Source organism: Serinus canaria, chromosome 1 (genome assembly GCF_022539315.1).
Source record: "Serinus canaria isolate serCan28SL12 chromosome 1, serCan2020, whole genome shotgun sequence".
Taxonomy (NCBI): Eukaryota; Metazoa; Chordata; class Aves; order Passeriformes; family Fringillidae; genus Serinus; species Serinus canaria.
Window position 1 is genome coordinate 42,342,052 of NC_066313.1, and position 64,149 is coordinate 42,406,200.

General features: G+C 41.5%; 1 protein-coding gene across 2 annotated transcripts; it reads left to right on the forward strand.

Moving 5' to 3' along the window:
• Positions 1 to 6,008: 6,008 nt before the first annotated feature.
• On the forward strand, positions 6,009 to 44,945 carry ZC3H12C (zinc finger CCCH-type containing 12C). 2 transcript variants are annotated; one of them, XM_050978168.1, is made up of 6 exons: positions 6,009 to 6,423; positions 26,431 to 27,197; positions 38,528 to 38,667; positions 41,354 to 41,588; positions 42,479 to 42,585; positions 43,329 to 44,945. In XM_050978168.1, the coding sequence occupies exons 2-6, from the start codon at positions 26,503 to 26,505 to the stop codon at positions 44,723 to 44,725; spliced, it is 2,574 nt and encodes an 857-aa protein (XP_050834125.1). In that variant the 5' UTR covers positions 6,009 to 6,423; positions 26,431 to 26,502; the 3' UTR covers positions 44,726 to 44,945. The 2 variants fall into 2 exon arrangements, with proteins under 2 accessions (XP_050834125.1, XP_018764008.1); XM_018908463.3 differs by lacking the exon at positions 6,009 to 6,423 and adding an exon at positions 7,192 to 7,280.
• Positions 44,946 to 64,149: the final 19,204 nt, after the last annotated feature.

Sequence of the window (64,149 nt, forward strand, 5' to 3'; positions counted from 1 at the left end):
GACCCACAAAATTCAAAGGGTGTCAGAGACTTCTTAGTCAGCAGGCAAATTAACAACAAAGTAAGAATGCTCACACTGGGGCACATGTCTAAGTCCAGCCCACAATCTCTCTCTGACAGTGGCCAGATGAATATGCCTTTTGCCAAACACAGGAATTAAACAAATGTGTAAAGGCTCAAGCAAGGTTGGAAGTTGGGGCTGCCTTGGGGATATACTGAAACACATCTCTACACTTCAGCTTTTAACAGATCTAGCTGGATTTTTATTCCATGGGCATATACACTTGCTTTCCAAAAAATAAAATAGATTCAGGGAATTTCTCATTTTCTATTGGTGAAAACTGCATCTGACATTTTTATTTTATGCTCCAAAGCTCCAATATAAAGACAGAGGAAATATGTTGTGGAAGACCTGTGTTCCACTTGACATGATTTTGGCAGCTGCAGAGTCCCTGGAGCACTGGGTTTTGCGCTTTTCTGAACCCTAACCCTAGGTGTAACTCTAACACTAGGCGGAGCAGTAAAGGCAGTGATAGGATGAGGGTGGAACCAAGCCGAAAGGTGAGGAGTGAGCCATGTTGTGGCAGTTCTTTGTTCCCTTGGCATGACTTTGGTAGTCGCAGTGTGCTTGGAGCCCTGGGCTTTGTGGTTTGCAGACCCCTAACCCCAGGCAGAACAGTAAAAGCAGCCTTGAGCTAAGGCTGGCTCAAAGGAGAAAGGTGTGGAGGGAACCATGTTGTGGCAGTTCTGTGTTCCCCTTGGTGTGACTTTGGTAGCTGCAGTGTGCTTGGAGCCCTGGGCTTTGTGGTTTGCGGAACCCTAACCCTAGGCAGAACAGTAAAAGCAGCCATGGCTTGAAGGTGGTTCCAAGCAGAAACGTGTGGAGGGAGCCATGTTGTGGCAGACCTGTGCTCTCCTTGGCACGACTTTGCAGCTGCAGTGTGCTTGGAGCTCTGATGCTTTTGGTTTGTTGAACCCTAACCCTAGGCGTAACCCTAACCCTAGGAGGAGCAGTAAAAGCAGTTTTGGGTGGAGACTGGAGCCAAGCAGAAAGGTGTGGAGGAAGCCATGTTGTGGCATGACTTTGCAGATGAAGTGGGCTTGGAGCTTTGGGCTTTGTGGTTTTCTGAACACTAAACCTGGGCACATTGGGCTGAGCATGATGTCAAGCAGAAAGGTGTGGAGGGAGCCATGTTGTGGCAGTCTTGTGACAAATACTCACTTCATAGGGTTTGTGCCATCCATGGTTTAGAGATCTGTGTCATACCCTCTCTCAAGCTAAAGAATCTGTCTGTTCAGTCACGCTTCATGGAAAAGATGTCCCAAATCCCTGATTATCCATATTACTTTTTTCTGGTTCTACTGTATCTCTTCTGAGATGTGAAGGCAAGAGCTGCTTGTGGCATTAAAACCTGGAGCAGCATAAATAAGGGCATAATGATACTGTATGTTTCCTTTTCTTAATATGCATTTCTTTCAGCCACATTGACATTTTCATTACAACTTAAATATCCCCGGCCTTACATGAAGTCAATGGTTCTTCATTTTAGAATTTAGTTTTTATGACCTTGAGAAATCCAGTATTATAGGGAAATTTTGTCATCTTTTTCCCCACCTATTTTTTCCCCACCACCTATGAATATGTGCATCAGCACAGGTACATGGGCGATACATGCTCTGTGTAGAAAAGTACACTATTAATCTTTCAGAAAAAAATCATTACATAAAGAAAATTGTCATTCTCTGACAGGATAAAATGACTGTACAGTTGAGAAGTTGTCCTTAAATTGAAAGAGCAGGTTTAAACTTTTGATGGGCATTGACTTTACAAGCTCAGCAAATAAAGTATTTAGCAGTGGCATTTATTGCAACAGCTTTTTTTATGCCCAAAATATACAGAAATCTGCTCTGACAGAGATGCTGATTTAAGGCTATAAACACAAAAGTTTTCGGAAAAAAAGTAATACTACTTAGAAAACATGATCAGGAAGAAAACCCAGAAAACCTATCAGGAATGTTGTCCATTGAACAGATCTGCCCAGGAAACAAATGCCAATTATTCTTGGTATAAGCTATTTATTTTAAACTGAAATGTAGAACTGAATGGAATTTTTTAAATATACAACTTTTTAAAACTAAATCATTCTTAAAAATAAGTAACATTGTTCACTTTACATTAAAAACTTTTATGGGTTTCTGTCAGTGCAGATCAGCGAATTTGGGATTATGTGCATTAGATCAGTCTGGAACACAATAAAATTTTATGAATTGAGCAATTTTTCTAGAATATGACTAGAGAATCTCAGATTTGTGTTAAAATTTGTACAGTTTATGTAGAACATGTCTGAACAGATTGACAACATTCATCTAAATAATTTTTATTGCATGTTTGACTCATGTGTAATTATAATAGTTATCTCAGCAGTAAAATGCAATGTAACTCATCAGTTTGTGTCTATTGTGGGCTACCAAAAGAATGAGAAAAGCTTTGGCCTTTAACTATACAGAAAGAAAGAAAGGACAAAATATTCTTTTGTCCCTCAGAGAATCGAGAGACAACCAGGGATCTGAGTTGAAAAGAAAACAGAATTTACAATGGGACTGGATAAAGAAACAATGATTAATGAGAAGCCTCAGATTATATGTAATCACAGAAAAAGGTCTGTTACAGAGCTTGATTAGTCACTTAGTCCATCTTCCAACTCCAATGGCAGATCAATAGTACTTAATATTTGTCCAGTACGTACTTAAAGACATCCGGTAACAGAGACACCATTACACCCTGTGATATAAAGCTGTGCCTCACTAATGTTACCATTAGAAAAGCTTTTCCTCCTTGAAGCAATTTAAGTCCATTACATCTTACCCTACCTACCAAGAATAGATTATTCCCCTTCTCTTTGCAATGGCCTTTTAAGTCTATGAAGAGTCTTAGCATGTCGGTCTTCTGCCTTCTTTTCTCTAGCCTTAACAACTCCAGCTTCCTCAGTCTTCCCAGTCCTCTGTCCACCCTGCACTGACTCCTGTTGGCTCACATCGTTCTTGAGCTGTGGTGCACAAAATTAGCCCTTCCACTGATGTCCTACCAATATTGCATAGAGTGCACAGATTTCTCCCCACATCTGCACCTTTCTGGAATGTTTACCATTTTTGCAAGGAAAACACATCGCTGACTCATACTCACCTTGTGGCTTATTGTAGACTCCAGATTCCTTTCTGGAAGGTTACTTTTTCACCCCTTGTTCATTTCCTGAATTTGTGCAATTTTTTATACTCAGCTATGCTCACTGCTTTTGTTCCCCCAACCTGTGTTTTATGTTTTCTAGACCAGTTTTCTACGTGTCAAAATCCTAATCCCCTCTTCCAGAATGACTGCAATTTCTCACAAAACTGAACAAAACTGGATTTAGATTCCTACAGGATCCTAGCCGGTAAGCCCATTTTGATAGCAGCTATTGATACCTAGTCGATAGGCACGGTTATCTACCTCGTTAAGACCCAGCTCCATAGCAGCTGCACACAGACTATGTTCCCCTAGCTTTTTATCAGAATGCCAAAGTGCAATACCAAACAATGAAACACTACATTTTTGCATGACTCAGTTGCTGTGGTAACATAAATTAACAAAATGAACATTGTTGTAGCAGCATTGTCATATAAGTACGTAGGCTTTTCCACACAAATAATGGCAGAAGCAGCACTAGATTCTCAGATGAAAAAATATCTGGATAAAATCTGATGGCTAAAAAAGGTAAAAAAATACCAGGTGAAGGCTAAACAAAGAGCTGACAAACCATCTGGATATTTCAAGGATGTCAGTTTGGAATCAGGCACCGTAATTGTGGTTCAATGGAAGGAAAGGATAAGTGTCTACCTACTAAAGGTATTCAAACAACCAGTGCAGAAAGCCAACAAAAATCACACTTAATGTTCAGGATCTTCAAGTAAAGCAGCAGTTATTTAAGGAGACAAAAGCAACAGGCACTGATACTGATGACGTTATGCTGAAATCAGTTATCTGCTCTGGCATATCTGATAGTCTCAAGCACAAGGGGGATCAAAAGAGTTTGGGGGGTTGCCTTAGAAGCAGGTTGTTGTGGATAGAAACACAAAACCCAGGTTTCGCAGCCTGAGAGGGTGAGGAGTAGGTTCAGTTAGAAGCCATGGCCAGTGCATTGGACAACTGAAGAAATAAAAGAGCCATTCCTTGTCTGAGGCATAAAATATTCAAGTAATGGAAAATAGCTAAAGTGCACAACAATTGAGAAGAAATTCTGAAAATATGAATGTGCATTTCTTACACTAAAAAGAGAGATAACTGATGTAGAGCTGTTAATGGAAGTTTGACTTGACAGAGATTGATAAGGAAGACAAGGGAAATCAGAGTTAACACATACAGGAGATCAGTTTTACAGAAAAAGTATTGTTTATAAACTTTGGCTATTCTATATTACATTGTAGTTATGCCAATACAGGTTCTGGAAACAAAGGAGGTTCTGGTTTCCAAAGAGGGCAGCTGCTCCCGCTTTCCCTTTTCTTGCTTTTAAGTAGTGACTAATCCTGTGAGTACGTTCTCATTTAACAACTTTTTATTTCATTATCTGACCAGAAAAGTGTTGTGAAAGTCCCAAAGAAGTCATGGAAATCCTGAGTTTCAGTAAAACCTGAAGAACCATGATGTAGGAATGACTGGGGACATACAATGGGGAAGGAGGAAAGAGATGCGGGAAGTTCTGAAGGCATATAAATCCCCAGCCTCTGACTGTCCTACCCCGAGAAAGTCTTTTAACACTTACAATCCTTCCTTCAAAAGAACTATTACCGTATCGTGGGTGTGTGGTCACAGAATAGAAAAATCCTGGTTTCTGACTCCCAAGTAAGAATCCTCTTTCTATTTTAATTGAGAAGCAAGTTGTTTCCTAAGGCAATAAGGAGGAAATGAGGTTTTACCAATGAGCAGGGCAGTGACATCAAACAGCTCTCTTCATTTTGAGTAGCCCTCCCATTTGAGCAGACGTAATTCATGCCTATGAGAGGCATGTTTTAATCACTCACAATGTACTGTAGGTTTACAGAATCACAAGATCTTCTAAATGGGATACAAGGTCAAAAAGACCCTTTAGACAAACTCAGGAGGAACTATAGTATACTAAGGAAAAGAAGTTAATGTGAAATTCTCATGATTTTAAGTAGTTTCAAAATCAATTCCATATTGCTCTGTTCTCTCTTATTCTGATAATTGAGAATCATTTTCTCCAGCACTGCAGCGCTTTTAACTGACTCATATGCTCCTCAATCACTAGCAAAGGCTTCCATAATAAGCAGCAAAATAGCACTACAAGTGTCTCATTCTTCGTCTTGCTTTCACCAATTTCCCCTATTAAATTAATATTCACAGTCACATTTGGACACCACTCTGGTTCTGAAACAGCATCAGCATATGGGACTGAGGGAACAAGCATTTTAATTTCTTAAGCAGAGGCCTCAAATTCCTTTTGTACAGCTAAATAAACTAACCAGGAGAGAGAGGTGGCCTTTTGCATCATGAACTGAACCCTCCAAACTCGTGCCTAGGATGGGAATGAGATCCACTGAAAAATTCAACAGACTTTCTAATGAATGAGTCAAACGAACAAAATCATGACGTCATTCTACAGGCTATGTCAGCTCTAAGAGGGAGGGTTTGTCGAAACATACCGGAAAGCAACATAGCCCTGTGCCTCCACAGTCTTTTGTTAAGGCAAATCTATCACATTTTATTGAAAAAAGCAATCCCTTCAAAGTGGCACGTTGGGCTCACATTTCTGTGTAAATTGGATGCATTTTTTTTTTTAAATTAGCCCATTTTCTGGTCCAATAGTAAAATTGCAGTGGGTAACAATTATATATAGACATGTAAATATATATATATATATATATACATATATACATATATATATATACAGACACATTTGTAGCTTGTGAGTAGCAATGGCTGTGTGTCTTATCTTGTATACGATATGTTCCATCAGCTACAAGCCGTAATCACAACACCAGACTTTCATTCATATCTTCTAAGCAGCTCCTGGCGCTCAGCCGCCTCGGCAGAAGCACAGAAGGCTGGGTGGGATGGTGAGAGGTAGATTACTTCAACTGCACAAAAGTAACTGCGGGGTGGGAGGAAACATCTCGTAATTAGAACACGGGACGGAAATTAAGGTCTCTGCGAACTCTGTCACAAAGGGAGTTCGTGATCCTTGGCGAAAAGCATTCCGACCGCCCTCTCTCCACCTGCACAGCCGGGGCGGTGGGGCACAGGGACACTTACACAGCGAGCGCCCGTGAGCACCCGGAGGTTTTCTCCGATGGCGGCAGGACCTTTGCCGGGCCGGAGGACCAGCTGCCCAGGCCGCGCCGCCCAGGCCCTCCCCGCTGGCCCCAGCCGGTAACGTAGCGGCGTTTAGGGAGGGGGGCACCGCGGCAACCTTCGGAATTCACGGCGGGAACCCACGGCGCGGGGGGCGAGCCGTGTCTCGCCTGCCCGCCACCCACTGAGGCCAACCCGGGCCGTCCCCCCGCAGGGTTTTGTGGAGCCCCCGCACCGGGTGACCCCCGGTGCGGGGCGAGAGGCGGCGAGGGGCGGCCCGGCGGGGCCCCGCGGAGCCGCCGCCCGCAGCACCGCGGGGATGCGGGCGGCGGCGCCGCGGCAGGCGAGGTGAAGGCGACCTTGCGGCCGCTCCTCCCACCCGCAGCGGCGGCTGCCGGCGGGCCGCAGGTGGGTGGCTGCGGGGCCGCGGGGCTCGGCGGCCCCGGGCGGGCCCCGGCGATGGCGGCGAGGGAGCGCCGGGCCGAGGCTGCCGCGCTCCCGCCCCGGCGCCGCCCATAGCCGGGGCCGACCCGGCGTCGCGGCCCCGTGTTGACACACGCGCCGGCCCTGCCCCCGACGCCTCCCCGAGGTCGCCCGGTGGAGGTCGCCCGGGCGGCGGAGGCCGCGGCGCGGCGGCGCTTCCCGGTGAGGGAGGAGACAGCCCCGGCGCTCTGCCCTGAGGGGCCGGCGGGGTCGCCCCGCGCCTCGGCAGGCCCCGTCCCTCCGGAAAGTTTTCCCCGACCTGTTCGCTGCCGACCCCGGCAGGAGCCGCTGGCCGCGGCGGCGGGGGCCGCCGTGCCCCCTTGCCAGCGCCGGGCTGGTCCGCCCGCTACGCCGCGCCCCGCCCGCGGCCGTGCCGGAGCTGCGGCCGGTCCCGGGGACACGCGTGCCCGCACGCACCGGGAGTCTGACAAGGAATTTAAAACTTGTTCCAGGTACTCTACCTACCCTGCCGTTCCCCTGCTTCTAACTTTTGAGGTTGTTTTTGTGGTTGTTTTGTTTTTAATAATTCTGTGAGGCGGGTGTAGATTTATTCCCTCCGCTTTGTGTGAGAGGACAGGCTGCATAATTTGGCTTGCTCTAACCGAACCGCAATATGTGTCGGTTTCACCATTCTCAGATCTGGCTGTGGCTTCTAAGCCGTAATTTCTCGTAAAAATTATTTTTCAATCACCTGTGTGTTTTGGACGTAATTCTGCAGGCATGTCTGAGAAGCGCCGGGCGTGTAGGGTTGTATTTGTGGAGCGGTGACGCTATTTTATAATGCCCCCGGGGGAGGAAACTCCGCCGGGCTGTGCTTGTGCAGCACCTTCTGCAGCCGGACCTGGCCCGGTGTCACGCTCCCGTGCCTGGCTCTGGTTTGGTGCTTCTGACAGGGCGAAATAAGCGATGGTGTTGCCAAAAGTTGGGTTAAGTAAATGCATCCCGCTGAACGGCAGGCTACATTTCTTGAACAACAGATGTATTGAAACGTCGTGTTTACTGTGTCTTGTCCTCTCGATCTGTGTTTGCAAAGCGGAGACATAACTCAGAGTTGCAGCTCTTAGGGTTATGCAATTAACAACATACTTAAGATAGCAGTAACATGGTCTTTTGATCTGGAAGGAAAATAAACCATTCAAGTATGTCTGGGTTTTCAAACTGGCAGGGTACTTCCTCTTCCACTGTCTCCTTACCATGTAGCATTTGCCTATATAGCAAGCCAGTAAGCTGACAAGAAGACTTCTTTAGAGATTATATTAGATATATCTTAGTGAACTGAATTTTCTAACTGGTGATGCTCCAGGGTGATACTGCACTTCAGCAGAGTGTAATCTGTCATTAATGAATCTGAGCTCAAGCATGTTGGCATTTTAAAGAGAATTTGTTATGTCAGTGTAACACAGTTGCAACAATTTTAGGGAATTAGGGGGAAAATTTTATGTTTTCTCTCTCCCTGCTCCCTTTTCTTTATTAATTAGACCACTTACTCTTGAAAATTCGAAAACTTATTTTTTTGTTTTTTCCTAATGGATGTAGTTGAACCAAAATTCATAGTATTTCATCTCTCTACAAATCTTACCATGATTATTACACCTTTATTACTACAGCAGACTTCTGGGCAGCAGTCACCCAGGGGAGCTGCAATTACCATTACCATTTGCAATCCTTTTAAAAAGGCAGTTATTATTTATAAGATCCTGATAGACAGAACTCCACTAACAGTATTTTTACACATCTGCAAATCAAAACACGCATTGAAAAATATTGTCTTAAAATGTGAATGCAGAGAAGTGGAGTTTTTTGAAGGTATGCAATTTAAAAACAAACCTCATGCTCTCAACCTGACAGAGCATGAAGGGATTATCCAGACTTGACTCATCTGTGCAGATTGTGCATTTCATGCTGACTGCTGTGCTGACCAACACTCAGCTGCAGCGATTTCACTGCCTGCTTCTCTGGGTTGTACCAGCCTTTAAAAACACTGTTGGTGTTCCAGAGCTGTTGATACTTTTGAGGAAAACTAGGCTTGCAGTTGGTGAGGCTTGAAAAGATTGGAGATGCAGTTAGACATTTGATGAAACCTATTAACTAGCTATTTACTGCTTAGTTTTACATAGGTAAATCAAAAACCTTACAAAATTTTATTTTGTGAGGTCTTATACATGCTACATGCACTTGAAAGTACTCTTTAAGCAAGCTGGAGGAAAAGCAGTTCAAAGTCAGTGCAAAGTAAAATGAGGAACTTATTTGGCTCAGGTCAGTTTTTGTTGTAATCAGAAATGGCTACAGCTAAGCAACTTCATTTGGTAGAAAAGAGATGTGTGATTTCATTTGACTTCTTTCACTACAGGAGTCATAAAATCTTGTTTAGTATTTTCTGCATCATGTCTCTAACTTTTATCTTGAACCAGTTATTAAAAAAATTCTGCCCTTGAGAACTAAGGAGTCTGTTACTTTTTTTCCCCCAATTGGCCTTTATTTATTTTTTAATTAAAACAGATCATAATCTGGATTTTGATAGCCTCAGCCTCCAATGATCAATCTCTTCATAATCTGTATTTTAAATAATTCTTAAAAACTGAAATGCTTCAGAGGGAATAACAGTAGTAAATAATGGGGAGAGAGATTTATAATAACTAGGAGGAAGGGTAGAAAATGTGTGATGTAAAACTTCTGCTTTTCTTCTTCTGAAATGTTATTCTGCTGCTTTTGCTGGTCTCTGCATGTGTCTCACATGTAGCTAGGTAGTCATAGATAAGAGTTTTTTTTAAGTTATTCAAGAATTATTTCATCATTCAGTCATTTCCATAGTGTTTGTTGCCATGGGAGCTAGCCAGCGGCCTTATTAGTGATTGAGGTTATTACACCTTGTTTTTTCACTTAGGGTACTGAAAACTGTGTCTGAGCTACTGTAAGAAACAGATGTTGTACAAAAACTGCAGTGAGTTTCTATGAAGAGACTAAACTGTTTCTGTCCTCGGACTGAAGCTGTGTAGAGTGATGCTTTATGTCTCTTATCATGTATAGTTATGTGTAAAATGCCTCCTGTCTCCAAGCTTGCTAAATATTTACAATAAATGTACTACTTCTACCATATGTTTGAATCAAGAAACCCATTAATTGAACAAGCCCATATTTTTATGCTTGAAAGAATTGACACTTCATTTTAATCGCTAAATTATATGTTAAAAGTAGACTATAAAAAAAGCAAAGGTGAGATGGTGTAATAAGAATCAGAGTCATTTTTCTTACTTCCTGGCCTCAAACTGTAGTTATTTTCAGTTAGAAAATAGATAGAAAATCAATTGTAATCTGCTCATAATTGCCTTCCTGGTAGAGTTATGAGGCATTTCACTCTCTCTTCTTCCCCTCTCCCCCACTCCTTTTTCTTCATCCTTTTATTTTTTAATTTTTTTTTTCTCACTGTCTGTATTTTTTCCTCTGTATGTCTTTCCTCTGTATGTCTTTTCCTATTGTGGAATAGGCAGATCTCTAGAGCTAGAGGAGATTTTTCATTGAAAAAGTCTTCATCTTTAAATGTTTTTGTGTAACAGCTTGAGGCTTTGTCAAAAAGCATGTTCCTTACCAAGTTGTTTAGTGGTGAGTAGAAATTGACAGAGGTTTTCATAACCTTGGGGCTTTCTGCTTAGATGAACCAGGCATTTCTCTTTTACCTATCAGGATTGATTACTTCAGGTTAGATCACATGTCTTATGTAAAAAGCTTAGCTTGCACTTCCAAAACTCCAAATTGCATTTTCCTTAGCATGAAGTGCTGGGCTTGACATTTGACACTGACTTTTCACATTCTGCTAGGGTGTTGTACTGCCCATTAGAGAATTATTTTAGGGCTTTGGTAAACTCAAGCTCCACTCATTCTTGAGTTGTAGCTGCAGAATGAGAATGTTTTGAGAACATACCTCAGTTTTTAGACTTACATCTCTACCCTCCCAACTAAAAAAGGTCCAGATGAGATGTTTTCAAAGTTTCCCCTGGGTAAACGTAGCTCACCCTCTGCAACTGTGAGATTCATCATTCTTCCAGGCTTATGTCATAGTGAGCACGAGACTCCCTCTCCTGATGGCTTGACCATTCTAAGGTAATATTTGCTTGATTTATGATACCAGTGTAACACTTTAAAATTGGACATACATAATCCTCCTCCCTGGGAATGTGGGTGTTCATTTATATATTTGTGTGTCTATGTAGATGGATACAGAATAGAATGCTAGACCATCCCAGGTTCTACTGTCCTTTAAATGTAGAAACCTTCTATGTGGTTATAAATACCTCCTAATTCCTCTGTTCTATGCCAAAGTGATTTGGTTCTGAATTCTTTCAGGATAAAGATGTTCTTTGCATAAAATTTCTGCAGTATTATACAAAGTATTTAAAATGTATTCTTGCTTAAAATTACAGTTTTCTTTGGGGTGGATAATAAGGAAACTAAAGCTTTGTTAAGAAAGAGGGATTTTACTTTATGAGAGGTTGGTATTTTGAGAAAAGAGTGGGTAGAGAGGAGGGAGGGGCAAGACATTCAATGGATGGGAGTGCAGAAAAGTTTAATGGATGTTATTAATCCTCCCAATGGAAGAAATAGAGTAGCTTCTTTTGGTATGAAAGGAATGTCTTGGGAGGAGGTTGAAAATTGCAGAGGAGTGCCAGAGATTGGAGAATCAGTGAAGCTGGAGGTGTTCAGTAAATGTGACACAGGTTATTGCAAATACCTGAAAAGCATTTTGCTTGCTCTGAGTAGGTAAAGTTTAGAGTCTAGAGAGCATCTTAAAGAGTAAAATCCTTGAGCCCTTTACTGCTTGACAGAAACTCACATGATAATTCCTAAATGACCATTTGTGTGTGCCATGCTCCCCTATGAGCTGTAAAAAAGAATGTGCTAAGTTGTGAAATCAATGAATCAGTCCCATGAAGCTTTGAAGTTTTGTGATGAACTGAAAATTTCAGTGTTGCTATGACTTAGACCTTTTATCTTAGGATTAATGAAATTTGGTGGTTTGGCAGAGGTTGTCTGGAAAAGGGACAAATTGCTTGTCTTTTGGCAGAAGCTAGTTTCCTAGTCTACTTTTGTTCTTTAAACTGTTAACGTAAGTAGCTGGTATCTCATTCTTCATCTCTCTGCTCTCATAGTTACCATTGCAGTTGGTGCCTTGACTCTCAACAGGTCTCTTCAATCCTTTGTTATCTATAAAGCTAATATTTGAATTGCTGAGTTATCTTTCCAGATTCGATATATGGCTTCATTATTGATGAGAGACAGTTCTGTTACAAGAAGTACCATAAACTCCATTACATGGAGACCTCAACTTTATCTTAGTGGAGAGCCTTAGAGCCTCATAACTTGCAGCAACATCCCCTAAGGCTTTTCTGCCTTAAAACATTAAACTGATTTGGAAACCTCAGATGATTTTTCCTTCAGCAATAATTCTAATACATGCTATTTGTAATGGCAGATACACCTCTGGAAATGGTTGGTTCTGGCTAGGGAGGGACTGTGATGTGCAAGTGCCCAGGGCTGTGCAGACTGGGTTCACAAGTCTCTGTAGCAGCAGCTTCTGGGCTTTGTGCTTTCTTGCTGGGTTGCCAGCTAGGCTTTTGCCATCCTTGCCGAGCTGGGAGTTGGACTCATTAGAGTTACTGGAACTGTCACTGTTGGGATTACAGTCTGGGCTTCTTGAGTTGTTCAGCTACAGCCCATGCAATTTGGTGAAAGATTGAAATCTGAGTTTTCTGCTTCAGCTACTGTTTCCCCAGCCACTTGTTTACTTCTCTTTTCATAGGTTTTTACTCTAGCTGTTGTGTGAAAGAAAATAACATCTGGTATCCTGCATACATTGACGGGATTTTCATCTGGTTCTAGCAAAAGACTGTGTGGCTAAATGTATTTAGGTAGTGTTCACTTCCTGGAGCTTGACCTGACTGCCAGGACTCATTTGATGTGATGAGTTTTGTGTGAGCTCTTTGCCATCTTCTCTGAATTGAGCTTTGCTTATAAGTGGAGCTTGGTAAACCACCCTTGCCTCATCATTTAGGAGAAGCTAAACTACAGATCTCACTTAGATTTAGTGTGTGTTTGCATTGTGAAATTATGCAGCCAGTTTTTTTCAGGAGTGAGAATAATTGTTCTTTGATAATTTTTAGTGGTGTTGATAGAGTGCATGGTCTCTCCCTAAGGTTTTGTACAGTATTTAGTGGTAGTCTGCCACCTGATTTGTTCATAAAACTGACTGCTCCAAGTTTAGAAGGCTGTGGTAGGACTATATGTATGTAATGCCTTCATAAATTTTGGACATTAGTATGTTACAAATCAGTTTGGTTTTGATATATACATACATTGCAAGAGAGACTCAGATAAGCAAACTTATTAGTGTGAAATAAGCATCATCACATTAAAGTTGATCTTTGTTGCTACTTCTGTGAGCAGTATGAACTGTTCGTCTGCAGCTTGAATGCACTTATCGTTATGCCTGTGAGATCTCTGATGAGAAAATGTTTTAGTGGGCAGACTGAAAACAGACACCTCCAGTGGGCATTGTAAATAGGGTTTAGTTCATCTGCTGACATGGGATCCTTTTGTGGACCGTAAAGCTTCGTCCCTTGATGAGTGTAAGATGATGTTGCAGAAATAGATAAGAAGCTTAAATAGGGCATATTAGCAAGAGGATCGCCATCAGGCCAAGTGGAGTGATCTTTTGCCTCTTTTTGGCACTGGTGAGATTGCATTTGGAGCACTGAGTCCAGTTTTGATCTCTAAAGAGCAAGAGAAAACACTACCTTACAGGGACCAGTCTAGTAGATGTCAACCAGGTTGATCAGGGGTTTGGAGTTCATTGTATAACAAGGAGAGACCGGGAGAGCTGAGTTTGTTCAGCCTTATTTAAGAAAAGACAAAGGGGGATCTGATTGCCTTCAGCCGTCTTCAGCTCTGTAACATGTTTGGAGAAGACAAAGAAGTACTCTATTTGGAGGCATGTAACAAAAGGACAAGAGGCAGCAGTTGGCAAGGTATAGTAAGAAATTCTAGCTGAAGATGAAGAAAAATGTCACCATGAGAATACTTACACACTTGGGCAGGTGTTTGGGGAAGTAGTGGAGTGTCCAGCCTTGGAAATGCTCAAAAGGAGAAGACACAGAGCAACCAACTGTAGCTGACCCTATGTTAAGTGGGGGTTGGTTGGACTAGTTGACCTCCAGAGATTCCTTCCAAACTAAATTATTTATTACTAAATGTTAAAGTATCACCAGCTCTGAATAAAGTATTCCCATTTGCATGTCTTTATCAGATCTAACGTCATCAGACAAGGACTTGGAAAAGCAAAGTATGAGCACTGGGGACTCAGAAGGGCTCAGAATGTTAGCCTTATTAAAGAAATGTGTGCATGAATTCACAGGACTAAAATCTAGATGGCTTTTCAACTAAATGCAGGAAACTTTGGTCAGCAATATTAATTACTACTTTAAAAGCTGCAAACTTCTGAGCCCAGAATGACTCTGAGACTACAATAGCTGGAAAAATTATGTGAAATCACTAACACAGTTTGTCTCTCTGTGATGTATTAGGTTATTAAACATAAGCAACCTGTTTATTAACATGTAAAATACTAGGATTTCAAAGCCTGTATTTAGCTCAGTGTGGAGACTTTCTGATGGTCTTTCCTGAGTTCAGGAATACAGTAAATCTGAAGAAAAGCTATACTTACATTACAGGTAATAAGATAGACCACTGTGCAGCTATTTTCTTTCATTCCAAGAATCCAAGTTCATTTTGAACTTTGATTTGCAGCTACAGTAACCCACTTTGTGTAAGATCTGGCTACTGTTGCCACTTGTGAGAGCTATTAAAAGCTTCCTCAGAAAGTATGAAACAGTTACGTGCTAAGTGTGTCTCGGCAAACCCCGTGATCATCTCTGTCTTCTCTGATTGTTAACTTACTAAATCTGGGTAAAAAATTGAACCTTAACATGTTCTGTGAGTCTTTCATCCCAGTAGAGAGTAAATGGCAAGGCTGAAAGTCGTGCAGAAAATCCGCTGCTGGCAGCTCTCTTGCAGAAGGCTCCAGGCCAAAAAGACAACTGCAGCCGTGTGGTACAGGCATAGGAATTGTGTCTCAAATAAGCATAACACTGTGAAGCCATTTAGGGCCACACAGAGTCCAACCAACACCTTGAACTGTGTCCAGGAACCCTGGAGATTATGGGGCTCTATTGCCAGCAACACGGCCTGAAACACAACCTGGCCATGTCTCTAGACAGTTTGAGAAGCCTATTTTCCTCTGACAAACCTTTCAAATTCTTAACAATAGTCTGTGGCACAGATGAAAGATATCAAGTTGACTAGCTAAGTGTATTTAAATGAAGAGAATACCTTTTTTTTCACATAACCATGTTAGTTTTGTAAGAGGATTTTCTTCTGACAGAACAAATTTGAATAAAAGTACTTTGCTAAGCATGATGGTATACACTTTGTACAGTTGTAGGCATTGTCTGGCCGCCCAGTATTGTCACAGGGAAAGTTAATTAGAAGTTCAAATTTTCATGCTCAGAAAGCATCCAGACAACGTGACTCTTTCTGGAAGTGGGAGGAGATCAAATCTAACATGTATGTATTGGTGGAAACTTTTTTTTTCCCTTGAACACTTCGAAGCTCAATGTCTCCTTCAATTCATAAATAATAAAACTAAAAAATAAAATAAACACTTGCAATCTTGTTGATGAGAGCAGTTGCCCAACAGCCACCTTAGAGTGTGAAAGGGGTTTTCAATGCTTTCTGGCTTGCAAACCCCTGAATACTTTCCAGCAGAGCTTTGTGTCTATTCCCAAAAAAGACCCCCAAGAATTTCTGGCCATGTGACTTACTGCCCTTGGAAACAAGACTCCTGGGATTGTTCATCTGTGTGCATGCCCTGGTGTGCTTGTGCAGGTGTAGTTACAGTGGCTTGTATGTTAGCCACATTTGAGTTGGAGCATCCACTTAAAGATGGGAAATCCTTGAGCCTGCTGTTTGTCATTGTGCTGGAGGCAGCCAGCAGTGGCCTGGTTGTATTAGGAGGGGCTGTGTAGCAGGGCAGGGGAGGTGATTGTTCCCCTCTGCTTGGCACTGGTGTGATAAATCTGAGCCCTCCAGTAGAAGAGAGACATGGAGTTATGGAGCAAGTCTAATGAAGGGTCAGAAAGATGGTGAAGGGAGTGGAGCATCTCCTCTATGAGGGAAGGCTGAGAGAGCTGGGGCTGTTCTGCCTGGAGAAGAGACTTGTGGTTTCTTATCAATGCATATAAATACCTGAAGGGTGTGTGAAAAGCAAACAGAGCCAGCCTCTTTTCAGTGGTGTCCATGGACAGGACCAGAAGCAGTGGGCACAGACTCTTCCTTCTGAACATTAGGAAATGCGTTTTTTCTGTGAGGATGACCAAGCACTGATGGCTGTCCAGGGAGGTTATGGAGTGTCCATTCTTGGAGGTGTTCAGATGCTGTCTGGGCACGGTCTAGCACCTGGCTCTTGGTAGCCCTGCTGGAGCTGGGGAGTTGGACCTGATGTCCTACAGAAGTCTCTTCCAACTTAAGCGATTCTGTGACGCTGTGAAAGGAGCACATCTTAGGAATCCATGCCTACAGTGAATATCTGTATGTTACAGTACTGAGGAAATCATCATCCTCTTAGGTAAACAGTGGAGGGCTTTTTTGTCACATGATCAAAACTATTTATTTTTAAAATTAAAGTCTGCTTCAGAAAATGTATTTCATTTCAGATGCTACATCTCGGTGTGGTAGTGAGGGTGATGCCAGTGTTTTTTGGTGTCGCAGAATGCTGCTGGATGCTTTCTGTGTAGCTGGCTGGTGTGGCTCAAGCCTCTTGGGCTCCTCATGTCGGCAAACTGTGCAGCTGCATGCTGGTGCCTTGTCATGTTGTGATGAGCAGCTCATGGTCACTGGCTTTGTCTACCAACAGAATAATGAAGACTGGGTCTGTTTTACCCGTGGTTAGCAAAAAAGTAATCACTAGGTATGATAACACTTGGGGTTCTCTTCAAAACCGCAGAGGACATCCTGATAAATGTTGCAATGGTTTGCTCAGGCCTTGCATGCAGCCAATAGACTGATGATCTAATGGGATTATACCAGAAACTATAGACATTCTGGCCTTCTTTTAAGATGATGCCCTGCTAGAAAATGCATCTCTGCTTTTTCAATTTTAAGGATAACTAGAGAGAAATGAGTCTTTTTTCGAAGAGTGAAAGAACTTTTCAGCACTTTGTTTTAATGCGTTTGAAAGTGCATATTTTTCTACAGAGCAATTGCACTGCATTTGAAAATACAGTTAAACCTAATTTTAAAATACAGTGGTTTTGAAAGGTTAGTCATTCTCTAGGCAAAACATTACAATATCTTTGTCATACTATCAGTTCTTTTTCTGAATTCTAGGCACTCTTTACAGGTCATTTAATTCAGTCCTTTGTATGGCTGTAGAGTAGTGATTTTTGTCTGGTTTTGACTGTGAGTAGATCCAGTCTACAGCACCACTTACCACTCCTCAAAACTAAGTGAACTTCTTTCAAGTGTTCTCCTTAAGATAGTCTGTCTCTTTGTATAACTTGAAAATTTTTTTTGTATTGCCACCTTGTAATTTTAGAGAGAAGCATCTCCCTTGCAGCTGCCAAGTCCAACAGTAAACTTAAATTTTTCACCTTTTTTTGGGCTGAGTTTTGTCTGTAGCCTATAACCTTAATTTCTATTTCATAAATGCATGCATAAATTGATTTAACTTGTGCAGTGTGTTCTTGCAAAGAACATCATTTGTTACAGGAGGCTTAGCCCAAAGTTGTAAAATAAAAGATAATTAAACATGTTAATGGGACAAATTGTCTTTCTAATTGCTGCAATAATACCACTGGAGTTACAGAATGACCATTTTGTATGCTTGCATAAAATATTTTCATTTAAAATAAGGCTTTGGTTTCAATGTGTTTGAAACAACAAGATTTGGCTGGAGCTAGCAGCTTTTTGGAGGGTTTTTTCTGCCTTATAGTATTGCTTCCCTAATATCTTCAGCCTCTGCTGTCTGAATTTCCCAGATGCTCCAGCTCTCCCCCCTTTGGTCTCTCTGGCCCTTCCACATGTGCTTTTCACACCACACTGGGCAGTGGGGGGGAAGATAAAGGGGATGCTCTCCTTCCCACCCCTCACCCAAACCAAGAGACACCCTGGTCTGTGTCTCTGCAGCATCCCATCCCCTTCCACTATGCCATTCTGAAATCTCCTTCCACCATGGAGTCTCTAAGCCCATCACCTCCAGGCAATTCAGGATTTTGTGCTGGCCTGCTGTTTAATCAAGTGGCACTAAGGACCTGATAAGCACTGTACAAAATGTCCCATATCTAGCAGTCCCAAAACCAGGTTTTTATAGCATACTCATCTTGCAAGAACAGAAATTTGAAGGAGCTGTTACATTTGCTGTGTCTGGATTTAATTTACTACCTCTTCGTATTTTGAGTATTGTAATAGGAAGCTGTTGAACTCATTATTGGATTTGGAGGTTTTAGCACAGAAAGTAGAACTTGCTTTGTCCCTTTGTGCTGTGTACCTTGTGCTTGCTTTGTACCTTCTGGTGACGCTCTTAGGCACATCTGCCTTTCACAGATGTGGTGGCACAGCCCCACTGTTTCATACAGTGTCTTTCATGCAGGTGAGCTCATCATTCCCAAAAGAAAGCCTCATGTACTTGCTAAGCCTTAAATATGAATGCTTTTCTGTCATCACAAGCATGATTTAATAAGATGATCTGACACCTTGTAAATCTCCAACAACCCAAATTCTTTTAGGCAAGAACTGAGAAGATGCTTCCAGAAGAGGCATCTGGTTCAAGTAACTGATGTTGTGCACAAGATAGAATTAGAAAAAGTCTTCTTAATTCACCCCACTATAACTTACTAGAATATTTTCTGTAAATTTAACAATATAGTGTAAGTCTTCAGGCTGCATCCATTCTCATTTTGGTCATAGTGCTGCAGCATGGTGTTTGCATGGACTTTAATCTGCAACTGAAGTTTATCCCTGGTTCCCTGAAGACATGCACTTGGTACGCAGAGAGTTTGGGGATACATGAAACAGGGTGGTATTCTTATTGTTACTGCAGAAGACATGGAAGGGGCAGGTCTTTACAAGTGAACTTCTTAACAGCATTATTTTTAAGGCAGTTTTCTAAGTTGGGTAATACACTTTCACTAGTTGTGGTTGTAGAGCCATAAGTACAGCACTTCTCTGCCACAGAGTTCTCTGTTATAGATGTATATAAAGGGTATCATATGTGTCTCTGCAAAGCAAGCATCTATGTATTGCAAAAGAAATGCCTGGCTCTAATCAGGGAGATAACAAACAACTAGCAAGTGATCCTGCTTGCATTTAAGTGCAGTTCTTGGACATAGGTGAACTGGACTGGCTTCCAATTTTGCCTACAGAAGTTTTAATATGCTTAACGTTATCCAATACCGGCAACTGAGGTAGTCTAAATACCACAGCAGGGACTGATTAGCTTTTTCAGATCACTGCTTTTATTTGCTGTTTGCAAAGAGGCTTAATCCAGTGCTGGGGATCAGGCGTCCCACTGTGCTCGTGGGTAGCTTTCTCTCAGTCTTTGTGTTCACAGTGGCAGAAATTAGTGTGGAGTCTCCTCCTGCCTCCAACTTAAAAGCTCCAAAATTGTGGTGTTAGTAGTTGTTTTTGGGAGTGTTTAATGGACAGTGTGGAGAAACTATAGTTGGGGATTCTTCTTTGAAGTTTAATATCTGGGCACCTGATAAGTGCATCAGTGTAATAGCATGACAGTATGTAATTTCATTTACTGTGTTGAATTGCCTTAATAGCTACATAAAGCTTGGAAAGTTACATGAAACTTCTAGTTTCATGTTCTTAGTAGTTCTAACAAACCTACTCTCATTCTTTCCTTCTGTTAAATCACAGTAGATATTTCCCAGCAGTTTGCCTGTCCTCACAAGCAGAGGAGGATGGCTGCCTCTGTTGTTCTCTATTATTGCTTTTAGTCATGTAATGATGCTGAAGTTCAGCAAATATGCTTTTCTAGTAGTCATTCAGATGAACATTTGCAAATGCAGGATCTCTTCCTTCTGCGTGTTGACCTGTCTTCAGTTGAAGTTATCAGCAGTGGCAAATTCTTATTTGAAAGTCCACGGTGCACTACCTTTTTTATCAAGGATAAAACCTTGCTACAATTATGTTGCTAAATGTTTGTGTTGGGCAATGGAAATGCTGAGCAGTGAGGGGAGATGTGGACTGGAGTTTGTGTTTCTATGTGGATTACTTCAATTGAAAATAAAAGCAATAAAGAGTTGGCTATAGCCTAGCTCCAGACTTCTCTTCAAATATTCTGTCATCAAGAAAAGATGGAAAGATCTTGGCATCTAGAACAGATCTGTTAAAAAATAAAAGAGGAAAGCATTTGTGTTGCAAACAAATGTAAGGGACTCCAGAACAAAAGAGTGGTTTGTAGTTCCTTTCTGTCAAGTGGTCTAATGTTTCAACTGCTTAAAAATATCCATTATTCCATATATTAATATTATGTGGTTTTAGTTTAAAGGCTTTCACCCCCTCCATTGAAATTACCCACAAGTACTCTCAGAGTTGTGTGTAAATGCATGTTTGTTGCTGTTATTGACTAATGTAGAAAAGTGTCAGAAAATTCAGAAAGCAGCTTCTGAATGCATTTCAATGTTTAGTGTGGGCTTCTTTCATACCTCCTTGTGCTTTATACCACTATGATTAATTTTGCTAACAAGAAAAGGGGACTACAATAGCTCCTGATAGATTTATTTTTCTTTAATATTATTCCTGACAAAGAACATTTTGTTTCCATAACAGAAGGGATTATATTCCTTCAGACTGATATATTTTAATAGAAACTCACAATTTTTACTACTTAAAAAATAATTCTTTTCTTTGTTTCACGAATTAGAAACAATGAAGAGAAGCTGAAGTCTGCCCAAGCCAGGTGTTTCTTGTTGGCAGCCTGCTCCCTAATGACTCTGGCTCTCATACAGCAGCTGCCTGCTAGTCTCTTTTGTATGGCCTATTGTTGCTGCACACCCCTCGTTAATACACATGCTGCCCGGGGCAGACCCTGAGAATGACATCAACTTGCTTATCTTAGAAACCTCCGAACCTGATGCAGGATGGGGAGGTTGCCTTGCATCTGCCCAGCCAACTAATTGTGAGCTCTGCCGGCTGTGATTGGCTCCACGGCCGCTCAGTAGTAGGTTAAGCAAAGACATCGCGGGTCCATCTGTTCGTCCATTCATTGTTCTGCTTGCTTGCCTGAAGTCTGCAGCTGAAATCGTGTTAAGGAGTTGCTTCTGGAGCAGCTAAGAGAAACCAATGTCTGTGTGTTTTCCAGCCAACGTAAGTATGGGGGCTTCTCTCTGCACAAACGGGATGGTTCACCTTTCTGGCGTTGCAGCCTTATCAGTTTGCATTTGGACAATGAGCTAGCCTGCATGTCGGCTGAGATTTGCACACTTTGGGTGTCTCTTGGAAAAAGACGGATAGAAAAACAGTTATGTGCTAATATTAACTATATTAAAGAGCATTGACTCACACTGCATTCTGTTAAGGAACTTTTGAAAGCATCAGTAATGGTGCATTTCCCAGAATTTGAAAATGGTAGGAGTAGCCATCAACAGAATGAATTCTCTAGCCCAGTGGGGAGAAGGAGAGGTTTCAACTTCTAAGTTACAGGTATTTACCCTTTTTTGCAAATTAGCTGTTATTTAAATTGTGAGTAGTAGAAAAAGCTCTTAGAAAGAAAAACAGAATTGGACACTTTTTCCATTATACCACACCGTGGGTGAAATGTGCCACGGAAATTTGCCATTTCCATGTTTGTGGAAGTAGGAAGAGCTCCATTATAGGCTATCTGAAGAGACTGACATGTAAGATTGAGCATGAGGGTGCTCTCAGATAGGAATGTGTTACAGTCAAAGCTTTTAAGTTTTTAAAACCAGTTATCAGTATGTCAAATCTAGTCCGGCTGTTTTTATAAAGTTTCTAATCTGTTTTGTTTTATATTTTGAGTTCAGATGTTAAGAATAAACACTGTGTGCTCACACATGAGCCTATGTTCCAAGGGTCCTGTAAAAAAAAAGAGTCCAAAACAAAGACCTTCATATATCAGTTGAGGGGAAAAGAGAGTATATAAAAGGGTTAAAAAGAGGTTTGCATTTCTACCACATGCCCTATTGTGTGAACATATGCATGAGTCTATTGAAAGTTTTCAGAAGATGGGCAGGCCACCAGTTGCTGGTCTCCTGCAGTTCCAGTAGACATCTGTTGCCCCAGAGCATTAACCAATCTGTTCAATGGGACATCCCTCCTTTGTTGGATGGAATGATGCAGACAACAGCACTCGCTCAAATACAATGGTAATTAAAGACATAGAAACTACAGCAGTAGGTATTTATTACATATTCATTATTTTATTTGCATTGTTGCAGTATCTTTATCATTTGGGTAACAGATACGTTCTTTTTTTCTCTTGTCTGATCTGCTCTGCACTTCTGTTTGTGACAAGCAGTGAGTGTTTCAACAAAATGATTTCAATATTTTACATTTTGTGTTTAGGAGACTTAGAAAAAGTCTACCTGTGTGAAAACATGTTGAACTCTTTCCTTGTAGACTGTATCTTCAGAAACTTGTTGATGGTCTTTTGCAAATACACATTTTCTGTAATGCTGTGCCACATGACATTACTTTATTATTTTCCTCTGTGAACTAAATTTGCATTAAATGACTTCTTTTATGCTCAACTTTAAGTGGAAAGTATTCTGAATTCACAATAAGAGATTAGATGATCTACTAGCCCATGTCCCTTTGAGAAATATTTCTGTTTTGTGTGGAGGTGAACCGATGGGCTGATTGTTGTTAATGGTTAGTGGAAAATAGTGGCAACTTCTAGGAAGTGGTAAAAATATTATACTTCTACAATGAAGTGCTCATCTGGATTGTTATATTTATATCTGATAAATGTATGTGCAGTACTTTAAGCCTTTAACAGTGAACATGGTGTGAGATACTGTCATTTCAAATGGGCCACAGTTTAAAACTTATGTTATCATAGGTATGTCTAAAGTGGGAGTTACCTGTTTTATTAACCTTTTCATAAATACAAATTCTTTTACTGAGCTCTGGTGAGCATAACCAAAAGGGGAAGACTTTCATGACTGGAATTTTTGGGATGATTTTTGTTTCTTTATCTTTCATTTAAGTCAGAATTCATAGTAGATGCTTCTCTTAGCTATTTTGTGTTCTATCAGTCAGCATACTTTAAAACCATATGTGTGTAATAAAAGCTCCTTGTGAATAAAGGAATTCTTAGCTGCTGTTGCTCTTTAGATAAATGTAACCTTTTCTGGTTTTCATGAGCTTTGTTGTCCTAGGTACACTAGTGTTTATTTGGAATACAAATTCATTCAAATTGCCTGTCTGGCATGTTGCTCTTCACTAACCAAACCAAGATAAAATAATCAGCAGCATTCAAGAGTGACATCTGATTTTCATGGTTCTAGTCAGTGAATCTCATAAAGGACATCATGATGGGAGCTCCAAAGTGTAATGTTTCTAAGACCTGCTACTGACCACAAATACGATATACAAAGTTTCCAGGCACTGTAAAAATTTGTCTCAAAATAAGTGCAATTTGCATGCAGGGTTTAGGCCAAATGCCAGGAATAGTGTACTGCTTATGCAAAACTATTTCAGAAATATTTAGCTTTGGATTTACAGTACAAATACAATTTTAAGTATGCTTTTAAAGCAATAGTATAATGACTATATATTATCTGTGGGAGATGTTAAAGCTGCTCCTTCTATTATTTTGTTCTTTAAATAGTTTCTGACAAACAGTAGAGTTCTTTGCAAAACAAGCAATTATATATTGAAGCATGATGGAGATTGACAGGAAAATTAAAGCAGATATATGTGAGGCTGATTATGTATATATTCCTAACAATGGACCAAGCTCAGGCTGCGGTCATTTTTCATATGCAGTTGATGTGCAAATCATCTAAAGTACGTTTCATATAATGCCTGATCTTCAGACACATTCATATGCTAGTGACTTCTTTGAATCGCTCTGGAGGGTGTTATGATTGTAGTTGCTGTAAAGCACTTAAACTTCAAGAAAGAAGTATTGGAGAATTACTTAAGTATTATTTTAACTAACACCAAAAAAAAACCCTTCTCTTTCTAATCTATGAACTTCAGGCGTTTAGTATTTGATGCTGTTAATATGCAAACTCTTCTTCCCCCCCTTCCAAAAAAACCCTCCCTTCACTTTTAGTTCAATACTAAAATGACATTTCACAGTACACGGATTTAGGCAGTGACCCATTATCTCCCTGTATTCTGCAGCAGCAGTACATGAGCCAGCTCAACTTTTCAGTCCAGCTTAAAAGTATTGCCCATTAACTAGACTTCCTCGAGTCAGAGCAGATTGTGGGGTTGGTGGAACAATGATGTCGGGGCTTCCAGATTGGTTTGGCAGCTGCATTGTTCTCCGAGGGGAAACCAGACGCACTTAAGTCCCGCTCTCTTTCATGGGCTTTTGTTCATACCAAATTATTCTTTGGCTGTGCTAGTATTCATGATGGTATGTTAAAGGAGCGCATCCTAGCAACTAGAGGCTGGTTGCTAGGCAGCCTGGCTTCCAATAGGGGCTGCTTGTTTGCGATTTGTTTTAATTTGTGTGTGTGTGTGTGTCAGTCCTGTGAAGGCCACAGTGTTGGTTTTTTAACTGTATCTTTTTATTGGAATATTGTGATTTGTTACTACCTCTGTGCTATCAAGTGTATTATCTTAGTTAATAAATCACCGTGTGAAAAGGTCCATTTCCTAAATTCTTGTTGTGTTTTATCTCTGGGTTGCTAGAAATCCTAAAGCTTTGCATTAAGAGAAGGCAATATTCATTAATACACTGCCTGAGAATTACAGCCCTACTGCCTTCTAACAAGATAAGATCTTAAATAAAACTTTGTTTGCTTCCTTATCGACTTTGCTGGGATTAAGGTGTTGGAGATGAAAGCACTGATGATGGATAAGATTTATTTATGTTAACTAGAAATGTTCAGGTAAAGTAAGATTTTTGTGCCCCATAACCAGAACACTCTACCACAATGGTGATGTCTTGGCACTCCCTGCCTACAGAATCTACTTTTACTGAGCCATGGATTAGAATGTTTGTTTGATTCTCTCTAATCTTTAACCTGGATTAATTTCTCTGGCGCACACTCTCGAATCTTTATCGCAAGAAGAGGAAAGTACACTGTATATTAAAAATACCACACCAGTCTTAAATGCTCACCTGTAAGAGAATGGGAGAGTTAGTATATTTGCAGACAGAAATTTAAGTTCAAGTGAAGTCCTTTGTCTCTATATCTTGCTTTATATTCTGTCTTACAAGATGGAAGTGTGAAAGAACTCTTTGTTTCATAGTCTTTCCTTAATTTAAATTCTTCTTTTTCATGGTAACCTTGCCGTACAATTGGTCCATATGGTCCATTTTTATTTATGAGAAATAATTTATGGTTTATTTTCTTTATTGAAGCAGTTAGCAAAGATTGCTGTTTTGAAGAACAAAAGAAGGGAAAGAGGTAGAAATCTGCCTTTAAATGTAGGTTGTTAAGTAATGTTTGTAATGAAATGGGTAACTAACTTCTGTATAACTACTGCTATTCAAAATTCCTCAAGAAAATCTGATATGGCGAGTATATGAAGTCCAGAAAACTGCAATTTCTTTCTTCCATTCTTCCTGAATGACTCATATCTATACATGTCTAGTTTTGATTTATCAAAAGGCTTGCAGAAGTCTAATGCAGAAGCTGAAAACAGCTTTTAATTTTGTTGCCTTATTGGCTTGATGAATGGTCTGTTGGAATTAGTGCAAAGACTTCCATTGGTTTTATTGGCCATTAGATCAATCCACGTCCCTAAATGCTGTATGTGTTAGTAGTACAACACTCTGTTGAGAGCAATTAGTCTTTCTTGACTTAATTATCACTTTATAAGGGAATTCAGAAATAGTTTGAGTGTATTCAGTTGAGCTGATAGTGTCTTACAGGGCCAATAGGTTTTTATTTAATCATGTTTTCTGTTACTAATAAGCCAGAGAATCTAGCTTTATGCTAATTTCTTTCTGTTCAACATACTGTAAGGTATTTAGTTTGAAAACCTTTTCTAGTGCTAGAAGAAATATCTCATTGTTTTTAAATAATTACTTTACTCCTGTCTCTACATTACAGTAGGTTAACTTGGAGTCTTTGGTTTCATATTCTTTTATAAATCCATTTCTAGAAATGTATAAGTAAAATATTTGATACATTCAGAAGACAGGTGGTTAGTTATTTATCCACTTAGCTAGAGATAATCCTTAGAAAGAGTTTTTTCCACAAAAAGCCTTCCAAGTTTAAAAAAAGAAAGAAGTTCTATTGCTCAGCTGCAAGAGAATAAATTCAGTTCTGAGGAAGCAGCAAGAAAATAGAAAACAAGTAATGCGTGTAACCAGTTGCAACATTTTTGTTTTCTCTTTAGGAATACGGAACACTTTATATTCAGGAATACAAGAAAAACAGCAAAGTGGAGTCAAGTGCATGCAGCAGCTTCATGGGCTTGAAGGATCATCTGGGGCATGACTTAGGCCACCTTTATGTGGGGAGCACTGGCACACAAATAAATGCAATTGTACCTTGGTCATTGGTGGAGAAGCCAACGATGGATAAGGTTAATTCTAGGAAAGAAGACAGAGAAAAGGAGACATCTGAAGACACTTCTGGAAGCTCCAGCTGTGACTCCGAAGAAAGCACAAATTCTGATAATGATTCAGAGAGACTGAATAATTCTGCATCAGAGTCACATTTATTGCCTAAGACTCATCGACAGCTGTGCCGATCTCCTTGCTTAGAGCCTCATATACTAAAAAGAAATGAAATCTTGCAAGACTTTAGGATAGAAGAGGCTCAGATAGTACCTAAGGAAGTCAAAAAGCCTCCTGATGTGGTGAAAGAATATCAAACCAAACTGGAGTTTGCACTTAAGTTGGGTTACTCTGAAGAGCAGGTTCAACTTGTACTAAATAAACTTGGTACTGATGCTTTAATAAATGATATTTTGGGAGAACTTGTCAAACTTGGGAATAAAACTGAGACTGATCAGACTGTAACTAATGCTAACACTAGTGTAATGCGTGAAGCGTCTTCCATAGAGTCTCAGAGGTCAGAGTCTCCACTGCAGGAGGATGTGACAGAGGATGGAGACAACCTGAGGCCAATAGTTATTGATGGCAGCAATGTTGCAATGAGGTATGTGACAATGAAGGTTTTGCTTTTCTATTTAAATGGAAACAGAAAGTTCTTGCCCCTCAGTTCAAGCACTGATGTTTGGTGTGACTGCCTTGAACTGTATTCAGGGTCTCTTTTGAGTGTCTTTGTCAACCACACAGTGTGCTGATACTGCAATCAGGCCTCTAGGACTTGAGGGGTGTACTCCTCGCTGTGAACAACCAGAGGTTAATGCCATTGTCCCTTTGTAGGCAGATAGCAAATCTCTCCTTCTCACTACCACTCTAGTCCTTAATTTTTGGTAGTTACCATTGCTACAGGCAATTGCTGAATGGAGTTTCATACAGAAAGTTACAGCAAATGTGAGATTCCTTAAGATTATAAAATAGTGATGTGGAATTAAACAGCTTAAGGGAGAGTTCTTAGTTGGCTAATCTGTAAAAACTCATCTGCCCATAACATTGGTCTTGGTTGTCAGTTTTGGAGTTAGGTTTTATTGCCACTAATTGTTGAGATTAGTGTGTGAAAGATGACTTTCACTTACATGTCCACAGTTAGCACATTTACCTGCAGTGTTCACTGATCTTGACCCAGTCATCTAGGTGCATAACAAGAAACTTGGCTGTGATGGCGAGAGGTTGATGCTTCATCAGTGATTAAAGAGAGAAAGAAATGGCAGAGAGACACGCTGAGAAATTAGGGTTTTATGGCAATATAAATGATTAAATGATAAATTGATTGGTAACTGTTTCAGTAAATCATAAGGATTGTGTGATTGCTAACTGCAAGGTTTAGGAGGTCAGTTTTAGTTTTCTGATGACTTAATGTGGTTTTCATTACCTTAGGAATAAAAGTTAATGCAAGACTTTCCTGGGCTAAAGAAAACCCCTGGCATTTCCATGGGACTTTTTTTAACTTTTAATTAAGTCAATTCCCTTTAAATGAAGCTTTTTAAAATGAAATTTAAATATACCACTTATTTATGCCAATATGATGGGGTTTGTTTTTTTAAGTAGAGGAATTAGCACATATGGCAAGGATATTACATTTTTAATATGGTATATTCCTGTGAGTTCTTTTTGCTGGATGTGTCATTCCTTATCTCTTGGTTCAACTTGAGGTGTAGAGGAGGCATGTCTAGTTGAACAAACACAATTGTGGCACTCAACCAGGAAGTTATCCAGTGACTTCTAATGTGGGTTTTTATTGTACTTCACATAAATCCAAAATGGTTGTGTGTTAGCTAGTTAGCATGGCTCAGACTTGGGGGGTGGACTTAGGTTCAACTTCTCCTACAAACTGTACTGAACATATTCCAAAATTAGCTCCAGATCTGTACTTTTTCCTTAATGTTTATTCAGCTATTAGCATAAATATTTAGGATCTGCCTTCGTATGTTCAGTTTACTTTCTTGACTACCTGCATCAAATGAACCAACTATGAATGTATGTGATGCATGCTGCAGGACCTTAATAAATAGATTAAATTTATTCATAGAATGGTTGTTCTGTATAGAAGAATCAAATTTAACAGGTCTTTACTTGTTTTCTACCAAATGTAATCACAGAATCATTCCATTTGGAAGGGGCCTGTGGAGATCTGTACACAGAGCTGTGTCATTTCAAGGCCATGTCCAGTTGGGTTTTAAATGTCTCCAAGGAGATGGAGACTCAGCGTATTCTCTGGGACAGTGTTTGAATGCCCTTATTGTAAGAAAGTTTCCTTATTTTATGTTAAAACAATATTTCTTGTAATCTATTTTGTGTCCATTGCCTCTTGCTCTGCCACTGGACACCAGTGAGAAATCGGTTTCTTTTCCCTTTGTTTTTTCCAATTATGTATTTAGACATATGGATAAGATCTTCACAAGCCCTCTCCTCTTTAGGCTACACAGTCCTAGCTCTCTCAGCCCCTCCTCCTTGTATGAAAGGTGCTCCAGTCCCTTGATTAATTTTGTTGTGCTTCACTGGCCTTTCTCCAGTGTTTTTTATATCTGTCTTGTATGGGGGAGCCCAGAACTGAGCCCAGCACTCCATATGCATGAGCAGAGAATGATCCCCTCCCTCGACCTGCTGGCAGCACTTTTCCTAATGCAGCCTGGGAGGCTGTTGGCCTTCTGTGCTGCAAATGCACATTGGTGCCTCATGATCAGCTTGGTGTTCACCACAACCCCAATGTCCTTCACTTCAGAGTTGTTTTCCAGGTGATCAGCCCCCAGCCTGTACTGATGATTAGTGTTAGACCTCTGCAGCTGGAGGATTGGCATTTCCCTGTTAGATTTGCTGAGGTACATGTTGGCCTGTTGCTCTACCCTGACCAGGGTCCCTCTGAATGAGAGTACACCCATCTGGTGTTCTCCTCCCAGCTGAGCATCCTGTGCAGACTTGCTGAGGGTGGACTCTGTTCTGTTTTCTAGGTCATTATGAAGATGTTAAGCAATGCATTCCCCCGTGCCAGTCCCTGGAGTACACAGATACCGATTGAACTTCAACTGGACTTTTTGCCGCTAATCACCTTTGAGTGCAGCAGTTCAGTCATATTTCAGTCCATCTCTGCCCTCTAACCTTGCCCCTACTTCCCTAATTTGTCAGTGAGGCTGTGGTAAGAGAAGGCTGCTACAGGAACAAAGCTGTCAGAAGCTTTGTTAAAGCCACAATAAACAGTTTGTCCACTGCTCTCCTCATCCACTGAACAAATCATCTTACCATAAAAGGCTGTGAGGCTGCTCAAGCATATTTCTTCTTCATAAATCCATGCTGACTGTTCTCAGTCATCTTCATCCAATCTACATGCAGAAATGGTTTGCAGGACAGTTTGCTCCATCACCTTTGCAGGGATCAGGATGAGGCTGACTAGCTTTGTAGGTCCCTGAATTACCCTTCTTTACCCCCTTTAAAATGGAAGGGATATTTGTTCTCTTCTAGACATTAGGAATATCCCCAGTCACCACAACCTTTCAAAAATTGCCAAGAGAGGCCATACAACGTCATTAGCCAGCTCCCTTAACACCCTTCAGCCAGGGCCCAGCAGCCTGGCAATATCCTATTTCAGTGTTCCCAAAAGTCAGCTGAGGGAAAGTCTTGTCCTGTTACTTTTGCCCAACTTCCTGCACATTGCTGTGGGCCAGTCTTGAGCTTGGCATGAGCAAGCTCTCATCCTTGAAAAATCCGCCATCTCTCCTGTGCACTCTTCTCTGCATGGGATTCTCCTCAGTAGGCCAAAATCTGCTCTCTGGAATTCTGATCTTGTAATCTGCTTTTTGCCTTGCTCTTTTGTCACAGGATCTTCCTCTCATGGTCTCTGCAGCAGAGGCTGCCCCTGACCTTCCCATCTCAGTCTCCTTCTCTCTTGTTTCTAAGTATGAGGCCCAGCTGGTGCACTTGTTAGGTACTCAGTCGCCCTTGTTAAGAAGTTACTGCAAAAGCACTCCAGAAACTTCCTGGATTACTGATGCCTTGCTGTATTGGTCACAACAAAAGCATCTTTGCCAACTAGCTTTTGGTCCAGTGCATCCCACCTTTTTCTAGAAATCAGTCCTTGATTAGGAAAGCTGGTTCCATGTATGTAAAAGATGAGTCTCAGCTGCTGATGCCAGTAGTGCAACCACTTGTTTGCCCACAGGATCTGTCCTTTCTCCTTCAAGAAAATAGATACTAGTAACTAAGCACTTCAAACAGTAGAAAGATTTCAGCTTTTACATGCAGGAGAGACAGGAGTTCACTTGCAGTTCAATCTTCTTCGGATTTCTGTATGTAAATGTCCAGGGTCCTGTTATGTGTAGCTACAAATTGTCACGGTTTTGTCTTTGCTCTTCCAAGCTGTGGCAAATTAGTTCACTCTGGGATTGCCAAAGGAAAATGGGCCTGTGCCCCAAGCAAGACTATAGATAGTCTTTTGAGAGGTGTTCTTGGAAGCTTTCTCACACATTATCACAGGAATTGTTAAACTGTGATCTGTATTCTTACTCCTATATTGTTGTAATGCACATACTTGATGATAACATTTACTATTAGAATTATTCTAGATAAGAGCTACTAATTTTCATTTAAAATAAGTATTTGACAGGGAGGGAAAGTTTTATGGAGAAGGTTGAGGTGACTGATGTCCAGTAATTCAAGTAGGATGAGACAGCTCTCCTCTTCTGGAAGGATCAAACACTGTGCTACCCTGTGTCTCCATTCCATGACTAATTAAGGCTGTAGTTTCACAAAACACCCAGTGAGTGACACAGGGTGATTTACTTTTAGGCTTGCCTCTATCCCACTGCCAGGGATGCTTTTCTGTCTGCATCTCATCTAGTGACTGGGTGGCTGCAAAATGAGTTGATTCACCTTCCTAATTCAAAGAGCAGAGGGAATCAGAAAGGATTATTTTTCCATTCAACGTGTTAATATAACTTGATGTTTTTGTCACTGGGAGAAGAACTCAATCCAACACAAAGGAGGAAGGATATGTCTGATTATGTGACTGGAGGTTCATATTTGTGGAACTAGTTGCATCTCATGAATGGATGGATTCATGAATTCCCTTTGAGCAGCACAGAAGGCAGCTTGGGTCAGAACAACTTACTCTGGCAAGCCAGAGCCTGCATGTATGCCAGTCGTCTGGTGACTACTCCTGTTACAGACAAGCTGTTTTAGCAAACTGTAGATTCAGAAAAACCCAACAGTCATTTTATCTGCCATTTAGTAACATTTTGTAAGCTTTCCTTAAACTTTCCTATGACACTGCTTGTCATTTGTGCATTAAACTGTAAATGAGTCATCAAATGCATCTTGTGTATATCAAGTTTAAAGCTACAATATGGTCTAAATAATATTAATTGGCTGAAGTTTTAAAACCAAAGAAAATAGCCTCTTTCAACTGAATAGCAGAAAGTAAGCTTTTGCAAGCTATGAAGAATTGCTATTTAGCTTCCTATAGGATACTTCAAATCTGGTCTTGTTTTCTTATTCTACCTTTCTTGGTGTTGAGTTAATTTTTTTCAGAAGAGGAAAGATGCCCACAGTTTAAGCCTTAAACATCAAGGTTTTTTGTTAGAATGCTCTTATAGATGAGATTGATTTTTCTGTGTATGTAAACTTAAAATCAGAGCTGAACAGCAAATTAGATAATCCCCTAAAGATATTGTGGACCTTGATAGTTTTCGCTGGGTGTACTGGGTGCCTTCAGACATTCTTTGCTGACTGTAAAAAGAATGTTTCAAATATATATAAAAATTTATGCTGAAAACTTACTTGAAGAAAATAAGTTTTCTTTGCCTACAAAGAGTGCAACATGAAGATAACACTGGTGTAAAATTATTTGATTAGTTTACTTGCTTTATTATTAGTTTTAGACAACAACTTTCAGAAGTTTATGGGCAAAGAAATCAAAGTATTTTGATCATGTTGATTTGATTTGCAGATTGAAATCAATTGATCTTGTTTTGTTAATTAGATTCCTCTGAAAACTTTACCCTTGGGAATCTCAGGCCATGGAGGTGATGCATTTCAGCTTCCCTTCCTGGAAAACCTTGGCTTGTGTATTTAAGTGGTCCTTGATTGTGCATCATTGCACAAGGGAAAACACAGCATGAGATAAACAGTGTACTCATTTTTGTTTGCGAAAAGGAAGATGCTGATTTGGGGAGCTGGTTTTTAGTTAAATGTAGTCCCAGTTTTAAGATAGATATTTTACAATTTTCTTCTAGCTTTCATGACCAGCCACCCCACCAGCTGTGGGTGTTGTAGATGCTTGGTGGCACCAGAAACATACAGCCAAGCCTGACAGTCATGGGTAGAGCCCCCAGTGCCATTCAGGAGTGGCATTCAGCTGGAGAAAGTGTCACTGGGGTGTCTAATCATTGTTAGGCATCTTTGTTCCAACAACTGAGCCTTGGTCCTGGGTGTTAGCCCTGAGGCAGGTCATTTGGCTGTAGTAAAAGGTTCACTGATATCCTACTGACACAGAAGGTTCTCCACAACTGCATCCTTTGTGTCAGGATGATAGCTCAGTTGTCTTGTCTATGCCACATGGAGTTTTCATGTGACAGTTTAATTGCTTATTTATTTTAACAAACTAACAGTGTAGCTGCATTATCTTCTCTTCAGATTGTGTTGCTGAGTTTGGTAGATGTGGTTGTATCTCAGTACCTTGATTCAGACATTCATCTTTCAGTACTACTGTCTATTTTTTTTTTAGTTTATTTTGAGAAGTCACTGTAAGGAATAGATAAAAATATTTTTCCAGCAAGTAACAATCACATGGATAGGAGCTTGTCACTGGCAGCTTTGAGTGTAACTTCTCTTTGCCTGTTTTGACCTCGAGTGCTGAGTGTGTGGTTCATGCTCTGACAGAAACCCCTGCTGCAGCCCCTGCTGCACTTGGCGAGTGCTCCAGCATTGGAAACCCTGCAGGCAGAAGGTATCTTGAAATATGTGACAGCTTCCAAGGCTTTTTTCTTTGAAACACCTCAAAGCATTGAAGTCATTTGGGCTAATGGAAAAAAAAAAACCATGTTCTATCTGCTTCATGTCAGCACCAAAATGTACTTATATACAGGGAGCAAATGCAGGACTGATAGAAGGCTCAGATTAATGAGAAATGGTTTGGGACAAATGATTCATGTGATTAGGGAATTAGTAGAGCTTAAAAAAAAGTAATTAAAAAGGGATGAGGCTAGTTACAAAACCAGGCTGCCAGGGTTATGAGTCACTGATATGATACAGGATGGAAATTCTTCTCTGTCTGTGCTATGGACTGAACACTCTTCTTCCCATGATATGATAGAAGAAAATAGTTTGGTAACTCTGTAATAACTTGTAATGGGCAGGTATGTGTTTTGGTTTTGTCCTTGCTTTTAGTCAATATGCTTTTACATGGTAGGTGTGTAGATGTGTCCAGATTACAGTTGTATAAAGACCTGTATGCAGCAGAAATTATTGTAGACCTCACCTCTTGCCATCAATGTGCATGTTTTCTGTAGCTTTCAGAATTTGAGTATGGGTTTGGATGTTGTACTGGAGGGCAATAGAAGTCTTGCAAGTATTCTAAATAGTCTTTTAAGCATGTACCACAATACTTTTAAGACAGTCAGTACGAAATCTAATTTGGGGTCTAGGAAGGTAACAGAGAAAATGAAAGTGAAGTGTTCTCATCAGAAGTTTTACACTTTTTACTAATTCTCCTTGCTTAAAAAATGCTTGATTGATTTTTTTGCTCAGGAGACTTGCTACTTTTTTTTTCTTTTACTTAAAAATAAAATTACAACTATCAGCAGACCAAATATAAATGTGATGGTTAAAAGAATCATTCATACATGATATGAAAAAGAAATAGGTACTTCTAAAGGAATAAACTTTATATTGCAACTGAGAGTGGTAGATGAAACATAGTCAGCAATTAAAACCAAAGTACTGTCAAGCAGTATCTCACCCAGGGCTACAGCTGTCAACCTGACTGGTCTGAGCTTTCTCATGTTCCTAATGATTGGAAAGAGATTTTAAAAAGGAAGTTTCTTGACAAAGAAGTACAAACATTTCTTATCTTTTTCACAACTAAGAAGGAAAAGAAGTCAGAAGCAGCAGCATGATTTCAGTCTTTTCACCATATGATGTATCATAAAGCTGATGAAACACAAAGATCACAAAATGAAGAGCATCAAATCTGCCTAACAACAAAACAAAAGAACAAATTTTAATTGCACATCTCTTTCACAGACTTTCTCACTAATTATTTCAATTCCTTGGAATTTGTATCCACTCAGATGCGAGCTTAGGCATGTGTCTGAAAAGGAGCAGAATAAACAGTGAAGATTTATAGAAGTTATAAATTCACTTGCTCAGCAGTGCAGAATAGCTGATATGCATTGTAATGCATTCCCCACTTCTGTTTCATACAGTTTAAATATATTTAAAACTTCTATTCTGGTTGAAAGAATTTTTAGTCTGTACTATGCAATAGAAAATTAAGGAACTGAACTGCCTGGTCCTCCCTTTGCCTTTAAAAGCATGGCCTGAACTACAACCTGATGGAAAGCAATTGGCAAGAACATCCTTTATTTTTCCAAGAGTCCAGGATTTTTTTTTTCCTGAAATTATTTCTCAGATTTGCAGAAAGAAACATAGTGCTGCTAAAATGTAGTCTAACACACTTCTTTTGCGTTGTCAGGAGTGAAAAGTGGGTTTATCTGCTTGAAACCATGGAGATTGTTTAGAGTAATCGCAGTACAGTGATTCCAGTGGAATTTAATAGCTGGAACAAGATCTTCCTGACTGTTTTAAAATGGATTACAATATGTTTATGATTGCACCCAGCCTTCTGATAGCATGAGCAGTAACCTCTTGTCTCAGGCTTTGCAAAGGAGGCCTTATGGCTGCCCCCTGGGCATGGAATGTGCACCAAGTGTCCCAGTCTTGTATTGTCAAGGGAAGAAGGAATTAGACCATGGATGAAATACCAGTGGCCATTTTTGCTATGCAATGTGTGCATGTGCACTGTAAGTGTGTGACACCCATATGTGGTTTGGTTTCCTATTCCTGGTAAGTTTTGAAATACACAGAGATACTACTCTTGCAGCCAAACAAGCATGAGAATAGTTGTATAGTATAAAACAATGCCTAGAAAGAAATACTGGTCTGTGTTCTATTATTACAGGGTTGTTATGATGTAATACAATATTGTGTGATGTGATCATAGAAAACAGGGAATGTGTTATTGCAGAGGCCTATAACTATAGCTGAATGGGATATTGAGGTACATAGAAATATTGTTCCTGACAGTGTTCCTTGTGTAGCTCTAAAGGCACAAAAGATGGGCTTAAATTATCCTTTGAGTGCCCCATAGCAGCTAAAATCTACAAGCATTGATCATTATGGCTGGCAACAATTGCAATATCAGAGTATAGGTTTATGTTTGCAGGTACTGTCTCCAGTTTCATTACAAGAGGAAGTGGGGCACTTCCTCACTTAAATCCAGTTTATGGTAGTGGGCTCTTCTTTTCCTTTTTCCTTTAAGTTTTTTTTTCTCCTTTTGTTTGGGATCTGTGACGTTCAACCCAACCTTTGCTGAGAATGATGCTTTGTAAGAAGTGCTAGCCATGACTCATTCTCTCTTGACTCAGGGGCAAGTGTACGCCACCTCTTTCACAGGCTTCTGAAATCGGAACATTTTTGCAAAAGTTTTCTCACTTTTTCTTTGGCACTTTGTCTATTGCACAATTACTCAAGCTCCCACAGTGTCAAGAAAGACACAGCAGTGCTATGTTTTAGAAAAGTGGAAAAAGTAGGTACTTACTTTCCTACTGAGGGGGGAAAAGTTTTAAAATAACTTTCTGGTGTTTTATTTCCCCAAAGACATGCAAGGAGAAAGGGACTTCTAAAATTCCCTTGTGGCTGTCTGTCATGATATTGCCCCCTTCGCTAATCACAGACAAAGAATTGTCTTTTACCCTTCTGGAAAGCAGATTGTGGCATACCTGCTAGACATGACAAGCTAGCCAAGTGAAAGGTGCTGGCTTCTTTCCATGCCCCTGTGTTTCTTCTGCTACACAGAGCTGCAGGGTTGGGAGGGATGTCACAAAAGTTGTCTCCTGTGTGTGGAGAACCTAGACGGGCCTCAGAGGAGCTGTCTACCTTGTTCTGCAAAGTGTCCAATGAGGAGATCCCAAAATCCATGGCCACACTGTCCCACAGATCGGGGAGAAAGCTTTTGCTAACATAGTGCTAACTGTTCCAAGCTCTAGTTAAGGACTTTTCTGTCCTTATCCAGTGGCACTGTAGTGGATTGGCTGTGGCTCACCTCCCAGCAGAATGGGAGAGAAAACGGGAGAGCAGAAGCAAGAAAACCCATGGCTCAAAATAATGACAGGGAGATCCTTCATCATGTAATTTTTTATGTCAGGCAGACTCAGCTTGGGGAATTCAATTTAATTTATAGCCAGTTAATATAAATATTTAATTCCAAATCAGGTATTGGGAAACAAAAAAGACAAACATTAAAATATTTAGGGGAAAGACTGTCTCCCCTTTTGCAGGCTTGCTTCATTCCAAACGTGTCCTTCTCACTATGTCACTACAGCATCACTCTTACACCTTGTCACAGCTGCAGGTGGCAGTCAGTCCTTTCAGAGCAGCTGTGAGCAGTGCAGGGGACTGGGGTCAGAATGTCACCGTTTTTCTCTGTTGCTCCTTCCTGCTTGCACTTTCCCTATTCTCTAGTGTGCAAGTCCCTCTGGGGGTGGACCTGCTCCTCATGAAGCATCTCCTCATCCTCATGCCATGCTGTTCCCTCATTCCCATCTCCTGTGCTGTGGAGCTGGCTAGAGCTGGGTGTGCCCATCATGGGGCAATCCCAGATTTTTCTCACAGCAACCACCCTGCAGCTCCCTGCTCCCAGAACCTTTCTGTGGACACTCATCGGTGTCCTCAGATTGCTGTCCTCCATTTCAGTTACTTCCTATACATGGAAGATTGGTTTGCTCTTCCATAAGCTGCTTTTTTTTTTTCCAGATTAGCTAAATGTGCTTCATTCGGCCTTTCCCTGTAGGTCTCTTTTTACTTTCTTTTGAATCTTTTCCATTTCATCTATGTCTTTTATAATGTCATGCCTGAAACTGGATGTAGAAGTAGGGCAAGGACTTGTCTGCCTTTAGAAAATGACATCATTGCGTCTCTTGCCTTACCGCAGACAGTTATTGCACAACAGACACATATTTTGTTTTGCTTTTGTCTGATCACAATTAATTGTCTCTACCCAGTGTTTTAAATACACGTTAATTTCTCCTTCTGAAGTACATACTAAGCACATTCTTAGTTTTGCCAATGTTGATTTTGGACAGTCTCTCCAGTTTGCCTAATTTGTCCTGTTGAGTGCCTGCCATCCCCTTGGGCTTGGAGGCCTTCTTCTCTCTCATTCCCTGTTCACACAGGACCTTGTGGAGCTCCTGCAGCAGCTGGCTTTGCTGTGCCTTCCCCTGCTGCTGTGCACACCTATGCTCATCTGCTGCCATATCCTAAGCACAGTGCACTCTCATGTTGGTATTTTGGACCTCCTGCTTTCCCTCACCAAGTCTTTCAGCTGCCTGTTACACCCCATTCTCTTAGTTGGGCTATGAGGATTTTTGAAAACCCCTACTTATATTTTTCTTTGCTTATCAAATCTGTGTACAGGTAATAAATATGTTTGGAAACTCTCCCACACCATTTTGGAAATGATGGCTGTGTTTGGGCAAGGCTCAGACAGACTCCCAGCTGCCTTTAGAAACCATAGAGCAAGTGAAGAGCATGGCTATGACATCTGCATTTTACTGAGCTCCATTTATGGTCATAGGAAAAGTCATCTAATAAAGAATTTCAATGTGTGTGTTTCAGCCATGGGAACAAAGAAGTATTTTCTTGTCGAGGAATCAAATTGGCAGTAGATTGGTTTTTGGAAAGAGGCCACAAGGATGTTACTGTGTTTGTGCCAGCGTGGAGGAAAGAACAGTCGAGACCAGATGCTCTTATAACAGGTAAGCTCCATCTTCGCTTGTTTGTTCAGTGCTTTGCCTGGCAGGAGTGCTACTGCTCAAATGAACAAACCTTCAGCAATGAAAGGCTGTAACAGAAAGTGTGTTTGGTGCAGTAATTTCATTGTGATCTATAGGCAGGATAAAGACAAAGCAATGCCCTCACCAAGTCCTCCTGTTCTGTTCTGATCATCTGCTTAAGTTCCCATACAATTGCTACTTACTTTTTGAAGAATGTAATTGCCTTTTTTAAAATCTTCCATGTCCATGCAGCATTAGTAGCAAAGAGGTTTGAAGTTATTAATTTGCTGGGGATTATTTCTTGTAGTGAGCAGATTCTGCCAGGCTGGCCTGTCACTGCCCATGCTTTGGGTTATGGGAATTATCCAGACAGAAAGGGAATGGTTTCCCTCTTTGTCATTACTATTAGTAAATAGACAACTTCTGAAAATTTTAATTTTTAATGTGTTTATCTAGAAAAAAATCTGATGTAGAGGTATTTATTCCGTCATCAAATTAGCAGGTTCTTTGTGGAGGTTGGAGAGACATCCTCCAACTGCCCTAAAGTTGAGATAGAAAGGAATTGGGGATTAAAAAAACCCTAGAAGATAGAGAGGAGGAAGAGTTTGTTTATTTTAGCAGGAGGGGGCAACACAGCTACCATTAAAGGAGGGGAAGCTTTTGAAACTAATAGCTGTAGCTTCTAAAAGAATACAGAAGCATGTTTTGATTGCCATGTGCATTTTCAAGTATCTGGAAAGATCCTCTCCACACTTCATTCCATTTACTTGATTGCTACTAGAATACAGCATGTTAACACAAGGAAACATCTGGAAAGCTGCTGTTACCCTGTTGGCACTGGCAGTGTGGAGCCATCCTCTTGAAGCCATTCTCTTTTGCTGTACTGGTGTTTGGGGTGTGAGAAGAGCATTGGCTAAGTAATGAAAATTTGACCACTTCTAATTGTGACATCTGCTTGAAGTGTGTGTAGGGCTAAATGCCCCAAAAGGTGTTTCAAGAAAGCAGCAAGGCTAGAATTGACCTAGAAATCAATTTTCCATGTGCCATCATGGACCTTGACAATGGGAGCAAGATCAGAGCAGGTTATTGCATCTTCTGTAAAAATATTGCATCTTCTGTTTTCCTCTAAGGATGCAGGAAACCTGTGTGGTACCAGGCATGTAAAATACCTGGTGCTGACACTCTGTTTCCAGAGATACATATCTAAAATAAACGGCCAGCTGGAGTTTTGAAAAAGCTTTAGATGAGTAACATGGGGATGGTTCTAGACTGTCAGCATTCATGGGAAGCCTCTTGGTCTGAACAACAGCCTCATCTTTCTTACCAGTGCCCACCAGTAATCACATGGCAGATTTTTTTTTTATTCTTTCTTAGCAGGGAAAAAAAAATCACCTTCCATCTCACTCTCACTCATTGTGGGGGGTTGAATACAAAAAGGTTGTATTTCATTTACAATCTTGTGCTTTTTCTACTAAGCAAATAAATGCATGTATTAAATATATTGCTTATATGTAATATTAATGCTGTATTTCTCCCTGTTGGAATATTTTTTTTCCCAGATGGAACATGTTCCCTGTCAAGTTTCTTATGCTACAAAACAGTTGAGTTGAGATTTTAACCATTGCTCTTAGCCATGATTCATATTCACTATGCAAGCATCTTCTGCTGTTTTATATGTTGCCTAGTTTATTTGTGTATTTTCCCTTCATAGCTTTCATTTTCTCCTATCACTGCTCCAAGGAGAGTGATAGGTAGGAGAATCACATAAGGGGTAGGTGCCCAGTACTGGGTACAACTTCTTTCATAGCCTGAGGTCTGTCTTCCAAAGCTCCTTGGGAACTCCAAGTTCTACCCAGAAAAAAGGGAAAATAAAATACTTTTGGGATATTTGAGTGACAGATTGTGTAGAACAAGAAGGAACTACATAAAATGCTAAATATGCTTATTTAGAAGGATTGAAGAGAAATCTGTCTGGCTTTGATAAGAACTTATATATACATGTGTAAACCATTCAAGGAAAGATAAAATCTAAACTATTACTGGTGTTAACAAAAAAACCAAACCAAAACAAAGACCACCATTTTTGCTGTTGGTTACAAAATTACATCAGATGCCTTTCTGGGGAATGCTGTTAGTATTTGTGGAGAACCTGAATGTGGGTTTTCTAGTCCTTGTGGGTACCCCTTCTGTTGATGGGCAGAGATTTTCATGAGACAGTCCCATTAATATGAGCTACTAGAATTCTTTCAAAAGATGTTTCTTGCTGGCTCTGCCAAGGATCTCAGTTATGGGAAAATCGTGGCTGTACTTGGGTATAGTCTTAGTATTCAGTGGTGTTTAAAATGACCTCTTCAGCCAGAGGAGTTTTGCACAGGTATTTTGATAAAATGGTTCTTCTTTTGAGCCACAGGAACATGAACAAGGTCCCCTGTGTTAGTCTTAGAGAAATGCTGTGGAGCAGGAGGCTTTGATGTGTTTTTAGGGTTTTTTGAAAGTATTGGCAGCTGGCTTCTGACTATAAGTTCAGATATCATATGTGAACTATAACATACAAGACATTTTTAGTCCTAAATGCTTGGATTTTCTTCCTCGAGTCTAATATTTTTAGAGGCTAAAGAAACTTTTTTCTTTTCTTTCTTGTTTGGCTTTTGATTCCTATTCCTTGTAGATCAAGAAATCTTACGTAAATTAGAGAAGGAGAAGATTCTGGTGTTCACTCCGTCCCGGCGCGTGCAGGGCAGAAGGGTGGTGTGCTACGATGACCGATTTATAGTGAAGCTGGCCTTCGAGTCAGACGGCATCATTGTCTCTAATGATAACTACAGGGATCTAGCTAATGAAAAGCCAGAGTGGAAGAAGTTCATAGATGAACGCTTGTTGATGTATTCTTTTGTTAATGACAAGTAAGTCATTGTGTCTTTACATGTGCCGCTGAAATAACTGAGGAAAGGATAGTTTGAAGATTTGTACAAATTTTTCATCTTACACCCAGATCATTAAGTATATGAAGGAAAACATGAGGAATAGTCAATCATAAATTTGATCTTCTGATTAGAAGTGTTTGAAACTGTTTTTGTAGCAACATTTTTATGTCTTTTTATGCTATATTTTCCTCTTTGGTGTATGCCAATGTATATTTGATGTATTCTATGGTGTAATATTCTGGCTCTGTTGATATACTGAACCAACATTTCTGAATGCCTGTAGTTAGAATCCTAAGTCCTAGAGTCATAGAAAAACCCAAATTGGAATGAATTTCAGGGGGTCTGTAGTTCAACTGTCTGATTAGATCCACCTATAATAACTGTACCCCAGCCTACAGATCCACTGCAGTTACTGCTGGTGGCTTCGTGTAGCGGGAGGGACTCAGTGCTCCCCTAAGCAGGCACTTGTGCTGAGGTGCCTGAATGCTGATGCAAGAATCCTAGGCCATCAGCACAGTTTTGCAAAGCTAGTAGTGGTGCTTTAAGATAGGGCTGCCTGTATTGCAGCCCTTACTTTTGAATTAGGGATGGGTTATTTGCAGCCCTGCTTTGCCACAAAGCATCAGCTGAGCTGGACCAAAGGTGTCTGTAGCAGTCTAGAGGTGTCCACACAGTCAGTTCCTGTGACCTACCTCTAAGGCAGGACCTGCAGCAGGAAGATGGCCTTCCAAAACTGCTCCTGAGGTTCTCAGATTTAAAAACTACAGGATGGCAGATTATGTTGTAGCATAGTATGAGGTTCTTGGTCATTGCATGAGAAGTATGAAAAGGCTTGTTTGCCTCCGTAATACTTTGTTCTTTCTTGATAGATTTATGCCTCCTGATGATCCTCTTGGCCGCCATGGCCCAAGTCTGGACAATTTTCTTAGGAAGAAGCCTATTGTGCCAGAGCATAAGAAGCAACCATGTCCATATGGTAATTTGATTTAACCCATTAATTTTTATGTACTGGGACTGGGGACCAAGATCCTGCTGTATTTTAACACTGCCAAAACTGTTTAAAACTCTTTAACATTGGTTTTAACATTGTTGTCTTAGCCTGAGATCAGTTGAAATGCTGAGCTGATGGTGGAAACTGAAGCAATTTTTTCATGTTCTACTTAAAAAAACATTTCTGTCTACTAGTTGAACTAAAGGAGCAACTTAATTAATCATTCATTAGAATAAATCCATATCACCACCTAAATTCTGCAGGTTTCAGAAGCCCTTTTCTAGTGTCATGAGATATTGGGGTTTTCTTCTAGAGAATTAATTGAGCTAACTGAAATTTAGGTACTGAGCATTCCTACAGGCATCTTGACTGAGCTGAAACCTGCTGGCCTTATGTCTGTGGGACTTCCCAATTAAATTTTCTCCCTCTATATTGCCTTGGCTCAACACAGCAGGTGTGTACAGCCTCCTTGGCAGTGCTACATCCAGCTCAAAACGTGGCTGGTAGTGTTGGTCTGCATTCCCAGAGCTGCAGGACACTACCACCGCCTCTTTTTTCCCCACAAAACAGGAGAGGAGCTCTTAGAGCACAACCTGTCTTGCACAAAACCAATCTTATTTGCAAGATCTTTCAAACCAACAGTAAAACTTCAAATGAGGGGCTTTTCTGTTATTTGATGGTTAACAGACTTTGAAGTTTTTTAAATCTGATTATGTTTGTATCAATAGGGAAGAAATGTACCTATGGACACAAATGCAAATACTATCATCCAGAAAGAGGAAATCAGCCTCAGCGATCCGTAGCTGATGAACTCCGTGCCATGTCTAGAAGCACAGCTGCCAAAACTACAAGTGAAGGAGGACTGGTAAAAAGCAATAGCGTTCCCTGTAGCACTAAAAGTGAGGGCACTTCAGAGCTGAAGCGCGCTGCTCCAAAGAGGCAATCGGATCCTAGTATAAGGACTCAAGTCTATCAAGACTTGGAGGAAAAGCTTCCCACCAAAAACAAATTGGAAACCAGGTCTGTACCTTCTTTAGTTAGCATACCAAGTTCCTCTGCTGGAAAACCCCAAAGTACTGCACCTTTAACTAACGGCCTTCCATCCGGAGTTCACTTCCCACCTCAGGATCAAAGACCACAGGGACAGTATCCTACAGTGATGATGGCAACCAAAAATCATGGAACACCAATGCCTTATGACCAGTATCCAAAATGTGAGTCTCCGGTGGACGCAGGGTATTACTCTATGCTGAGTGCATATTCAAATCTCAGCATGTCTGGACCGCGTAGTCCCGAGAGGCGCTTCTCCTTGGACACAGATTATCGGATTAGCTCCGTGGCTTCCGACTGCAGCAGCGAGGGGAGCGTCAGCTGTGGCAGCAGCGATTCCTACGTGGGTTACAGCGACCGCTCCTACATGAGTTCGCCCGACCCACAGCTGGAGGAGAACTTGAAGTGCCAGCACATGCACGCCCACGGCCGCCTTAACCCTCAGCCCTTCCTACAGAGCTACCACGAGCCCCTGGCTCGAGTGCAGAGCTACAGCCACGAAGAACCAAAGCATCACCACAAATCTCCCATTCCGTACATGGCTGTGCATCTGCAGCACCCAGCAGTCGGTGCTCGTTCCAGCTGTCCCAACGACTACTCCGCACCTCAGAGCTCGTCTCATTCGAAGGCGCTGCATCTGGGGAGAGCCCTGGTGTCCACGAGAATAGACAGCATCTCAGACTCGCGCTTGTACGAAAACTCTCCCTTAAGACACAGGAAGCCTTACTCTGGCCAGGAAGGGCTGGCAGGTTGGGATAGGCAGAGTTACGGGATGGATGCCTACGGCTACCGCCAGACGTACTCCTTGCCCAGCAACCCCACGCAGCCGTGCTACGAGCAGTTCGCCTTCCAAAGCCTTCCCGAGCAGCAGGAGCAGCCCTGGCGCGTACCTTACTGTGGAATCCCCCAAGACCCCCCAAGGCTCCAAGACACCCGGGAGAAGGTTTACATTAACCTCTGCAACATCTTCCCCCCCGATCTCGTGAGGATGGTGATGAAGAAGAACCCTCACGTGACGGACGCTCAGCAGCTCGCTGCTGCCATCTTAGTGGAGAAATCTCAGCTAGGTTATTGAGAGATGATGCATCTTTGTGGTGTCTGGTAGTTTTCAGCTCAGCTCTAAGGCTGAGGGAGGTTTGCTACAATAGCATTTGGGATCTCCTTCTCAGCAAGGAGGTTATATAGTAATCCATTTATGTGAAATACTGTATCATGGAGTCTGTATGTATAGCCCCATGCATTGGAAGTACCAGATAAGTTTTGTGTTCTAGTTTGAAAATTTTTAAATGGCTTTTTTCACATCTGGAGTATGTTCCAGTTTAAATTTATATATATATAAATATATATATATTTATATATATAAATATAAAAAATCTGTGGTCTCTGGTTATAATCTTTGGTGCATCAGGGGTTTATATGCAGCACTTTCTTATCATTGTTACATTTTGTTGGGATTTCTGGTTTCATTTTTTAACTTGCTGGATGCTTATCCTTGGGCTGTGAGATATTAACCTCCAGAATGAGGATTTTGCTACTTCTGGCAGGCAATTTTCAAGCCAATTTTCAAGCCAAGTTTCTGAACTTTTTAAACTGCCATGAGTATGTCTGATGTATGTTTGTTTTTGTGAGCTTTTTTGTGCTGTAATCACCTGTTTGTAGAAAACAAAGATTTCCTACAGCACTGACTTCATTTTTTGAAACAAATAATTGAGTTACCAGTTAAGAGTGAAATGGGTAACAATATGTTGGTAATTTATAGTATGGCACTTTTCATTGCTTTCTTTGTTTTGCTAAATAGTTACAGGTTTTGGTGATGCAGTCAATTAGATCAGATGCAAACAGAGGAGGAATTTTTTTTTTTTTTTTTACTTATTTATGGATATGTTAAAAGCCTTATTGCCTGATTTTCAGAGGTACTGAGAATTTGCAGCCCCCTTGGAAGCTAAGAGAAACTGCAAATGCTCAGAATGACCCCAAGCCAGGCTGCCCTGTTTCGGTTCCCTTGTGTTGTTACCCAGCTCTGTGTATCTCTGGTCAGTAGATGGGGACCCGAAATCGTAGGGCCCTGTTTAGTTGTTTTATATGTTTTTCTTTTGTATTGCTGCACAACTGTACTGGATAAAATATGCTTTTCATAAAGTATTTACCTGTTTTTAAATGAATTTAATTATCTCAATGCAAGTTTTGTATTTAAGATACTGTTTGATTTTTCTTGCTATTTATCAAGGCTGGCCTGAAAAGGTTTTGTGTGTTCAGGATATGCAACATTTATTATCTGCACTATGGTAATGATATTGTAGCTCAAAATAATAACTTAAACTTTTTTTTTTTTTCTTTTTTGGCTGGGGATGGGAGGGTTCTGGGGAGAGAAGATACCATTTGTGTTCCTGGAGTTAGTTTTTCGTTTTTTGCATTGTGTAGGCCTGATTCTTGCCACAAATAGTGTAGTTTTAGAAACAGACATGCCAAGTCTGTTTTAGCATTAGTAAGGGATATTTCTGGTTTAAAGTCATGGGTTTTACTAGCTCCTCTTAAGCTTTTATATATATATGTATGAAAAATAGAAATAGTTTTTGCAATTGATGTCAGATGTACTTCCATGACATGATCAGTTGCCGACAGTTTTAGGTTTCCATCCATTGCAATGATGTTCAGTGTTAAAAAAATGTCACTCGTTTACACTATTACAGCTGATAATTTTGGTACACTTGCTGGAGTTTTAAGTAAGGCCCTGAAGAACCAGAAAGTACCTTTTACTGTTGATACAAATTGTATCTTTTTAACTGAGAACTATTTTGATTTGTAGATTAGAAACACAAATTATAACTAGTCTTTTGGGCAACATTTTATCCCTTATTTAAAAATTAGAGATTTCAGACATAGAATAGATTTAGGCAAGTAAAAGTAGGTATTTATTTAGGTGTCTGTCTCAATTTCACATACTGAAACAAAAAAATAGACTATTGGCATCTTCTTCCTTCTAAAATCTTTGTAGTGGGAACTCACTAAAATAAAGGTAAAATGCTGCCTGAAAATGATGTCCAAGCACCTTTGAATACGAAGACATTTTCACTACTTGTGTGACACCATGTGTTGCAGCAAGTAGGGTTTGGGTATACAGTAAATGCTTCTAAAGAGCATTGTGCTATAGACATATCCAATAATCTGAACCATGTTCAGCAAACCAATTCAGGACGTGGTGCTCCTGCAGCTTCCACTGCTGGAGCGCTGCAGGTTCTGCCATTGCCTGTCCCCGTGGCATGGCCAGAGGGGCTCTACACCATCTGTCCTGCGTTGTCTGTTCAGGGAGAAGACCTCTTCACCTGTGGCAACAGTTTTTCCCTGGATTTGGTTGGTCGCCATCTGTAGAGCATGTTTTAATGTAGAGAGAGAGATTGATGCAGCACTGACGCTGAGGTTTGGACTGGGAAATGGGTCTCATCTTAGCTGTATGCTAAGATTTGGTTAAACTGAATTACACTGAAGTACTACACCATAGTGTAGATGCAGCTGTTTTAATAATGCAGTTATTGTGTTTGTGGTTTTAATGGGTTTCTACGTTTATTTTTTATGTAGGTATTTACTTCTGCCAAAAGTTCAATTCCTTTAAGTATGAACTGAAACGTGCATATGTAATAGAAGTGTTTTGTGGTTTTTCCTGTGGTGTGGGCACCAGGCTGCTCCTGCCCTGCACATGTCACAGCCTGGCCTGGAGTAGGGGCTCAGCAGGCTTAGCCACTGGGATATCCGTGTGAGGAGCTGCACGGCCCAGGCCTGAGTTACCAGTGTCCCTTGCCTCTGCACACAGCCAGGGCAGTACTGAATCCCCAAAGGGTGGTGATCGCTAGGGAATTCTTGTGATAGGTTCTGGGCTTTGCACCCAAGCTCTGAAAAGGCTTTAAAAATAGAAGAGCAGGAGTAACTTGGTGGATTTTAATGTTGTGCAATGATGTGCTAACTCCCCTTAGACTCGCTTATGTTGGGTAAAGGAAATTTACTGTGGACAAAATGTTTGCCTTGATACTTCCTTTTGTTTTGCTGTGGTAACAGATGGAGGATTTGTGTGTGAACATCTCCATAATGAGATCAGTCTGTATATGTAACAACTTCTAAAGAGTATACCAGTAACAAACATGGATGCAGTGATACTGGTCAAATACACTTTGTGTGTGTAATTGCATTGATGCAAATAACTGAGCTGTAACCTCCCATGATCCTTAAATAGCAGAGGCAATTCAGTGATACTGTCTTGGCCCCAGCTGATGCCAGAGATGCAATGAAGGATTTAATACCTTCAGGTTAGAGCTGTCCCTCATCTAAGAAGAAGGCAAAACTTCCCTTTGTCTTCAGTACTTGAGAGTTGTTTTGATACATAACAGAAACTCTGTATTTTTAGATAAAATTACAAGCTGTTACAACTGCACCAGTAATAGTATGTAGATATACAGTATTTTTAATGCACATACATTAGGCATCTCCCCACAACTGTTTTCAATACAATAACATGTTGCAAATATTTAAGAGTTTTTTAAGTATGTCCTGTAGATAACTAACTTTGACCTAAATATACCCAGGCTATGACAGTGTTAATCACTTGGGGTTTTTTATTTTTTCAAAGATGTGTAATATGTATATATATATATTTGTATATATACGCACATATATTTGGCAAGTGGGTCTAAGATCCTGCTAATGGTCTGAAGTAAGATCATGCCTTCCCAGATGTCCCATTTTCTTTGGTATGTCTGAATTGTAGCTTGGTCCTCCGTTGCAGAGTAGCTCTGGGGAGAGCCAAAGCCTGATGTGTTGGTGTGACACCCCGAAAAGAGAAGGCGTGCGGGGCTGGGGAAGCCTTCAAAGGAGACTCCTGCAGCCTCAGCAGGTGCGGACTGTAGCTGAGATGTTGATGAACTTCTGCTGTGAACATTGTAGCTAACGGTGAACACCTTCCCAAAAAATATCAAAGCTGCCAGTGTAAACCAGAGTACCTCACTTGGAAGGGGACGCTGGGGGCGTTTGCCCCAGCAGGGTGAGCACCAGAGAACTGAATGCCTTCGGGAGAGATACTGCAGCGTCTTGCCACAGTAAGAGACTACCAAAACATTTACCAGCTTTATCACTTGATGGTTTGACCAAGGTATTTTCAAAGTGTAAAGCTTGAAAAATGAGACACAATGCTTTCCTGCTCTCTGGAGCATTTAGAAAAATACCCAACTGACTTTTCATTGCTACTGAAAATTTAAAATACTGTGCAATTAAAAAGACCATTTAAAAAAAAAAACTTAGAATTTATTTATTTTTATTTACAGTGTGACTTGCTAATTTATTCCTTATAAGGCCATGGTGGAATGATGTTTGTTGAAGTTTTTTTATCACAGGAACTAAAACTGCTGAGAAGAAAAACCATTAGATTTAAACTTAAAATTCTATGGCCTTGTTTTGTTTTCTGTAAAAGGGCTGAGGTTTTATAAATGTCAAATCACATGTTTTATATACTTTATATACTTTGTAAATTTTAGAGAGGCATAGTTTAAGAATTTTGTTCAAATTAAATATGTTTGGGCACATTGTTTAGGCTGATCATGTAACTGAACCTAGAATCACCTGTATTAAATGTTTTTTCCAGCTAACCTTTTGCTTGGTAACACGAGAGATGTTCAAATTTCATCTTTAGGTGTTCTAGAATACATTGCTCAAGGCTTCATCAGAAGCTACTGACCTAGGCACCCAATCACATGGGAAATGCACATTTGCATGGGAAGCATCCTGCAGAGTGCTGGGTTTTCCTTGCCGTGCAGTACAGGGAAATGTACTGGTACACATCAAGTCTCTCACAGATATTTATAGAGGCGCTACCAAATACCATGTGGGGTTCATAGTTATCAGCATTTGAAATCATTTTCCACCTTCCATTTTCAGGTCCTAAAGGGTTGTCATAACTTGTGCTTGGAGTGTTTGTCGCTCTGTCTACCCTTTAAGCTAAATGATTTTAGTAGTTCTCGTTCCCTCACACACTCCATAGCCATGGGAGGGCCCCATCTCCCAGACACCAACACCTACACCTGACCAGCAGAAGCAGAGGTGTGGGCTGGTTCAGTGGCGTAAGAGAACCTGAGTCAGACTGGCATGTGTGTAAGTGCAGCTGGGCTGGGACCTTGAGGAGCACAGCTGAGAGACACCTCCTCCCAAGCACAGGGGAGATCTCACAGGGGAGATATCACAGATCTTTGGTCAGGATTGCCCTTTGCAGGCTTTGGGAGCACCTACAAACCAAATTTACTTAGATATTTATGCACATCCATCCTCTCTTTTTCAAAGTATAACAATCTACTCTTTGCCTTATAAAACAAAACCTCTCTGCTTTTTTTTGTAGAACAACCCATTTTCTTTTGGTCTCAGATAAATTAACCACGTGAGATTGGCTGGTTCCTTACTTTTTATTTATCTAAATGACATTCTTAATGAAACTGAAATTTAAGAACTGCTTTCCCAGCATACAGTAGAGTATCCTGTGAGGAAGCAACGCAGATACAGCAGCAATAATTGTATTTTGTAGCCCTTTTCCCAGTTGTTATCTCTGTATTTGTGTTGAGTAGGTGAGATTTTAATATTGTCCTGAAGTCCACTGTGGCAAAACCATTAGCTAAAAATAATGTTTGGGCTACTTGATAAAGCAATTGTCGAACTGGCTCTTCATTCCTTTACTGGTTGTTCTGTATTGTTTCTGTGATGTGACTATTCACATCTCAAAATCACCTCTAAACCATACAAATAACCATGTACATGGATTCTGCTTTTAGAGAAAAAAAATAAAGATTAATTTTCCTCATTTATGGGCTGGTTTTGTTTCATAAAAAAATCTTTAGAGCAGTTAGCAGTGAGTTATAGACAGCTTTGTGTTCCTACCTGCACAAAACCTGCAACAAAACTGCTCACTTTGAGTAAACTGGAACAGTTTCAAAAATATAATCAAAGAAAGGTTTGGTGTAGAAGGGACCTCAGAGATCATCCAGTGCCAACTCCCTTGCCATGGGCAGAGACAACTTTCACTGGCCTGGTCAGCCTGGCCTTGGACATCACCAGGGATGGAACATCCACAGCTTCCCTGGGCAACTCATTCTAGTGCCTCACCACTGTCACAGTGAAGAATTTCTTCCTAACATCTAATCTAAACTTATTTTCTTTTAGTTCAAAACCATTGCCCCTTGTCCTGTCTGCCCATACAAAGAGTCCAATTCCCTCCTTTCTGTAATCCCCCTTAAGATCCTAGAAGGTGCTGTAAGGCCTCCCAGGAGCCTCTTCTCCAGGCTGAACAAACCCAGCTCTCTGGGCTGTCTTCACAGGGGAGGTGCTCCAGCCCACTTATCATCTCTGTGACCCTCTGCACCTGCTCATCTTTCTCGAGCTGGGACCCCAGAGCTGGATGCAGCAGTATTGCAGGTGGGATCTCACGGGGGCAGGATTCCCTCCATCACCCAGATGGCCACAGGCAGGATACAAGTGGCTTTCTGGGCTATGAGGCCACGTTGTTGACTCATGTCCAGCTTTTCATCCACAAGAAACCCCAGATCTCCACAGGGCTTCTTTCAATAAGTTCTGGTCTGTACTCGTCTCTAAGGTTGCTCTGACCTGCCTTGCACCTGGACTTGTTGAACTTCCCTCTGGATGGTCTCCTATCTTCCAGGTATGTCAGCTGTACCAACCAGTGTGGTGCCACATGCAAACTTGCTGAGGGTGCTGTCAAGATCTTAAACAGCACCAGTCCCAGGACAGAGCCATGAGGGGCACCACCTATCACCAGCTTCCACCTGGACATTGACCACAAACCTCTGGCTGCACCAATCCAGCCAATTCCTTATCCCCTGAAACGACCAGCCATCAAATACACATATCTCTTATTGACAGTGAAGAGTGTCACATGGGACCATACATAAACATGCATGATTATAGATTATATATTCATTTTTAATGCAGTAATTTGTACTTACTAGGCCCTTTCCCTTCATTTTGCTTACCAAGAACAAAGGCTCTGAGGTGCAGAAGACACATCATTCATTTACAGTAGCAAATTTTGGGCTTAGACATTGTGCCAGTGTACCTACTCTCCTCTTAGGTACTCCTCCATATTTATTTGTCTTCCATTGCATAATTGTTAGTGTGGACTAGCTCTGGATACTGCAGGAGTAAATAGAACAGAATAGAATTTAGAATAGAACGGTTAAGAACTAGTCTAGTGAGTGCAAAGATTGCATTTTTCTGACCTGCTGCTGGACACTGACTACCTCTATTGCCTTCTTGTCAGAATTCAGGCTGGGGCAGTGCTGGCCCAGGTGCTCCCATTACCTCCAGCACAGCTGAGCCCTTATATTCTCCACATGGAAACACATATTTTTTTCTGAATTATGCTGTTTGAATTGTCATAGCTACTTTTCATTAAATCAGTGCTTGGAGCTTCAGCAGAAAGGAATCTGAGTGGATAATCACATCTCTGGTGGAAAGAGATGGATCGATGGCTGGAGGTGAGGTTTCCTTGGCTGCTGATCTGCACAGCCCAGAGCTGCTGGTTCCTTTGGCCAGGTGCTTAAAGTCTCTAAAGTATTTTTGTTGTGCCTCTGCATGATGGATCCAGAAACTTTCTATTTGCAGTAGATAAGAAAATCAAATAACATCTCCTGTGTATCCTTTAATTCCTTATTATTTTTAAAAGTCATATTATTCACCTGGCAAGAAAATGCAATTTCAGAGGGCAAAAATCCCTCAAATCACAAGTAAAGGATGGGATCACTTTATGGGCTCAGAGCTATGAATCGCTTCTGCTGCACTTCCAGGCTGAGCAGAGCTATCCCAAGGCCATACACATGTCTCATGATGCTCTGTCCTGCTCCACTTGCTCTGCAGCCTCCACCCCAGCAAGTAGGTGTGTTCCTTTCCCTGCAAGTCCCTGTTCTCTCAAAGGCATTGCTTAGGGCAAAAGAAAAGGAAAAACCACATCATCAGTTTCAGAAGCAGAAGAAACTGACAGTACTGCTGACACTGTGCTGTTCCAAAGCTCAGAGCTGTAACTCCTGAGAGCTGAGGAGCAGATGGTGGGGTTGGGTGGATAACCAACAATAGCCATTAGCTCATTGTCTCTGCAAAGAGTGAGATGTAGCAGGGCCTGGGGCATGTCCTGAGTTTGGACTGTACAACCAGTGCAAAATGGAATGAACAGATTACCATCTGATATTATATTCTCTGTTACTAGCTGTTTGGCACACTGAAGTTATTTTCTAGAAAATAGCTGCTCACTTCCCTGACTCTCAGCTGTAGGAGGCTCCAGCTCTTGAGCTGAGGGATGCTGGCTGGCCATCATGCTTCTCTCTCCTGCCAGGGGGCCAAGCACCCCCAGAGCCCAGCTTCCAGCCACAAGTGTTTGTAAAGATCTACCCACTCTGTTCCACACAGGCCGTTCAACAGCAGCAGCAGCAGCAGCGTTAAACACTGAGGGAAGGGCAGAAGAAGTGCTGAGGCTGATCTTGACCGATAAACTGCTTTAAACATCTGTATTCCAGCTGTAACTCTTGTCTTCAGTGAGACCTCAGCCACTACCACCCTTACACTCATTCCTCATTTTGGAAGAAACTGGTGTGCTGAATAATTATGAGTTATAAAGGCCCATTTCTGATTTGCCATGTCCCTAAACATGATGGTTTCTTCATAGGTGATTTGCTGGCACAGGTGGGATTTCAAGAATGTCAAATACCACTTTTTTTTTTTTTTTTTTCCTCAAGACATCAAGCTGCTGGTGTTTGTATAATTTGTTTTGGTCTCTTTAGACAGTGCTCCTACTACCACCTGAGGCTTCTCCTCTGTAGCTCTGCTTTCTCCCTTGGGCTGATCAAGGACCATGAGTTACCCCAATTCAGTCAATTCTTTAAATCCCATGAGATCTGCCTACATCACCTGCAGGGCCAGCCTAGAGACCCTGTCACCAGTTTACAAATTTCTCTCGCAAAAGCTTTAACAAAATGCCCATGAGCCTAGCAGGCATCACAGCAGCCCCTGACGCAGGTGGAAGTGTCGTGACACTGGAGATGAAAGGGCTCTGTCACTCATCCTGGAGCTGAAACCTGAACTTGACAACCTGCATGACCTTTTCTGGAGAAGCTAGGGAAAGGCTGCTGTACAAATACACAGGGATGCTCCCTGAAACACCATTTTCAAGCAGGACAAAGTGCCACTTGGGCTGCTCTGGGCAGCATCCTCCAGCCTCACAGGATCTTTGAGCTCATTCTGCGCTGAAGAAATGGAAGGGACATTTAGAGGTTTGGTGCCCTGCTGCATAAAGTGTCCCCTTTGCTGTAACTGCAAAGAAAAAGCTGGCACAGAACTGGGCCCATTAGGAGCACGTGCATTGAACACCACCATCACCCTGCTCCTCAGTGTGACAGCAGAGTTCCTGTGTTCAGTAACCTCAGGCCAGGTGTCCCACTCCTGGGACACCTGGCCTGGCAGAGCCAGCAGCACAAGTGTTGGAAATGGTTGTAGCTGCCTCTACCAACCAGCTTTGTCACACACCCTGTTTCACTCAGCCTTCCCAGCAGGCTCCCACAGTCCTACAACCAGCACCAGGAAGGAGCTGCTGCCCTGCATTTCCCTGACCATCCCTGGGGACATGTCCAACCCACAAGCCTGTTCAAGGAGAGCTTGGGAGAAGCTTCACACTAAAGACCTGCATAAATCCAGCTTGTAGGAGACCCAGGAGATCAGTCCTCCCTGGGGTTCTGCAGGGTAGGACAGGGGTGGCTCGAGGAGCAGGGGTGTCCCACTCCCAGAATGGCCACCAGTCGGGTGCTGGGACACAGGTGAGCACTCGGTGGCAGTGGTGCAGAAGATGTTCTGGTGCCACTCCATCTGATGGTCCCCATAGCAACAGTCAGGCTTTTTCTTTCCCAGCTGAACTGCCAGGAGCAGCAGGTAGATATGACAGAAATTCAACGCTGCTATTAATTTACATGAGCTGGGTGAAGCGTAAGCAAGAGGAGTGTGGGGGATAAGGAGCTGGCAAGGTTCTCCAGGCAGGTTCCTTACGCCAGCCAGGCTCACCTTACAGAGATCCCCAGCTGCACCCTGGAACAAGAGCTGCAGTGATGGTTTGGGTGACCCCAAACCAGACCCAGCATTCCAACCCTCAGGAAGTGGCTTGAAAGGGGAAAAATTGCATTGGGGTCTGGCCAGGGTGCCTGGGAGAAGGAATTTTTGGGTTTCATCCAGCTCTACAAAACTTTCAGGCTTGCACAAACCTGGATTTTAACTTATGTTTTACCAATTTCAGGAATAGAAAGTCTATTTTCCCTGGTGGGGGGAAAAAAAAACGTGAACTGAATTAAGTGACAAAACTGCCTGTCTCAGGCAATATTTTGCTACCTGCTCTCCCACTGCATCCACCCCCAGCAGTTGTTGGGGACTCTGTCATGAGTCACATGTTTGCAGAGTGCCTATAAGCACAGAGCTGCTGGGGCTCAAACCCAGTTAAACATTTTGGGGTTTTTGGGAGATGCAGACCATGGTGACCCTCAGTACTGAGCGGCCCCCAATGTTCTGCCCTTGTCTCATCATGGTCATGATGGCGAGGAGAGCTCCAGAAACTCCAGAGAGGGATGACCTTATGTTTGTTTGTTCATTTATGTATTACCTGATTAAATGAGCTTCCCTTGGTTCCTCTGCGACAAAGTGATTTAATCAATGCTGAAACTGCGCACACGGGATGCGGCAAAGCTGCTCACGGCTGGCATGGGCTACATCTATAGAATGATTTCAGAAAAAGGAAAACGTCAGCATGATAAAAATGGAAAGTGTTAGTGTGCCATGTGCTGCCTGGAAATGGGGCTGCCACCCTATTCTAAACCTGGATCAGACTTTTAACAAAAGTTAACTTGTTCACCCCACCTTTTACCATTTAAAACCAATTGAATGGAATGCCCGCCCCCAGCTGAGGGCCAGCAAGTGCTGCTGTAGGAGGCAGGCAGGCTTCCACTCTCTAACTCCTCAGTGCACATCAACCACGGAAAGCCAAGCAGCAGCAGAACTTCAGCCAGACCATGAACAGAAACTGGGAAGAAGCCCCCAAATGGTTGCAGGTTTACAACATTGCCCACTGCATTCAGGGCAGCGAGGTGGCTCAGCTGTGAGACGTGGGATGTCTGCACTCCATTGCTTGCCCACCTGGCCAGGGTCACCTGCAGCCCGGCTGCTTCCAAATCCACACCCTGCTGCAGGCACAGATGCAAAGACCACCGGTGAATTTAGAGGAAAGACCCAGGATGAATTACAAGGAGAAGCAAAGCTGCTGGCCAGCCATCAAGTGTGGAAATAACATGAAAGAGAGAGAGGGACAAGGAAGGACACCACAGTTTCAAGCGGCAATCAAGTTGCTTCCTGGCTTACAGACCAGGCACCGCTCTTTGACGCCAGCCATTCACAGGCACGATTGAATTCACTCTCTCCTCCTCTGCTGGATAGCATTTTTCATCGTACAACTTTGCTACAACATTTCAGACAGACCTTTACCTACAGGTAAATACAAATCTGCAATTCCAACAACATCCTCACCAGGGCAAAATCCCGACTGCCGCGGAGGTGACTGAAAAGGCTCCTGTGTCTGACCAGAGGCAGGACCGCGCCCCCGTCCCCTTCCCTCGCAGGGCAGACTGCGGCCATTTCCGGCCATTCCGGCTCATCCAAAGCGGCTGCTGCAGCAGAGCAAGCGCGGCTCCCAGGCTGGATCCTACAGCAGCTGCCAGGGCAGCCTGTGCGAACCTGCGTGTTCCAGCTAATGAGCTGCCAATCCGACCTGTCAGAGCCCGAGCAGGCCAGCTTGAGCAACGCTACAATCAAGAGTGAGAGGGAGCCCAGAGCTTTCCTCATATCAGAAACTCTATTTTCATGCTTCTGGTTTTAAACTGTTGCTGTTAAGGTACACTTCCTCCTGCCCAATTCCCCCTCTGCAAGACATCCACCAGAGAACTTCAGCACTGACTAGAAAAGCTAAAAAACATCCTAGGCAGACAGGGCAGCACTAAATCCTCAGGAACGTTTTGTGATGGTACTAAAGAAATACTTGCACAAAAGGATTTTACTACCTTTAACTGTTGGTACCTGAAGCAAGCACAGTCCTAACGAAGGCTGCCCCAAGCAGCAGCTATTGCAGAAACACTTGCTAGACATGAAACTCATGGAGGCCACTTTGCCTTGGTCCCCTGAGCAGCAGAAACATCTCTGAGCCCCCACATGGGTCATGCAGGGAGAGGGAGGCTGCAGAAACAATTTTAAATAATAACTCACATGCTGAGCAAGCCAGTCCCAAGACCTCAGTGCTGGCCTATGTGTGCAAATCAGACCCTGAAAACTCCACAGCTTTGGATTTTATGTTCCTCTTGGCATCCTAAAACCAAACCTTGTCTTCCAAGGGCTGAGCCAGGGCCTTGTTTCAGCTGGTGGTGTGCTGGTGTCCCAGTCAGAGGCATGGGAGTCTTCCTTCTCGACAGCCCCTGTCTCTGCAAGGGTTTCAGCAGGAAGCTGGCCACAACCCACTGCCCACCCTACCCACCTGCAGCCCTGAGGTGTGGGGGATGTGGCTCCCAACCCTGGCAGGATGGAGGGCCCAGGGCACACAGCCCCTCCTCCCTCAGTCAAGCTGGAGAGCTGCTGCCAGAGGCGCTGCCTACAGGAAGCACAGCAGCAGCTCCAAGGCAGGTCCCAGGTCCATGGGATGCTTGCAGAGCCCTGGGGCAGCTTCCTCCTTGGGCAGTTATCATCCAATGATTTTGGGCACATGCTGGAGGCTTTGGCAGCTGCTGCTTTGGATCCAAGTCCTCTGAGGGATCAGCTGGGACAGTTCCCAATGCAGGAGGCCATTGTGCAAGAAGGCACTGAAAGGAACACAAAGTTCATTCTGAGGAATATACCAAGGTTTGGTATATTCCTGGGGCTGCTAGCTGGATTTAAGAATAATTTGGATGAATGTCTACTCAGTTAACAGCTTCCTTATATATCAGCTGTCTTTTCCTTCAAGAGAAATCCATTCTTTGTAAATAAAGCCTCTTATTGGCTTACCTGGTCATAGCACCAGATATTTACCTGGAAACTCCACTTTGGATTGGTGCTACAAAATGAATTAAACCTTCTCCGAGAAGTGAAAGAAAATCCACTAGCACCACTGATCATCAAATGAATAGTGATTCTTTGGATGAATGTTAAAACCCATTTATTCAGGCTTTTGTGCAGGGTGCACAGTCCAGCAATTACGTATACACAGTATGCACATCCTGACAGCATACAAAAAGGCAAGGAGCGAAGGGGTGCTTACACTGGGAATGTATATACAGACATATTAAACTGGGATTTTTACATTAGAAAATTATCTGACACTGTTCAGGTATCATCAAGGCTATTAGAAATTGTGTAGAAAACCAATAAAACTTGGAAAGTATCTACTCTCATTTCACTTTACCCAGGCTGGATATAAGTCAGGCTTCCCACACTACATCACTTGTGGACAAAGCCTACAGGATGCCCCAAGCACTCTGGAGGGTCACATTACTCTAGCACATCCCATTACAAGTTAAAGATAAACACATGAGTATTATTTCCTGTTTTCCTGGAAAGAACAACAGCTTAAATATTTCAAATAGCTATTTTTCTCCTGGGAAAAGACAACAAAGGAAAGATTTAGAGACCATGAGAGAATCAAACACTAATGAAATGTTGTAACAGCACTTCCTGGTCCTTCCAAAAATTCTTCACAGACCAGGCACCTAAGTTAAAGCACTGTACACTGTCCAGATTTACAGAAGTGCAATAGCAGGCCTTGGCAGACCCCAGGTCTTCTGCAGATCTTTACCTTGCTCCTATCCTAAGGGTTGCAAGAGATCGTACTTTTGTAACCTGCACAGAAAGACACAGAGAGATCAAACAGATTTAGCAAAAAGATACTAAACAATAGACAGAAATATGCAGCAACATCATATGAGCCATACTTCACTTCTTGCAGCTATTCCATATTTAACTCCTGACTGAACTTTTTTCCTAAGGTGTCAGCAGAACGAGGGAGCATCAGAAACACAGTGACTTCAGAAACACATGATTCTTGTGGCCAAGGCACCCAGGGACACCCAGAACGCACCTTCACAGGCTTTCAGCTTGAAGAGCACGTCCAACTCACTATGTACTCTTCTATGCCAAATTTTTGCAGAAAACAGTTCAGTTTTGGTATCAAATTTTAGCATCACAAAGAACCTAACTGAAAATATAACCTGGGGGTAGTTTTAAAGGACAAATCTTGCAGGTAAGACAAACCCCATGTGAGTGCAACGCAGATCGTGTTAAAACTGTTCCCAAAGATGGCTGAAATAAAATGCCTTGTGTACAAATACACTAAATACAGGAGATATTTGTAGAACATTCAATCACAGCCAGTATGATTTCAGACACATTTTCCTTTTAGCACAGCACACGTGCTGGTTGCTGCGTAAGCTCTGGCATTTATTCTGTTTGCTCCTTTGCATGAGCCTTTTGGAGAAAAAGGTGAGGACAGCATAAAGAATCTCTCTCAAATTTATTTCTCTCCTAAAGTTTTCTGCTGGAAATCTTTACAATGAGTCAAAACTTACTTGAGTGGAGACACATTTCAAAAATTTATATTTTCCATGTAGAGGAAAACATTGTTGAAGTGCCTTGAAAATTGTTTTCCTTTCAGAGAATGACTTCCTTAAATATATTATGACTAGGCAAAGAATAACCAGTATTTTCTATTCAACCTTCCTATGTGAACCTTCCTTTGTTGTGAACATCTCGTTTTGATTGTTTTAGAGAAAGAAACACTTCAGCTGTAAGAAGCAATAAATCACAATACTTCAAAATTAATCAGGAAAAACAGTAATCAAATTTTCTTTGATATTAGTAAGCATGGGGAATAAGCATCTATTCAAAACAATGAAGCCTTCAATAGAATTTTTTTTTTCATTTATGAGTGCAGGTACAGCATGTAACGTGTAGGAACATCAAAATTCTATACCACAGCCTGTTCCCCTCACAGATAATTTTCTGGCACAGAAAGTCAGCAAGAACTTCCAGGGCTTGACCGCAAGCAAATAAGGCATGCGGTTAAGACTGGTGTTTTAAAAGTCTGACAGCAATTCCTGAACATGGGTAGGGAGAAGAAACAGGTTTCTGTCAGTGAGTGAAACCGTAGGTTGGGAGGGCACCACTGAAACCAGTGAAATGTTTCCTGGTACTAAGAGATCCCCAGGAACTGGCCTTCACAGGTAGCTAAAATCAAACATGCAGATAAGTAGATTTGATTCTGAGATCAAGAACAAAACTGAACCATGTTCACTCTTTCTGCTGTGCTATTTTTTAAATTGTATTTTAAAGACAGTTTTAAAAAGTCTCATTTTTAAAACTATTCAAGAGCGAAGTTCCTGTAAGTAGCAACTTGTACATTTCACTTTAATACAGCCATTACAAGGCCTGATGCCACATGCTGTATTAGAAATCTCCAGTTTAACCATGCTATGCATTTTTAATATATATGTGCATATATATACATACCTATAAATTATCAAGCTCAGTTAAACACAAAACAAATCATGATACCTCTCCCTCAGATAATAGGTTCTTCCATTAAGCTCCAGATTGCAAAAATAATTTCAGTGTCATAGGCAAAACATAATTTTACAAAATTGCTGGAGAGGAAAAAAAAAGCATTTTTTACTATAAAATTGGAATAAGACACAACAGAAGTAATTAAGAGAAATATGACTGAAGAATTATTCAATATTTTCTTCTCCAGTGCTCTCAAAATAATCCAGCAAGTGCAAATAAATAAAAAGCTACGTGATTTTTACCAAAGTACTTTTCTATCGTGAATTTAGTTTGAGAAGCCCATACCTAGCTGTCTGCCTCCATTTTTCACCTTGAGTCTATGGTCTAATTAGTTAGCTAAGTGTACCATATTTTTTTGCTAGGACTGCAGGCTTAAACTTACCCTCACAATGTTTTTAAACTAATAATTATGCAACATCTTCCTTCCCTGTTGCAATTTACATTCTCATATTGAAACAAAGTTATTTAATTGCATTGAAACTGTCAGTGATGTAAACTGAAATCTGTTCTTCAGATGAAATTAAAGGCATGACACGTTAGCAAGAAGAAAAAAAAAAAAAAAAGAAAACAACAAAACAAAGACAAGCCCAAACCAAAACCAAGCAGTATAGCAGCAAAGAGAAGAGAGATGCAAGAAACAGTTCAAAGAAGACTGGGAGAAGCACATATGAAACAACCATCCCAAAGCATACAGAAGCCACTGCTAGAAAGAAGCAGAATTCCAGAATTTCTTTTCATGGCCCTGTATTACAAGGAACAGAGAAACAGATACAAGTATTTTTCCCCACACCAGCCACTGTTTTTTACACACAGGTGTCCTGGGGTGATTTTGTGATGCTCGTATCCCCACTTGTCTGTTTAGCCCAGAAATAAGTTGCGCACCTCTAAGACTGGTTCTGAATGTGAAGCTGGGGGAGAAAAGAAGCGTGCAGTTTGTTTTCAGAAGCTGCACTCACTCCACATTCCTGCTCCTGAACTAGGTTGTCTGCAGACAGACAGACAGACAGTGGGACAGAGCTTCCTTTTGCTTTTTAGTTAGTTTTAGCTAGCAAGCTACAGCCCACAAAGGGGACTTTCTGAGTTCGTCATCTCTTGGGAACGGTGACGGGTTTTATTGTTTAACATTGTTCTCCTTTTTTTTTGTGCTGGTGAATGCTTTGCCTGTTAAGCAAACAGTTTTCTCCACTTCTCCAAGGAAATATTTTCCCAAACCAGCTGGGGGAGGGGCCACTTGAATTTGCTTTCTAGAGGAACCCCTTTGGAGGTTTTCTCCCAAATTTGCCCTAAATCAGGACAACAGGGCAGGCTGAAGAACCATGGGATACCTGACTCCTGCTCTCAGGTATCTGTGCTTATGCTATAGAGGAGTTCAGCTTTTACAAGAGTGACCTGTAGAGAAGGTTCAAGCCAGACAGGAATATAACAATAAATAAGCCTTAATTAGGACCCCACAGAAAAAGCCAACTATTTCACGGCTGCTTTTTTTTTTTTTTTAATTTTTACATCCAGGACACCTGTCATGCAGAAAAGCAAAGCTGCAGCACCATGCAGTTGTGCCTGACAGCTCTGCTGTTTGAGTGGGAATAACCATCCTGCTGCAGTGCCTTCTCCTGCCTAGTCCAGACAGCCAGATCAGCTACACAATGAAAGCACAGAATTTCTTTCTCTCCTGCATACTCCCTTGTGCATGTGAGCAGAGCTAGGCTCAAAGCTGAACCTCATGGGTATAAACACCCTGATTCAGATTCTACATTAACATATTTGTTTTCTGACATTTTCTCCAGAAAGCTACCAGCAATTATTAACTAATCAATACAATTATTTATGCTATAAGGTGGCATATGCCATGCATGTCTGGTAAGAGAACATGCATGCAAAATTAATCCAAAGACTATTTTGAGAAGCAGCAGTAATAGTTCTAAATTTGAAGATGATGAGTTCACGGGCTTTCCTGAAAACAACACTAAGATCCCAAATGCAAAAGAAGAAAGAGCTGTGTTTCCAAATGGTATGGAAAAGTACAATTGGCACTGAGCAGTGAGACAGATGCCCAGAAGAGATCCAAGAATTCAGAGGTGAATTAAACTGAAGAAACACTATCAAGGACATGAAACAAGCAGTGGAGTGCTGATTAATGGTGTGAAGACTTCTTAAATTTTTCGAGTTTTTTCTGATGTGTGAACAAAGTTACCTGAATCTCAAACACTGAATCTGCTCACTTGGATGTAAATGAATCTGTTCCCAGCAATAAAGGCAGTTGGGATCAGGATGGACTCATCTGTGTATTCTGGATGTTATTTCCCAACTTTGCTGAAGACTGAAATGCACTCGGCAGAAAAGTTTTGTGCCTCGGTCTCAATGCAAATGAATCTCTTTCTGGCAACACAACTGCCATTACCATATTCACAGAGATTATTAATTAATCAGAAGTGCTATTTGAATAAAAGTGCGGCTCATTGATATATTTTAAGAAAGCATTTGACACAGTAGCCAACCATTCACCATAAACTTAGTTTAGCAGAATGTTACTGATGCCACAGATTAAGAAGTTAAATACTGTATCAAGTTTAAAGAAGAAATGGAGGGTGAATAAGAGCTGTGAAAGCTGAGGCTGTAGGGAGCTGTGGATACAAGATCCCCCTGAGCTGAGCACAGGCAGCTGCAGGCTATGGAGCGATTACTGTTTCACAGGGGCACACATGGGTTTCGCGTTGCTGCAACAAGGAGTGGGGCAGCAGAACCCTGCATGTGCACGGCTCCTGGCCCTGCAGAAATGTGCTGGGGTGAAATTACCACACTGCAGAGGAAGTTTTAACTATAACACAGAGGCCAGGCTGGGAGCACATGGCCTTAAGAACTCCAAGACCTTTTAGTGCTGGGCAGCAGGCTTTCTAAAAGTCTTCAAATAATGGCAACTCCTCCTCTGTAAATAAAGTACCTTAAAAGCAAACCAAGAAACAAAACAAAACAAAAAAACCACAAAATAAAAACAAATAAGCACAAAAAGCAGTGCAATTGTCCTACCTCTGAGCTTGATCTCTTTTCACCTGATCCACTTATCCAGAGCACAGGAAACATTAACTCTTATGCACACGTACATTAGGAACATTTGCACCAACCAGGCCGCCTCCTTTGATGTGCATTTCCATCTCCCCTCGTTTCTTCTGCTGCCTAAAGCCTACTGCTGTGAACAGAAACACTCTTGACATATTATTTACAAAAGCCAATATAAACACCTCATGGAATACCAGCAATTCAAAATGCTCTGTTTCCTCCTGCTAACTTTGTCATTCCCTAAACTGTGAGCTATCTCGTCATAGTCTGTCCCTTCCTGAGGCACTGCTGCAAGTGTTGTGGTCCCTTCTGAAGAAATTTGATAGCTTGGTGAGAAAGTCTTTTGGGCTTGGTGAATCCACTTCATTCACATTGAACAAAACATACACATTTGATATGGCAGCAATCTTTTGGGTGGAAGGAAGGAGAGAAAAAATAAAGCAAAGCAAAGCAAAGCTTCTTTAATAGCACTCCAAAGTGGCAGTTCAATTCAGACAGTAAAGCGAACACAAGTGACAAACTCCATGAATCAAAACAAAATCAGGTAACTGGCCTATGCTTCTGGAACAAGACTCAGCTCAGTGAAATGAAATGTACAACTTGCTTCAGAAAACTGACTGCTAATATTGCTAAGTAGATTATTGGTCATACACCTGCCACAGGACTATACTGAAAAGGACTCCTCCACACAAGTAAATAAATGAGCTAGTAAGGGAATCTAGTGCATGTTTGCATTTGGGGTTTTCTCCTCTCTCTGAGCCCTCTACCATCACACCAGCCCTTCAGCTTTAAGTTGCCCCT

Bases quoted from the DNA above. Each gene is read 5' to 3' on its own strand.
- ZC3H12C (XM_050978168.1), top strand. From the start codon at position 26,503: ATGGGCTTGAAGGATCATCTGGGGCATGACTTAGGCCACCTTTATGTG. The intron at 41,589-42,478 runs GTAAGTCATTGT...CTTTCTTGATAG, and splicing joins TATTCTTTTGTTAATGACAA to ATTTATGCCTCCTGATGATC. The intron at 42,586-43,328 runs GTAATTTGATTT...TTGTATCAATAG, and splicing joins GAAGCAACCATGTCCATATG to GGAAGAAATGTACCTATGGA.